The 70,344-nt window shown below is 43.5% G+C and overlaps 5 protein-coding genes across 7 annotated transcripts in view; 3 read left to right on the top strand and 2 right to left on the bottom strand.

The window, feature by feature from the left end:
- LOC104474041 (alcohol dehydrogenase 1) overlaps positions 1–6,226 on the bottom strand; it is a 10,356-nt gene extending 4,130 nt beyond the window's left edge. Inside the window, exons 1-6 of the mRNA XM_086747197.1 lie at positions 6,093–6,226; positions 2,965–3,066; positions 1,800–1,938; positions 1,176–1,263; positions 855–1,074; positions 1–165 (exon numbers count right to left, since the gene is read on the bottom strand). The exon at positions 1–165 is cut by the window's left edge and continues 99 nt beyond it. Coding sequence (XP_086603323.1) covers positions 1–165; positions 855–1,074; positions 1,176–1,263; positions 1,800–1,938; positions 2,965–3,066; positions 6,093–6,110 — 732 coding nt within the window. The 5' untranslated portion in view covers positions 6,111–6,226. The remainder of the gene's footprint in view (positions 166–854; positions 1,075–1,175; positions 1,264–1,799; positions 1,939–2,964; positions 3,067–6,092) is intronic.
- A 14,659-nt stretch (positions 6,227–20,885) lies between these two features.
- On the top strand, positions 20,886–25,685 carry C4H4orf17 (chromosome 4 C4orf17 homolog). Its single transcript, XM_086746756.1, has 6 exons — positions 20,886–21,003; positions 23,560–23,696; positions 24,198–24,279; positions 24,697–24,856; positions 25,138–25,181; positions 25,615–25,685. The coding sequence occupies exons 1-6, from the start codon at positions 20,886–20,888 to the stop codon at positions 25,683–25,685; spliced, it is 612 nt and encodes a 203-aa protein (XP_086602882.1).
- Positions 25,686–25,708: 23 nt separating this feature from the next.
- On the top strand, positions 25,709–36,658 carry LOC147600868 (uncharacterized protein C4orf17 homolog). Its single transcript, XM_086746754.1, has 8 exons — positions 25,709–25,736; positions 30,164–30,382; positions 31,025–31,222; positions 31,812–31,864; positions 33,378–33,524; positions 34,026–34,107; positions 34,525–34,684; positions 36,553–36,658. Exons 1-8 carry the CDS (start codon positions 25,709–25,711, stop codon positions 36,656–36,658), a joined length of 993 nt encoding a protein of 330 aa, XP_086602880.1.
- A 7,665-nt stretch (positions 36,659–44,323) lies between these two features.
- Positions 44,324–57,412, bottom strand: TRMT10A (tRNA methyltransferase 10A). Of its 3 annotated transcripts, none has more exons than XM_086746750.1 (8): positions 57,385–57,412; positions 55,758–56,059; positions 54,559–54,721; positions 53,347–53,418; positions 52,817–52,891; positions 51,722–51,871; positions 50,735–50,840; positions 44,324–46,108 (listed from the first exon to the last, which is right to left on the bottom strand). In XM_086746750.1, the coding sequence occupies exons 2-8, from the start codon at positions 55,976–55,978 to the stop codon at positions 45,942–45,944; spliced, it is 954 nt and encodes a 317-aa protein (XP_086602876.1). In that variant the 5' UTR covers positions 55,979–56,059; positions 57,385–57,412; the 3' UTR covers positions 44,324–45,941. The 3 variants fall into 3 exon arrangements, with proteins under 3 accessions (XP_086602876.1, XP_086602875.1, XP_086602877.1); XM_086746749.1 differs by lacking the exon at positions 57,385–57,412 and adding an exon at positions 57,117–57,184; XM_086746751.1 differs by lacking the exons at positions 50,735–50,840; positions 57,385–57,412 and adding an exon at positions 57,117–57,184.
- A 9,405-nt stretch (positions 57,413–66,817) lies between these two features.
- The window catches only part of MTTP (microsomal triglyceride transfer protein), a 23,673-nt gene continuing 20,146 nt past the window's right edge, over positions 66,818–70,344 (top strand). The window contains exons 1-3 of the mRNA XM_010124312.2: positions 66,818–66,928; positions 67,488–67,631; positions 69,626–69,733. Of these exons, the coding sequence (XP_010122614.2) occupies positions 66,926–66,928; positions 67,488–67,631; positions 69,626–69,733 (255 nt within the window). The 5' untranslated portion in view covers positions 66,818–66,925. The remainder of the gene's footprint in view (positions 66,929–67,487; positions 67,632–69,625; positions 69,734–70,344) is intronic.

Raw genomic sequence — 70,344 nt, 5'->3', positions numbered from 1 at the left:
AGGGTTGACGCAGTCGGTGGCTCCCAGCTCTTTGGCCTTGGCAAACTTGTCGCTATTGATGTCAACAGCAATGATGCGGGAAGCTCCAGCTGCCTTGCAGCCCATGACAACAGAGAGGCCAACTCCTCCAAGGCCAAAGACAGCGCAGGTGGAGCCCTGTTCCACCTATAATAACCACATAACATGGCACACTGTTACAGCCTAGGTAAAGTACAATGCATTTTCTTATTATCAATATGTTTTCACTTAAGCCACTTCTTGTAATTCAGAGATGACCTGCTCAGAAGGAATTTACAAACGTGTACCTACTAGTGCAATAGCCAGCTATAGTGTTATAATTCTACATGTTACTAAGGTAAATTGTCTTAAAATACATTTCTGAGACCAAGTTTTCATTTTAAGTCTCAGCTTCAGGTTTAGAGACACTTTTTAAAAATGATGCTTTGTATTTCAGTGTTAAGATCTGTAGCATCATTCCACTGGAGACAGTGCCAACTGTAAAAGTCGCATTCAGGTATTGCCACGTATTATGAGTGCTCCATTTATAGGCTTCCATGTATTCCTAGACTTAAGTTACAATAAAACAAATCAGCTGTATTGTAACATTTTTTAAAGGGTAATAAAGCTGTGAGAGAAAATTTAATAGATAGTAATAAGTATTTTTACTGGATTTTGAATTGAAGACTTCTGAGTACCTTAGAGACAGAGAAACTGAAGTAGGCAAAGAATCTTTTTTCCACCCTAAACTCAACAGAGTCTATACCTCCTGCCTGCCATGCTGATGACCTGCTCACAGGCCACACAATCCTGAACAGACCCCATGAGGTACCAGGAACACCCATCACAATACTTACCTTGGCAGTCTGCACAGCAGCCCCATAACCAGTTGAAAATCCACAGCCAATTAGACAAACTTTTTCCAGAGGAGCAGCAGAATCAATTTTGGCTACAGCAAATTCATGCACTACTGTGTATTCAGTGAAGGTACTTGTACCAATAAAATGGTGAATTGCTTTTCCTTTACAGGTGAATCTAGTGGTGCCATCAGGCATTAATCCAGAAGCTGAATCAATGCTGTTTGAAAGATGACCAGAAATAATGGCAAGTGAAATCTGTTGAATATGATCATCAAATAAAAATCTTATAAGGGTTGTAGGTAACCCAGGAAAACTCACTCGCTTTTACTGCACAGATTGCCCTTGGCGTTTAAGCAATTGCTGCACTTCCCACACTGTGGAACAAAGAGTGGAATGACTTTGTCTCCTAGAAATAAAAACAGTGATGTCAAGTATTAAAAAAGGCAAACAAGCATGCAGGTAAAAATATGAACCGAGTTTATTTCATCCCTAGAGAAATGTGCGCTAGGAGTGCAGTGCTAGTCTAGGCTCCGGGGAGACCTTATAGTGGCCTTCCAGTACCTAAAGGGGGCCTATAAGAAAGATGGGGAGAAACTCGTTATTAGGGCCTGTTGCAATAGAACAAGGGATAATGGTTTTAAACTGAAACTAAAAGAGGGTAGATTTAGACTAGATAGAAGGAACCAATTTTTTTGGTTTAGGTGGAAAGCAAGCTGCAGATGTTTTTGTCAAAACCAAAAGAAATTGAATAGAAAAACTCAAAACAGTACTGGTCAAAAGAAACAAGTAAGCAGCATGTAGTGTCATTTAAGGTATCCTTTAAAACACTCAAAGTTGGAACATCTTCCTCTGCAATACAAATGCTCATACCTGTAGTCACCTTTGGCTTAAACAAGAGCCTGGAAACTCAGCACTAGGTTTGTGTTCAGTGCTGTTTCATACCTGGTTTGATCGAAGTTACTCCCTCCCCAACACTCTCCACAACACCAGCTGCTTCATGCCCAAGAATTATTGGAAAAGGCATAACCAGTCCACCAGTTACCACATGGTCATCAGAGCGACAGATCCCTGTTGCTACAATCTGATTTAGAGGAAAGACAAAAATATTTTAGCATTTACCTACGTCATGTCATATACAGAAGTGAAATTATGACATATATTTGGAGATACACCTTATATCAGACTAGATAGAAGGAAGGCATTTTTTACAATGAGGGTGGTGAAACACTGGAACAGGTTGCCCTGTTCCAACCACCCTGAGAGGTGGTTGATGCTCCATCCCCAGAAACATTTGAGGCCAGGTTGGACAGGGCTCTGAGCAACCTGATCTGTCTGGAGATGTACCAGATGCTTCTTGCAGGGGGGTTGGACTAGATGACCTTTAAAGGTCCCTTCCAACCCAAACTGTTCTGTGATTCTAAGTCACTTGCTGCCCTCTAAAATCATATATGCACACTACAAATTTATGAGTAAACCACTTTTGATTGTGTGATTTGTTATTTTCATGGTTTGTGTTAGTCTTTAATCTACAAAGCAAGACTTCTGTGTGTTTGCTATGCACTACTGAGCTCTAAAGGGAGTCTCATTGATTGGCAGAACCAACGTTCTAGCAGTACAATTATATATGAAGAACAGAATAAAATAAATTATTCCTAATATTTGTATATAAACACATGAATACAGAAAGGTTGTATTATTATAGAAATAGTACCAAAATATGAAATTTAACAGATACTCAATACCCAATTAAAAGAAGCCGCCAGCCCAGCTGACCTATTTTCTAGCACAGATTCAAATAAAGGGAAGTTCTTGCTCGACACTGTAGAAAATTCAGAGATTTGCCTCATACTATGATTTTTCAGCCTGTTAGAAGCACAGATGTCTTAGTAAACTAAAAAACCCCATCCTGAGAAACTTTTTTTTTTTTTAAAAAGAATCTCATTATCAAATTTAGAACTTGAAGCATCTTCCATAGGAGCTCACTAAATAGTAACTATTCACCTAGTGAACATTTTCCAACTGGATTCTAAAAATCTATAGCAATAATTCTGACAACAAGATCAAATGCAATTTGTAACAGTTTTTTTTTTTAATTTTATTTTTGTACCTTTATGCGAACTTCATGTGCTTTTGGTGGGGCAACTTCCACTTCTTCGATAGAAAATGGTTTATTGGCTTCCCACAGTACCGCTGCTTTGCATTTAATAACCTGCAAACAAGGCAAAGAAAAAGGGAATGGCACTTGCATTTGCAGATCACCACACAGACAGATTCTTACATTTCTATATGTGAAACTCGTGCTCCTATTTGGGGAAGGAGAGGGAAAACTACAGGGAAAAAAAACCCAAGCAGAAAACGCAACAAAAAAGCCAAGACCAAGGCACAGTATGAGTGCATTCCCCCCCAAGACCATGTGTCACTTTGTTCACATTTCTGTCTTACCAAGTTTTCAGCAACATGAGTAATAGTCTCCTAGGATAACTGGATACCTTATCCATCCTCCTTGCTTCTTTGTTCTGGAGTTCTCCAGTAGCAAACATTGTTCAGGTGCACAAGTTATTCTGTTTCTGATTTCCTTGGAGGATTATTTTTGTCATGTTTGATTACTGGTGTATATTTGTATCTTGGAGATGGCACACTAAATGACGTCGTATATCAGGTTGTGATAAAGTCAGTATTGCCCAGAACTGCCTGTGTCAGGAACTCACAAAATTGCTAAAAATGGAATTCAGAGCCTTAATATAGGCTTATGAGTGTTTTCTTACAGCCCAGGTTCAGCCATGGGGTGATGGCTGAGAGGACACCTATGTAAAATGATGTAGCACTATGCAGAGGTAATCTTGAAGAAGCAACAGTCTGTTTAGTGCAAGATGATCCGTGCTAAGGTACCTTGCTTCTCAAATGTGATATTTAACTCAGGAGGGGTTACTCCCAATACCCAAGAGGGTTTTTTGCCTGTTAGACCAAAGTTTGTCCATTAGCTCCACAGGCTTTGTCCAGGTACTGATGGGCTTCTGGGCTCCTCTGATCATCTATCACTGAGAGGAAAATGCACTCAGAAGAGAGAGGAGCATTGTCCACTCCTCATCCCAGGCTCTCAGAGAGAAGGTGGCCCCAGTTTCCATCCTGCAAGCTCATTCCTAGTGTGTTTAAACATAGTGGGGCCTCTCTCTCCCCATATTCATTCCTGTGCTTCCTTTGTGGTCTCTGCCCATCCCTGAGCTTTAAACAACTCCAGGGCCTGGAATATGATTTTCCATGTCACCATGGGTGACACACTGTTAGTTAAAGTCCACAGTCACTCTGTTAAGTCCTACTGATTACAAACATCCAGGTGGCATTATGTTGAGAGGGAAATGGAGCCAACTGGAGTCCACAATGCAAGAAGTTTAGCACATCCATAACTATCCTGCGTGACTGGGACCCTGGAACTGGGGCAACTTAACATCTGTGTGCTGCAAAGTTCTCAGGGGACAAAAAAAATAAAGCTTTTTAGTACCAAAGCTTTTGAAGCAGAAGTAGATATGTAACATCTACGTATCAATAAACTGTCAACTGGTAACAAAGAAAATAATTCCTAGGAAATACGAAACATATGAAATAAAATAGTGCACTTTCAGTAGCCAGACCCAAAGTGGGAATGAGCACAACATTTTGAAAAAGACAGACTCAAGAGAGGTTTACACTAAATTTAACATTGCATGTGTCAGATGCAAGCGTGATTAGTAAAAAATTTGAAAGTGAGGGCAAAGATGACATTTTAAAGGGCCACATTTTCAAGGAAACTTACTTAAAGAAAAAAAAAGAGCTTATGTATTTATACCGTATCCCACATAGCAACTTGCACATGCAAAGCACACGTAGCGTTTCTAAGAACAAAGGTAGCTAAGAACTGAGGATTGCAGAGAACAAATAAATCTCTCCTACAGTTAGATATTGGTTAACTATGTATTGTTCTGATGGCTGAGTCCCAGTAAAGTTTTACAGACTGTAACAGGATTCCACAGATGCACCAGCAGAGCACTATGACCCATTTCATCTACTAAGGCAAGTGCTAGCTGGAGTCACAGGGGTTTTTTATGCTCATGTGTTCTACAGCCCTTACAAGTTGCTGCAGCAGGGGGAGGGTGGGTGTAGAGACACACAGTTTTACAGAGGTCAAGGATTATGCTGCTCGCTCACCTAAACTGTGCGGTAGCTCACATATTACTCCAAGATAAACACAGTGAAAACAAGGCAGTTTAGTTCCATCACAAGACTTCATTCACCATGCTCAGACCAAAGCTGGGTGGAAGACTGAACTTGGTGAATTTATCTACAAGGGAACTACAATTAATTTTGCTTGTGCACCATCTCAGAACTGAAGATGGCTTCCCCCACCCCCCTTTCTTTGTTTGATTTTAGAATACTGAAGACAGCTGGCATAGTAGCAAACGATCCTGGTACTTTCATAGCATACTTCAACAAGATGCGTGCCTTCAATCATTTTCCATCTATGGATTCCTCTCCACTGACCTCTTTTGTGTCTCTGGGTGTATGTTAGCATCTCTCAGGTAGTGCAAGAAGCAACATAAGCTGACTTCAGCACTGATATATTTCTGTTGTCACTTACTTTCTAGCAAAGATGTAAATACTCATTTCTGTCTCAGCTCAGTACTGCACCGCATGTGATACTTTTGGTCTTTATTAACTTAAGCTCCAGACTTGTTATATGCACATTCAAGTTTAATGACTGTCCTCACATCAGCACAATTACACCCTGAAATTTAACACAATAATATGCCTTCTTTTTAGGAAACAAACTGATATGAATTATAAAGAAGCTAAAAATAGTTTAAACCACAGTGGGATCTCAGAATGGAAACTGATACAGCCGATAAATACATGGATCTGAACACTCACTACATTGTAACATATTTTAAACTGTCCAAACAGAGATTTAAAATAGCTTACTAACCTAGAGGGGAGGTTGTTCTTACTCTGATTCTATTACCTTATCTTGCCTCTGTGTTTAAATAAATAAATAAATAAATTGTTGCCTTGAAGAGCATAACAACCATTTCCTAGGAGAGCAGTGGCCTGCAGGTAAAGGCAGCTCTCCCGTACCAGCTTCCTCCGAAACTCTGCTCTGTGCTACACCACCAGTATTCATGGTGTCCCTGCAAAGCAACTGCATTTAAAAATACATTGCTCAGCTGCAGCAAAGAAACTTTTCTAGTATAAATTTTTGCTTACTTTGCCTGCCGTGCTCATGTTGACTGGCGTGTCTGTTTCGAGTCTTGCCACTACTGATTTCTTATGCCAAGAATTCAGTCAGCTGCAAAGCAGTCAAGTTGCTGATACAAGTCCTGTCCAGTGCACGGGAAGGCAGTCTTCTGAAGTGCTCCTGCAAGTGCACTGCTCTGACCTTTTAGCCAAGCCTCCCAGCCCAGAGTCCCACCCCTTAACCACTCAAAGTGCTAGAACAAAAAGAAACCACCCATCGGCTGAAACCTCACTCTTTACAGTGCTCCTCTCTTCCCAGTTCCTTCTTCATGCTCTTCCTCACCCTTTTCATGTCCCAGCTATGGTTGCCCTCAGCATCAGGGAAAGAAAGCAAAAGCCCTGGCTGGAAGCTGCCCCCTCTTTCCACCTCCCTGGGAGGCTGCCCTCCAAACCCACTGCTCTCAGTGGCACTGCGGGTGCAAAGAGAAAAGCGGAGTGGCTCTTGAACTGACAGCAGCAGCAATGCCATGAGAACCTGAAGGCTTTGCCGAATTACTTTGGTGACACTCGTAAGAGCCCAGATGATATAGTAAAACATTCTATTGTGCAAGCTACTTAAGAAACATACGCTGTGTGGTTGCAGCTGTACCTTAGTTTTACAGTCCAGCTACTCGTTAATCTGTTGGAATGTCTTTCAGTGAACAGTGACCAAGGACAACCGATCATGCTGATGGGAAAACAAAAATCAGAAAGCAAGAAATGCTGCGAGAGGATGTGCATTTCCTACCACATGCAACACCCTGCTCAATTTGCTAGAGATTGCCTGACCCATCAGTTCCATCAGCACTCACAAGTGCAGGTCCCATCACTGCTCACGCACCCACATCTTTACCGTTCTCCTGGCACAACGTGCTGGGGCGAGGGATTGGGTGGAGGCCAGCACTGCATGCTTCTGTGGATTTCCAGCCTCATCTGTTTTCAGATTATGCCCAGCATTCTGAAATCAAGATTTTTCCTTCAGAAACAAGCAAAAAAAGAGAGAAAATACTGCATATAACCTGACTAGGAATTATGAAGTACGGCACTCTCTCAGGTTTACCTGTATGATTGTAATTATTTTAAGAAGGGGTACAGGAACAGGAGGTGGGGAGAAATGCGGTAGATGTGTGTAACCTCAAGCAGGTACTTCAGGAACAGAGGAGCATTTCAGTGGCCAGAGACACCTCCAGCCTGCCAGGGACGTGAGCGGTGTTTGGCCAGGGCTAGAAGAACAGAGGTTAAGAGCCGACTCCTAAACAATTTCAAAGACCCACAGAGCAAAAAGCAGAGTCTAGCCTGAGGCTTCCTGCGGAAAAAGCCTACCAGAGTCCACAGATGGTGACCAGTCTCCCATCGGGGGAATGGCAGACCTCAGAGTATTCATCCATACAGTCTGCTCTGCTCTTTTGAAACTAAGCTACTCTCCCCATCCCCCCAAAACTTTTCATAGAATTAGAGAGTCATTTAGGTTGGAAAAGACCTTTCAGATCATCAAGTCCAACCATTAATCTAGCACTGCCAAGTCCACCACTAAACCATGTCCCTAAGTGCCTCATGTGTCTTTTCAATACCTCCAGGGATGGTGACTCCACCATCTCCCTGGGCAGCTTGTTCCAATGCTTGATAACCTTTCAGTGAATATTTTTTTCCTAATAGCAAGTCTAAACCTCCCCTGGCACAACTTGAGGCCATTTCCTCTTATCCTCTTGCTTGTTACTTAGGAAAAGAGACTGACACACACCTCACTAGAACCTTCTTTCAGGTAGTTGTAGAGAGCGATAAGGTCTCCCCTCAGGCTCCTTTTCTCCAGGCAAAACAACTCTAATTCCCTCAGCTGCTCCTCATAAGTCTTGTGCTCTAGACCCCTCACTAGCTTCGCTGCCCTTCTCTGGACGCTCTCCAGCACCTCAATGTCTTTGTTGTAGTGAGGGGCCCAGAACTGAACACAGTATTCGAGCTGTGGCCTCACCAGTGCCGAGTACGGGGGATGATCACTTGCCTAGTCCTGCTGGCCACACTATTTCTGATACAAGCCAGGGTGCCGTTGGCCTCCTTGGCCACCTGGGCACACTGCTGGCTCATGTTCAGTTGTCTGTTGACCAACACCCCCAGGTCCTTTTCCACCAGGCAGCTCTTCAGCCACTCTTTCCCAAGCCTGTAGTGTTGCATGGGGTTGTTGTGACTCAGGTGCAGGACCTGGCACTTGGCCTTGTTGACTCTCACACAGTTGGCCTCAGCCCATCGATCCAGCCTGTCCACATCCCTCTGTAAAGCCTTCCTACCCTCGGGCAGATCAACACTCCCACTTAACTTGGTGTCATCTGCAAACTTACTGAGGGTGCACTTGATCCTCTTGTCTGGATCATTGATAAGGACATTAAACAGAACTGGTCCCAGTAAGAATGCTGTGGGAAATGGTCTAAAACACTTCACTAAAGTCCAGGCAGAAAACATCCACAGCCTTCCCCTTATCCACTAAGCAGGTCACCTTGTCATAGAAGGAGATCAGGTTAGTCAAGCAGGACCTGCCTTTCATAAACTCATGCTGACTGGGTCTGATTGCCTGGTTGTCTTGTACATGCCACATAATGGCACCCAAGATGATCTGCTCCGTAACTTTCCCTGGCACTGAGGCCAGACTGACAGGCCTATCATTCCCTGGATCCTCCTCCTGGCCCTTCTTGTAGATGGACATCACATTTGCTAAGCTCCAGTCAACCGGGACCTCCTTGGTCAGCCAGGACTGCTGATAAATGATGGAAAGTGCCTTGGTGAGCACTTCTGCCAGCTCCCTCCGTCTCCTTGGGTGGATTCCATCCGGCCCCACAGACTTGTGTGTGTCTAAGCAGTGTAGCAGGTCACCAGCCATCTCCCCTTGGATTATGGGGGCTTCATTCTGCTCCCTGTCCCTGTCTTCCAGCTTAAGTGGCTGGATACCCAGAGAACAACTAGTCTTACTACTACAGACTGAGGCAAAGACAGCATTAAGTACCTCAGCTTTTTTCCTCATCCTTTGTAACTATGTTTCCCCTTGCATCCAATAAAGGATGGAGATTCTCCTTGGCCCTCCTTTTGTTGCTAACGTACGTATAGAAACATTTTTAATTGTCTTTTATGGCAGTAGCCAGATTAAGTTCTAGTTGGGCTTTGGCCCTCCTAATTTTCTCCTTGTATCACCTCACTACATCCTTCTAATCCTACTGAGTTGCCTGCCCCTTCTGCCAAAGGTCATCAACTCTCTTTTTGTGCCTGAGTTCCAGCCAAAGCTTGCTGTTCAGATAGGCCAGTTTTCCTCCCTGACGGCTTGTCTTTCAGCACATGGGGACAGCCTGCTCCTGCACCTTTCTGATTTCCTCTTTGAATAACATCCAGCCTTCCTGGTCCCCTTTGCCCTTCAAGACTGCCTCCCAAGGGACTCTGTCACCCAGTCTCCTAAACAAGCCGAGGTCTGCCCTCCAGAAGTCCAAGGCGGCAGTTCTGCTGACCACCCTCCTTACTCCACTGAGAATCAAAAACTCTATCATTTCATGATTGCTGTGCCCAAGACTGCCTCCAACCATCACATCACCCAGTGTAATATAATGTATTACTGTGTAATAACATATCTTTTTCTTTATACAGCAGTGGTCATAATTAATCTCTCTTGCTGCTTCTTAGGAGTACAGAGCTACAGATGCCACAGAAATTTCACCTGCTAAGGTCACCTCCAAGTTCATAGGGAAACTGATTTCATACATGTACTGATTTCTGATAATGCTGCAGATAAGCTATGACTGCTCGCAGTATAGCAGATATTGCATGTTGTGCTTACAAACTTTCTGAACTGTATGGTCTTTGTGGCACATCTAAGGCAGAGCAACCTTAGATAAGCCAAGCTCACATGTGGACACTTGGACTCTAACCACATGGATTTTATCTAGATGGAAGTAACAAATGGTTTCTCCTGCATACTGCTTACAGTAATGAGCTGACAAAACATACTGTTTGGTTATACAAAATTGGCCAGCTTAACTGGTATTCTCCCTCAATAAGTTGCTTGAACATGGGCTTGTTACCACCTTGCTCTAAGCCCCTTTTCCCACCACCCAACCTGCAGAGACCTCATGCTGCAACCCTGACAGATCAGTTGGGAAAGACCACACATATTGGATCGTCAACATCAAAAAGCAAAAAAGACTCATTTGCCACCCAGCTAGAGGAAAATCTGCTCCCCGACTCCCTGCACACCCCATATACCCACAACATCTCTGACCGGGGAGTGGAGTGACGGCTAAAGACCTCAGAGGACAAGGCTGGGCACCTCTGGGAAGGTGTAGGCAATACCACTGTCACAGAGGATGTCTTGTCAAGTTGAAAATTTGAGAGGTGTGGTGCAATTAAAAGATTGGTAGTGTAACACAAAATGTCAGCACGAAAATAATGTATATAAAACCCCCTCTAAATTCTCCCAGTTAGGCCTTTAAGGTGGAAGACACATTCTGTGCACCGTACGTCAAAATACGTCCAAAATAGACTTGCCTTCCTGTAGTGTGCTCACAGTTCTACAAAGCCTCAGGAGGGAAGACCTAGTGACTTGCAATTCCTAGAAAAACTTGCTTCAGGATGAAGTATTTCTAGTCCAGTCTATTCCCTGTCAGTTAATCTTTCTCCTTTCCTTCTTTCTTCTAAAGTTCCCTTCCCTTTTCCTTACTGGTCTCTTCTCTGATCCATTTCTGTTTCCTTTCCCCTCAAAACTCTCCTGGTCTCTTTAGCTGTATGCACATCAAGTCCATAAAATGTTTTTTTCAGGCAATGGAGCTGAGGCCATCTGGAAAACACCTCCTTTGGCCAGAGCAGGTACCTCCAACTGGGAAGACTGGGCAGTGGATCCCGCCTGCAACCTGTGCAGGGGTAGATGGCACGGTCTTTAGGAAGAAGGTGGCAAGAAAAAAGACTGCAAATGGCGCCAGTGAAACATGAGCTGACTTGCATAACTATGCTGCAGAAGCTGCTTTATTTGCATTGCTCTGCCAGATTGCTCAAGATGCCAAACATGGGGCCCTGGCATGCAGGGAAACTACGGTCCCACCCCTTTACAACTTGCTCGCACAGGCTCTCAGGCTTAACGCTTTGGTCCAGTACTTGCCAGAAAATACTTACCTGATCCCTAGACCCCATTCTCTCCCTTTCTAGGGCTGTTCACTATGAGGAGAATTTTTCTTTGTGCTTATTTACTCATTGTATTCCTTCTTACGCAATTAAAATATGATACATAATTCCTTTATCAACTTTTTATCTCACTTTGTCCAGCTGAACATGTGGCACTAATATTCTTTCTCCAGGGATTTATTAATCTCAGCAGATCCCAGTGAAACGTAGTAGAGGCAGAAGGGAAAGAAAACACTGGAGCCATTAATGGCTGGTGAGCTTGCACACAAAAGAAGTTAGGAGCAGCGAACAAAGGCCCATTCATGCAACTCTGGGTTGTCTTTACTTGGGGACTGTAACTTGGGCAGACAACCGGAAATATTGACCATGCTCAGCAGATTGTAGCCATAGCTACAGTTTCTGACTACAGGCGCTTGTAATGGAAGGTGGTTCTTCTTTTCTTCCACTTCACAGGCAGTACAGCCTGCTTCCCACCCCTCACTCCTACCATTACTGAGCAGCCTTGCATCGCTTCCTTTCCCAAATCAATGCATGAAGTTGACTGCAGGTAAAGGGAGCTAGCAGTTTCTGAAACAGCATTCTTTCAACATGAAAAAAATTGACACTTCTGCACTGAACCTGACCCAGTTTAACAGGAGTATGTCACAGCTCAAGTGACTTAGCTCTTTACAGACAAAAGCTTTTAAGGGGAGTTACGCGTCACAGTTTTTAGCGGCAGCTATAGGTTCTGCCCTACAAATAATAAAATGCGTACTAGCTTTATCTAATACTGAAGCATTTTTAAAATAGGTTACCTTTTTCCTGCATCTACGCTGTTAATATTTATTTTTAAGCTTACTGAATACATATATGTTTATTTTCAGACAGTGATTTAGCTGTTAAATAAGCAGATACGGTTTTAGTCTTCTAGAGGGTCTTTAACTTGAAAATTGAGCATTTCTTCCTACTATGTGGTAGCAATGTCTAAGTTACTTTTTTACAAGTCACTTCTTACTCTTCAGAACTTGATGAGCACAAAAGATTTAGCTCTGTGCTCCGCAGGTTAGTGGTAGGTAGAAAAAAAAAAAGCAACATTTCTGAAGTCCCACCCTACACAGGACAGAAGCTATGACTGCTCAACTCCACTGTATTTTTCCATCATCACATTTAAGGATGTCCAAAGGATTAGGTACATGAAACACTGCTGGTGCTCATTAGTATGAAGTGCGGAGATAAAACACAGCAGCAGGTAAGAGTCAGAGCTAGCATGCAGGGCAGGTCAAATTAAACCCATTCAAAGAGCTTAGGGACCATATCTGAAGATTATATAAATGTGCATGACACAGCAATAGAGCTGAATTAAGCAAGCACGGGATTATGACATCCAGTTCTGTGAGAACATAAACACCAGAAAAAAACACCAGTACCTTCTCAGAACACAGAAAATAAGTCAATTGCTCACAGGACAATGCCTTATTCATTTCAGTAAGCTGAAGAACAGAACTCAAAGGTGGAAGCTGCAAATTAGCTAATTGACCTTTTCATTAGGTTCTGAAAGTTTGTGGGTTTAGAGCAAGTATTAAAAGAATTTGAAGGGGAAAATAATATCTAAGGAGAGTAGTGAATCAAGTATGAAGAATCCTTTTTAAAATAATGCCTTTTATCTTCCTTTTAGGTCTCTGAAAAATCACAGCCAAGTGACAAACAAAAAGAAAAAGCACATATTACACTACTTGAAGTAAAAATGGAGCAAAAGGAAATGAGCATGAGTCAAAAATTTTATTATGTGCTGGCTTTAGGAGTGTCAGTAGTAGATGCTGTTGTTCCAGCTAACAGAGCCACCTTCTTGTAAGAAAGACAGTTAAGCTATACATTTCATAGATGGGACAAAGTTTAGTCAACCTTAGATTTGGAAGTCATACTGAAGTCCGTCTCTACCTTTCACAGTAATTTATCACAAGAAGATGTGCTTACTCAAAGCTTATTTTAAAATCCCTCTGCGGAGTAAATGGATACTTCCCAGTAATACGAACCAACACCAGTAACAGTGCGGTGAACCTGTGATCTTCTGTGTGATTAACCAATGAGCTGCATGCTGCATCTATAACATATCCTGAGCGAGAAAATGTTCTGTTTAAATCAAAGAAATGCTGGAACTCTTCAAACTTCTCCAACCTTATCCTCAAGCTCTAAGGATTTCAGGAATGCTGCCTTCAGGATCTATTTTACAAATTAGGTAAATGGGTTGTTAATTCACACAAGTCACCTAAATCTGCCCAGCACACAGCAGTCTTCCCCTTGAAGTTCTGCAACAGCGCTTGCACGGACGTACCACCTTACTGATTCAAAACAGGTTAACCCCCAAATGTGTTGCAAAGTGTGTATCAGCTTTGTGACAGTGCCCATAAAACAATACGTGTTTACGTCGTCATTCATCTCTTGATTTTCAGCTAACTATGCATTTAAATAGTTGATACCTGATCTTTCTCAAAGCATCCAACAGGAAGTTGGATGAGCAGTTTCAGGAAAGGGGCTTATGTCAGTGGGTAACAATATTTCAAAGGAAAGCCCAATAGTCCTGGGCTGCACTTCAGGGTATTTTCTTTTCACTCCTTGGCTCTGGGGTGCAAAGAGCGGGCACAGCCAGTATCCCAGTTGCAGCTGACAGTTAAACTGCCCCAAGACTGCCCTGAGCTGAGGTGCTGACATGGGTTTTTGGAGTAACTGGTCAATGTGGGTCCCCTTGGTGAGCTACACCCACGTGCAGTATGCTGGCTTGCACTGCAAAAAAACAAAACTACCAACAGGGACCAACTTACTGACCGAAAGCCCCTAGGACGGGGCTATTCAGAGAGGCTCTTTTCCACTCAAGTCATTCAGATGCCCTCCTGCAGAGCCAAGTCTGGAATCACACACAATTGCTTCATAAGCAAACACACGGTCAGTGAGCATATATGACATGGGACAGGAGTCTATGTGGAAACCAAGTCAAAGATAAATTGAACTGAATTCAGAAAAAGAACAAAGCAGGGGGTTAGTACACTAATGTGCAGTGTTACAGTGTTTGGGCAATTGCCACAACACAGATGCAGATGACTGCTGCTGGGATACCAGACTTCAGAAATCTGGTAGATCTGTCACATCCCACCCATAACCAGAGCAGCGGTAAGGGAATGAGACAAGAGGCTTCCTTAAGGCGCCTTGCTGTGACCTACCCACTGCACGCTGCTAAAAGAAAGTTTGCCCATTTCAGCCAGAAGGTTTGACTTTCTGCCATATCCCCTTCGTATTTCCTGCTTCTGAGACTTTCTTTTCAGGTTAATCAAGCCATACCTTCTCTGTTGCCTTTCTAATGCTTTATTAGACAGGTGTAAAGATCTCTGGATGTATTCTGCTGTTTAGCAGCTGCTCAGGATAGTTGAGTAACAGTTCTGGCAGCACCCAAAACTTTACAAAGCTCAGCGATGAAAATCAGATCTTTCCTGAGCAGAGCAATGACGCCTGATTGTATTCTTCTACAGAATACTGATCGTATTATTCTACACCTTCTGCACAGCTTTTCTTTTTAATGCCCTGTTCTCCATCTCCACGGCAGCCAGGGGGAAAATTGACTTAAACTGAAACAAGGAAGATTCAAATTACACTTCAGGAAAAAAACTTTCTCTGGGCAGGGATAGCAAAAAAGGTAGATTGCTTGGAGGTGGTGTGGCACCATCATCTTGGAGGTCTGTAAGAGCTGGTTAGACAAGCATGCCAGAGCTGATCTTCCCTGGGGACAGCTGGGTGAAGCAGATTACTTCCCTGCCTTTTTTTTTTCCCACGGTTTTCTTAAATTTGTACAGCTGAAGCTGGGATTCAAAAAAGGATCTTTCTTGAAGAAATGCCTGAGAGCACTGCATGGAAATATTTACTTTGTTACCAGAAACTAATTCCTTGTCTTTCCTTATTATAAAACAGCACAGCAATTCACCTCTGCTTCCAGTGCAATGCTTCAGTGGGCCATGCCTGAAATACGCAAGTGCGTCCCTCTTAAAAATCGTGAGACTAATACAGCCAGGCCTGTAGATTGCAAACAAAGAATAAATATGCTTTCTTAAATAACACGCCACAAGCTACAACACCAGAGTGCCAGCCAGTGCTATAACTTGCATACAATATGTAAATGCAAAATGCAAAAAAAATGGAAAGTACATTTAGTGTTCTCCAATGCCAGTGGTGTGTGCTGCCTGTAGAGTTCTGTGGGCTTTCCTTTTCAGTCCCACCTCACCTTTTTCGTGCCCATCACAGTACAAGGGGAGGTGGAGGAAGCTTTATGCACTCCATCAGCATATATTTGGATTAAAAAGGCAATTATGGTTGTCAAGTATCAGTAAGATAAATAGGTGGAAAGAAAAAGCTCAGAGAAGCAAAGCAATTTACTGCCTGATTTTAGTCTGAAGTGAGAACCAAGTGGGGCACTTCACCACTGAATACATCTTCCTACTTGTTAAATAATCCTATCTGGCATTATGGAACATATAAATTCATTCCTTAAAGGAGTGGTAATATCATGGAATTCAGCCTGGAGGAAGCAGGTTCTCAAGCTGATAACTGCCTTGCAATGTCTTCAACTGGCAATTCATGAAAGGAGCCAAATCTTACAATGTTACAGCAGCCCTCCCCCTCACACTCTTCTCAAATTGGCTTTCATCCACCATTTCTGTTTGTTTTGTCATTATTTACTCACAGTTGCTATTTATTGTCCCATGCTGCTCAGCTTGTAAACCAATTTTAGCTATCAGCTACCAGGAATGCGATCGAAAACAGAGATCGTATTTCTTTTGCCTGAGGAACATCTGGCACTGAGAAAGTGATCTTTGTATCTCCACAATACACTCCTGAATGCTCCTTTCTGTATCTCTATAGGGCTGGAGTTAGGAATTGTAGGCGTGGGGACAACAAACTGGTTCCTGGTTTTACTCTACTGATCTTTAAGTAAGATCTTTATCTTTATGTAGGTCATAACCTTCTGAATTGCATAGGAAATTGCACAGAACTGCTACCAGGGCTAAAGCTGCTTACTCTATAACCTGTTTTTTTAAATCAAAAAGTTGGATGCCATTTTGGAACAGATGCTGTCTCTCTCCAGCTTTGACTAGAAGCCTTCAGAAGCACCTTCTCAATGGACACAAAGATATCCGCTCCTGAGAACCACTGCTTTAAGAAACATTAACAAGTTTTGAAACCAAAGGATATTGGAATGACCCACCAACCCAGACTTCTTTCAAGTATGTTTCACCAAGACTTCGATCGGTAACGTTATCCCAAAGCATTTCCAGGCAGCCTTTTGTTTCAAGATTTCAGTTGTTGTTTGATGCAAAGTTGAAACAAATCTGGAGTGCTCTGCTGTATCTGCCCCTTCCTTTCTCAACTTTTGAGTTCTAGCTGGGTGCAAGAGCTAATGTACCTTTAAAACTTATTTGTCCAGCTCAGTTTTACACTTCCACAGAACATCTTAGCTGTTTCCTTATACCGATGGGCATTGCATAAATTCTTGGATTTGCTTTTCTGCACGTGCAGATCCCGAAATCTATTTCTGAATTTTCTCTAGGTATCTACTTGGCTTATGTGCCAAATCTTTATTGCTTTCCATGAGACTTAGGCTTTTGAAAACAGGACTTCATGTTGAGTGCAGACTACTGGAGAGCGGTCCAAGGTAAAGATGGTGTAGGTAACTGATGTGAAGAGATAGCTAAGAGTAAGTTTCAAGAGTAAGATCCTCCATTATGTCTAAACTGGTGGACCCAGGCACAATTTCAACCTCTTTTTTTTCAATGTCACCCTCAATTAACATTTGGAAAATGTTTTTCATAAGGCAACAAAATACATGTCCAAAAGAGCTATTAGTTTTAAAATTGAAAATCATCTTAGTGTTTTCCTAGCACTATAATGGAACAAATATGGATCAACTCTGCACTAAGGAAACCGTGAAAAGGCAAAGTGCCAGAATTACTGGCAGATTCTGATACCTTCATAATATCTTCCACTGAAGTTGACAGGCTGAGCTGAACAGTATCCAAACCTCACAAAACACATAACTTTGGCAGCTAACACTATCGCCCTTCACCTGACTCCATCCATTCTCCTTTTCTCCCTTGAGATAAATCAGCATCTCTTTAATGTTTAACACATTATGAATTTTTCTCCTGCAGCATCAGCAGTAATAGCTCTCCAAAGGTGTCCTGGTCAGAGAATTACACTGATTTTTCCAGTCAATGAATCAGTTCCTCTGCTTTGTAAAAAACAAGTTTCCCTTTCATCAGTTTTCCAAAGAAAGTTAAGCTCCTTGTACTGCATCTCAGGAAAACACTGCTCCCGAACATCACTTTCATGTGCTGTATGTGGATAAAGACAATACTGCACTATGTGAGATCTTAATGGCAGCTGCCTTTTAACGCGTTCAGCTGGTTATTTGCTTAAGTTGCTTTTATAGCAACTACTTGTAAATCCCAAGCAATCGTAAAAAGCTGCAGTACACTGGAAAAACAAGGTTTGCAGCTTGAACTCTGTTCCGTAGGCACACAGGCGTAGTCCCCAAGAAACCACTGTGTCATAGTTTATGCAGTCCCTTTCTACATCCTTTAAATTTCTTGAATTCCTCCTCCCAGCATGCCCCACTGTCTCTTACATGTAGCAAAGATGCAGGTATTTTCTTGTAAAAGGAAGTTTCACGTGTAGGGTAACACCAGGTACACTCATTAATCACAACAACTCAGAGTTGGGCCGCAACCGCAGCGAGTGACAAAATCCGCTACATACATGATTTTTTTATATACTATTTCTATATGATTACGTAAGGTTTAAAAATTCACAGCAGTTTCCACCTGGCCTTTTCAGTTCTTAGAATTCATCGATCTTAGTGTCCATAGAATTTCACATCCACTTCTGTCTTGCTCCTGCTCTGCTTCAAAGAAGATATCCTCAGGTCATCACGTCTCATGAACTTTCACTTTGAAGGCCTGTGGTCAGTAAAACTCAAAATATACTTACTCAAGCAAAGATCAGTTGATTAATTTCCTATTCATTAACACAGCAAACACACTTGTAAAGGTTAATTTACCAACTCTTGTCTATCTCTTCATCTACTGATGAGCTTTGAGCAGTCTTGCGACAGCCTTGGGAAGGGCTGTACAGGGGACGTAGCTGAGAACCTGTATTCCAAACTCACTGAGCAGCAACAAAATGGCAATAGGCCTTAACATTCTGTTAACTCTGGTGAGTACAAAAAGAAAGCGAGTGTGCCCCATTTTTCTGCACAAGACCTTCAGACCATGACAAAAAACTTTAATTTCTTGTGGACTTCAGAGCCAAAGCTTTTATCCTCCTCTTCATTCCCAAGATGGCTTGCAAAACGAACAAAATCCACAAAAATTTAAATGAGTAGCAGTCCCTCACAGGTACAATGTCCTGAAACAGTTGGGCCTGGACACCACAAGCTCATGGACTGCCATGGCACCCCAGTGGGAACAAAAGCGCTGATTCTGGTCCTCCTTCACAGGAAGGGAAAAGTCATCTCTGATACCTGTGCTCTCTGGAATACAAGCACAGGTAAGGAAATAGGAGGCTGTGAAACCAAGACACATGAAATATCCTGTAACTTTGTGTCTGAGTCTGTAGAACAATGCTTGTCAACTCAGACGGTTTCCAAGGAGACCGGAAAAGTGTACTGCAGTTGCAACTTCAGTGCAGTAGGAATCTTCTTCTTGTGGGAAAAGCACCACTGGAGACCTCTCTGGCAATAAGCAGTGACCACATCACAGTGGAGATTTCTACGTCATCTTCCTGTTACTAGATTCAAACAGAAATTGCTTGACTGCATGTAAGATCCTTACTGGTCAATGCCTGAAAATGCATTGTTATGCTTACTCAATTAACCCTCTTAACCCTACTTGATTATGACAGTTTTCCCTGTTGAAATTTTGTAGCACGGCACTCCTACTCTAGGAAAAGTCATCCCTAAAATCTTGTCCAAAAGTGTGAATTTCCTTGAACACAAAACCCCAAAGTCAGGTGCTTGTGTAGTCCTGTGCACGGCCTTTTTTTTCCTGTGCCCACATGCAAATATTAATTATCTCCAGAAATTGGTTATTTCTGGTCATGAATATTCTTCCCACGTTAAAGAGGAAGAGTGCTAAAAACAGAAAGGATGAACTGGAGGTACGCAAGCTCTTCCTTCTCTTCTGTTGGCTAAGAAATACAAATGCAATCAGGGTGTTACACAAAAGAGCCATTTTCAGTATTTCAATTACTCAGTCAATCCACTACAACCAAAATCAGAAGACGTGTTTCTACTTCTGCTATTGGGAGGTACAGGTTTTTAAAATTAAAAAAAGAAAAAAAAAACTTGCCAAAAGCTATAAACCATTTCTGCCAACTGTAGCTTCCACCGTGCCTCCTCATACACTGAAATATGGTGATTCATAGGTGACAAAAACTGACCTTGTCTTTAGGGCACAGCATGACCGTAACGTAAAACCTTCAACTCTGGAATTTATACTTTTTGTTTTCAGATGGGCAAGTCTTCAAGTTTGTTGACCTTCTGTGCACATTGCAAAATCTGTCAGTTCAGTCAAGTTTTTCCCCCAGTCACATGTAGTTATGGAATAGAGCTTGCAAAGCATTAAGAGCTGCTTTAAAAGGTGTCCTGTCCTTTCCCAACCCCCTACATGGTCCGAATAATATGCTACCTGACCCCAGTAGATAACTGACCAATGCTTATTCCATTCTCAGCCCATCCAGGCTGTTCTTAGAGGTGACTTTCTTATGTTTGATTAAGTTGATTCTGGATCATCACAAAATAGATTAGCTAAATTCTCTGCGTGACATTTGCAAGGTGCTTTCAATAAACTGCCATTCTTAGGATGTTCCCAGTCTGAGACATTATGGTACTGAGTAGCCTAAGCAAGTGCCAGAGACAAAGCACACTGTGAACATTGGTGACTGCTATTACAGGAAAGGCAAAAAAAAAAAGAAGTTAATGGTAATAACAGCTATTTATTAACAGTCTATTACTCAACCTCTAAAACCAAAATCTAGAACAGATAAAAAGTCTTAAAAGACTTGGAACTACCTCTCTGCACAAACAACCCGTAGTAAAGATAGAAATAAAAAAAAGGCGTGAACATCTCCTTTGCTGTCATCACTTGTCCCTGCACTTCTTGTCACAGGTCAGAAAGCAATCCCCTAGCGCTGCTTCAGTATACTGTGTTACTACAAAAAGGTATCTCAGATAAGCTCCCCAATGAGTGCCTGAGTTCCAGAGCAGAAACTACAATGAAATAAAAGCAGCTGGAAAGTGCCTACAAGCAGAATTAGTTGCCCAAGGTAACTGCTTAGGAGTGGAGCAGTAGGTAGCTTGCTTCCACCCTCCTGTGCTTAGAGCTTCTCCAAATTGTATATGGAAGAGGTAAAAATAAGAAGAAAAACACTCATTGGAGTTTCTGCTACCTTTCAGTTGATGTGAGTTCATGTTCTTTACTTCACCTCCAATGCTTGACTTCAGGCGACCAGTGGAAGAGCCAACCTGCTCTGCAGAAAGACGCTCCGCCAGAGAATAAGAAAGGTTACACAACAAATACCCATTTCAACTCAATGGATGAGCCTCCGTTCAGCCCCAGCATGTGGAAGTACAACAAGCACTACTCTCAGCCTAGCTGCACAGCGGGAAAGTACTACTCCTCCAGGAACAATCCCCATCCTAAGGTGGTCTACCACCACAGTCCTTTTGGCGCCCAAGGTGGGGCTTGAAGGGGCCTCACTAGATCAGTCGGGAGATAGTCACACTTCAATCTGAGGATCCAAGGTTTGAGCCCCTGTCAGATCCAAAGGGTTGAGATAAGGACAGGTTTGAACACAGTGTGCTGAAAACAGATTTATTACAAGGATTCATTATGTCGGTTTGGTCATTGCTGGTCACAGTGGTGTTTTATTTGTTCTCGGAGTTTTTTCTACAGCTGAATTGGGTAGCACCCTACTTGCCTTATGTGCGGCTTATCAATTCTGGGATGAAAGGTATTGTTGCTGTGCTATGTGGCACTGGCTGGTTTAGTGAGATCACTGGTAACAGGACCGGTTTCGTAATCAGTGGCAGCAGGTTGTGCACAGAGCGAGGAGGCAGTCGCAGCTCCACCTGCGTATTTTGGGAGCCATCTCGTGGGTGTTGTTTGGAACTATACTTGTTGTTTTGGTCTGGGAAGCCAGGCCGCGAGGGGAACATCCATTTACAGCTCCCCCACCGTATAGTAATCTGCCAGAAAATGAGAGGAGACATGTCCTGTCCACTGATGGGTCCTGTCGTATTGTAGAGAAACATCGAAAGTGGAAAGCTGCTGTGTGGAGACCTACACAATGAGTCACAGAAGCCACTGCAGGCCAAGGTGAATTGAGTCAGTCTGCAGAGGTGAAAGCCATCCAGTTGGCTTTAGACATTGCTGAAAGAGAAAAATGGCCAGTACTCTATCTCTACACCGACTCATGGATGGTGGCAAACACTCTGCGGTGGTGGTTAAAGCAATGAAAACAAAGCAACTGGCAGCACAGAGGCAAGCCCATCTGGGCTGCCGCATTGTGGCAAGATGTTGCTGCTGGGTTAGAGAATCTGGTTGTAAGAGTACGTCACATAGATGCCCACGTACCCAAGAGTTGAACCACTGAAGAACATCAAAACGACCAGCGGGTGGATCAGGCTGCTAAGATTAAAGTTTTGCAAGTGGACTGAACCTGGGAACACAGGGGTGAACTATTTTTATCTCAGTGGGCCCACGACACCTCAGGCTATCAAGGAAAAGAGACAACATGCAAACGGGCTTTTGATTGAGGGGTGGATTTAACCATGGACGCTATTGCACAGGTTGTCCTTGAATGTGAAATACGCGCTGTGTTTAAATATAAATACGGAGAGAGATTGATTACATTGCACTCCCAGAAACCTGCCAAGGCAAGCGCCACGTGCTTACAATGGTGGAAGCAACCACTGGGTGCCAGTGCCCGAAACACCATCCTGGGCCTTGAGAAGCAAGTTCTCTGGCGACATGGCACTCTAGAAAGAACTGAATCAAACAACAGGACTCATTTCTGAAACAGCCTCATAGACTCCTGGGCCAAAGAACACGGCATTGAGTGGGTATATCACATCCTCGATCACGCACCAGCCTCTGGGAAGACCAAACAGTACAATGGCCTGCTGAAAACTACACTGAGAGCAATGGGTGGTGGGACCTTCAGAAATTGGGACAAACATTTAGCAAAAGCCATCTGGTTAGTCAACACTTGGGGATCCATCAATCGAGCTGGCCCTGCCCAGTCTGAGCTTTTATATAGTGTAGATGGTGATAAGGTTCCTGTGGTGCACGTAAGGAATACTCTGGGGGAGGCAGTCTGGGTTATTCCTCCTCTGGGCAAAGGCAAACCCACCCATGGGACTGCTTTTGCTCAAGGACCTGGATGTACTTGGTTGGTGACGTGGGAGGATGGGGAGGTCTGATGTGTACCTCAGGGAGATTTGATGCCAGGTGAAAATAGCCAATAATTTGAACTGTGTATAATAATTTCTGCAGTTCTTTTATGTCATAGCAAAGGTTTTGCAGCAAGAATCACCCTCATCAGTGAAGAACAAACTTTGGTGAAACTGAGCGACGCGCAGTGGTAATGGAACCAGAACTGACGCCCAACAATTTCCTCGAGATTGACATCTTCAATTCACAGACCACGGACATGATACACCAGCTGCACCAGAGGTACCAGCCATGAGCTCCAGATGCAGCATGCAACAACCCCACACTGCATTCATCTGTCCTGGGCTGAAAGACTGTTACAACAGAGGAAGCCCCCAAGTCATGGACTAAATTAAATCAACAGACTTTGGAGGGTTAGCGTGTAGATTGACAGAATTATAATGTGTACGTATATATATATAAGCACGATGAAGATGGTACGGAATAAGGGTTGCATACGGTCCTGGCTTTGGGAGGGCTGGAGTTAATTTTCCTCTCAGTAGCCGGTGTGTTTCGGAATTCGTATGTGAAGAATGTTAATAAAAACACTTGGATGATACAACGTGTTGTCACTGAGACTAAGGACAAGTGCTAAACCAATACAATGTGTCAACTTGCATTACGATCCTGACATGCAGGAGAACCAGAGCTACCTGAATCGGGAAATAAAGGTAAAATGCGAGTGCTACACTATACAGCTTCCTATGATGTTACACATTATTATTTCCCTTAAGGCTGGCAGGCGTGAACTAACCCCTAGCCCCAGATCAAGGAACAAAGGATTTGCGAATGATCGGCAGAAGGCCGGCCACCCAGAGTGGTCCTTACTCAGGTCCACTTGCCAACTCAGACCATAGATGCAGGAACTCAGTCTGTCTGCTTGTACTACGATCCTCACATCCAGGAGAACCTGAGCGGCCTGAATCGGGACATAAAAGTAAGATACGAGTGCTACACTATACAGCTTCCTATGACGGTACACATTTTGATTTCTCTTGAGGATGGTGTGAGACTTTATTGGTCAGACTTCCCTCTCCCTCCCCACAGCGTGGAGTCTACTGACTTTTCTATTTAGTATTTACTCTCGAGTTGCTTTCACCTAACTGGAAGTTGCTACTGATAATCACTGGGGGAGCAATGCAGCGGGTACAGGGGCTGAAACTTGTTCTCCAAAAACCAGCCTGCAAGTACTCCATGTCACACACAAGGGGCTTTATGTACACGGCACTCTCTCAACATCTCCTTTTGCAGACTGGTGTCCTGAAGCTCACATTGCTGCACACCGTGGCAAAACTGATGGGACATCTTAGCCTAGGCAATGTGCACAGCCGTGGCAAAATTGCACGCTTACGCAGCTAGAGCTAAACTAGAACACCAGCAAAAACTGTCACAAGTCAGCTCCTCTTCCTTTGTGGTAACTATCCTGTACATCTTCCAGGTGCTGGAAAAACTCGGCAAAATTCTGCAGACGGATTCACTTTCCGAGATCCAAAAATGGTATGCAACAGCAAGTAAAAAAGGTAACAAACAGACGCATCTGCACCCCTTTCTGAAAAGCACGCGCTCTTCTACATTTGCATAAAACCCTGAAATTCTCAGGGACCTGAACTGAGTGGGGGTGCTGAGGTGGAAGGAACAGGAGCCAGTCAAGTGTGCTTGGCCCAGCTGTGGCCGTGCTGAGCAGCAAGGTGACAGTAGACAGAAATTAGTCACTCAGGCCTCAGCATAGCCAGGTTTGGTGCAGGGTGGAAAAACATGCTCTGCCAGTGGAGCTCTGGGCTGCTGTGGGCTGGGGGAAGGCAGGAAGCAAACAAAACATGTCCCTCATGTCCTTAAGCCCCTTGAAAAGGAGCTAAGGCAACTCCTGAATTCACCCCTAAACATCCAGATCAGCAAGTGGGAACTTCAGTACAGTTTTTGCTCCTTTCACGTTTCAGAGAAAGCATCTGTGTCCAGTCTGATTTACTCCGAACCGACTGACAAGGGCATGCTGAACTGCTCTAAGGAAGGCAGAGCAGAGAAAATGAACATGCAGAGTTTCCCAAAGCTTCACCCTCCTCTTCAGGGAGGTCCACAAGAGGAAACAAATCAGTCCAGGTAAAATCTGCAGTGAGGTCGCTAGGATGAGGGATAAGCTAAACCTCAGAACCAGAAATTGTTGTTTTCTCCTCCCGTGAAAAATGCAACTTTGTGATTGAAGTTCATAATGTACAGCTTGAATAAAAAATGCATTCAACTACCAACAACCCCACTCTCTTTAATACAAATTTAGTTATTACAGGAACAGCACAAAGCTTAGAGGGCACTTGAAACCCTATTGAGAAAATCCTCCTGTATATTGCCGTTGTGAAGTTAGACGTTCTTTCTTTTTCACACAGGACTTTGTCTAAAGAATCAGTGACAAGGCAAAATATCAAACAGGGTGAGTAATGGAAATCATAAATGTTAAGACACCACGTGTCTAGGAGGCTACTCGCCAAACAGCACAGGGACTGTGAATGTTCAAAAGCTTTACCTTTTGTCTTGGCGGCAGGACCCAAATGTAGTGACAATAGAAGAAATTACATCTAAACCCTGAATTTAAGTTGTCTGAGAGCTAGATACCCAAGAGCCTCTATTCTTGCAGCGGCTAAATTGATTTTTCTTTATATGACAAGGATTTGTAGCTCCCCTGGTGTCTTAGGTGTAAACCCTACAAACTCAGCTGGAAACCAAACAGCACAGTTCAGTGACCACACAGACTGAGCTGCAGTAATCACTTACTGAGTGGGCCAGATACTTGACCAAATGCTGTTGGGCCATACTCGGATTGCCTTAATTCCACAGAAATCTCTGTCCTGACTGTTCCTTATCAGCCAGCTCTCAGCATCATGCTGTCTTAGCTGAGCCTGAAAAACTTAACGACGTCTCAGAGGCTTACTACTGAACAGAATCAAAATGAAAGCAACGATGGTAACACCGACTTTCAACGGCATGGGTAAATCTCCTCCATGAAGCTGACAGGTTACTGAGCAAACATGTTAAGAGCCAGAATTCAAGTCATTTATCTTAGGAAGTGTCTCAGATACACAGTGACCTCCCGATCCAGACGGAACTTGGCCATTCTGTAATACAAACCCTGCCCAGTCAAGTTCTATGCAGTAACACTGCAAACACACCTGTAAAGGTTAATTTACCAACTCTTGTCTATCTCTTCATCTGCTGATAAGCTTTGAGCAGTCTTGCGACAGCCTTGGGAAGGGCTGTACAGGGGACATAGCTGAGAACCTGTATTCCAGACTCACTGAGCAGCAACAAGATGGCAATAGGCTTTAACATTCTGTTAACTCTGGCTCTCTTGGGCTCTTCCCCTGTCCAGAGACACACAAGATTCACGAGGAAGTAGATCCCACAATTTCATGTTAACCTGGTTGGCTTTATTTGAAAAGAAGTGGGAAAAGTGCTTACAGAAACAAAATACACATCTTAACACATGCCCCAAGGGTCTTGACACTTTGTGCCCCATGTGTGATAGCTCACCATCAACCTCTGCTTCATGCTACCTCTAGGCCTTCATGACAGCAGCCTCTTCTCTACATGGGCCTTACAACACATCAGATGGTAGCAGGCCATTTTGGGCTGCTGGACCAGAAGCTAGCAGCTGCATGGACCCTTTCTCAGGGCTCCTGCTATGAGCTGCCTACTCTTCTTGAAAACATTCCACAGCATCTTAGTTAGCCTCTAAGTTATCCAAACCTTTGTTGCAATGACAAAGAGTCCCACCAGTCACACTCCTCTTTTTTCCTCTTCAAGTGTAAAAATATCTCCCCACACTTCTCCATTTTCTGCTTTTCTCCCACTTCTTCTGGTGAGTACAAAAAGAAAAGGAGTGTGCCCCATTTTTCTGCACAAGACGTTCAGATCATGACGAGAAACTTTCATTTCTTCTGGACCTCAGAGCCAAAGCTTTTATCCTCCTCTTCATTCCCAAGATGGCTTGCAAAACCAACAAAATCCACAAATATTTAAATGAGTAGCAGTCCCTCACAGGTACAATGTCCTGAAACAGTTGGGCCTGGACACCACAAACTCATGGACTGCCATGGCCCCCCAGTGGAACCAAGACACATGAAATATCCTGTAACTTTGTGTCTGAGTCTGTAGAACAGTGCTTGTCAACTCAGACGGTTTCCAAGGAGACCGGAAAAGTGTACTGCAGTTGCAACTTCAGTGCAGTAGGAATCTTCTTCTTGTGGGAAAAGCACCACTGGAGACTTCTCTGGCAATAAGCAGTGGCCACATCACAGTGGAGATTTCTACGTCGTCTTCCTGTTACTAGATTCAAACAGAAATTGCTTGACTGCATGTAAGATCCTTACTGGTCAATGCCTGAAAATGCATTGTTATGCTTACTCAATTAACCCTCTTAACCCTACTTGATTATGACAGTTTTCCCTGTTGAAATTTTGTAGCACGGCACTCCTACTCTAGGAAAAGTCATCCCTAAAATCTTGTCCAAAAGTGTGAATTTCCTTGAACACAAAACCCCAAAGCCAGGTGCTTGTGTAGTCCTGTGCATGGCCTTTTTTTTCTGTGCCCACAGGCAAATATTAATTATCTCCAGAAATTGGTTATTTCTGGTCATGAATATTCTTCCCATGTTAAAGAGGAAGAGTGCTAAAAACAGAAAGGATGAACTGGAAGTACGCAAGCTCTTCCCTCTCCTAATGACAGGCAAAGACATGGCTGTGCTGCTGCCATGGTGGCGCACAGCTCAACAGCGTCAACAGAATTGGCTCTAGAACGTTCCTGCATCACCACTCCTGACACAGCTGCTTGGCAGAGCAGACAAGCCAGGCCACTGCTCGCTCAGCTGAAGACCCCGACCTGAGCAAAGACATGAATCCCTGCTACAGGGGGAGTGTTACCTGCTCCAGTTAGCATAAAGGTGCTGTCGACCCAGCGTCCTGCCAAGAAGGAGGCCCGCTACAGCGCTGCTGCCCAGGTAGGTAGACCTTTCTCCATTTCATAGAATCATAGAATCATAGAATCATAGAATAGTTAGAGTTGGAAGGGACCTTCAACGGTCATCTAGTCCAACCCCCCTGCAAGAAGCAGGGACATCCCTGACTAGATCAGGTTGCTCAGAGCCCCATCCAGCCTGGCCTTGAACGATTCCAGGGATGGGGCCTCCACCACCTCTCTGGGCAACCTGTTCCAGTGCTCTACAACTCTCATTGTAAAAAATTTTTTTCTAATATCTAATCTAAACCTACCTCCTTCTAATTTAAACCCATTACCCCTTGTTCTATCACAACAGGCCCTACTGAACAGCTTCTCCCCATCTTTCCTGTAGGCCCCCTTGAGGTATTGGAAGACCGCTATCAGGTCTCCCCGGAGCCTCCTCTTCTCCAGGCTGAACAGCCCCAACTCTCTCAGCCTGTCCTCATAGGAGAGGTGCTCCAGCCCTCTGATCATCTTTGTGACCCTCCTCTGGACCCTTTCCAACTGGTCCATGTCTTTCTTGTGTTGGGGACTCCAGAACTGGACACAGTACTCCAGGTGGGGTCTCACCAGGGCAGAGTAGAGGGGCAGAATCACCTCCCTCGACCTGCTGGCCACGCTCCTCTTGATGCAGCCCAGGATGCGGTTGGCCTTCTGGGCCGCAAGGGCGCATTGCCCACTCATGTTGAACCTCTCGTCTACCAACACTCCCAGGTCTTTCTCCTCAGGGCTGCTCTCGATCCATTCTCCACCCAGCCTGTATTTGTGCCTGGGATTGCCATGACCCAGATGCAGGACCTTGCACTTGGCCTGGTTGAACTTCATGAGGTTGGTACGGGCCCACCTCTCCAGCCTGTCCAGGTCCCTCTGGATGGCATCCCTCCCTTCCAGCGAGTCGACGGCACCACACAGCTTGGTGTCATCGGCGAACTTGCTGAGGGTGCACTGTATCCCACTGTCCATGTCGCCGACAAAGATGTTGAACAGGGCCGGGCCCAACACGGACCCCTGAGGGACGCCACTGGTGACCGGTCTCCACTTGGACATTGAGCCGTTGACCACCACTCTCTGAGTGCGGCCATCCAGCCAACTCCTTATCCACCGAGTGGTCCATCCATCGAACCCATGCCTCTCTAGTTTAGAGAGAAGGATGTCGTGCGGGACAGTGTCAAATGCCTTGCACAAGTCCAGGTAGATGATATCCGTTGCCCGTCCCTTGTCCACCGATGCTGTTACCCCGTCATAAAAGGCCAACAAATTGGTCAGGCACGATCTGCCCTTGGTGAAGCCATGTTGGCTGTCACCAACCACCTCCTTGCTCTCCATGTGCCTTAGCATGGTTTCCAGGAGAATCTGCTCCATGACCTTGCCAGGCACAGAGGTGAGGCTGACCAGCCTGTAGTTGCCCGGGTCTTCCTTGTTCCCCTTTTTAAAAATGGGGGTTATGTTCCGTCTCTTCCAGTCATCGGGGACCTCACCAGACCGCCACGACTTCTCAAATATGATGGCCAGTGGCTTGGCAACTTCATCCGCCAGTTCCCTCAGGACACGCGGATGGATCTCATCAGGCCCCATGGACTTGTGCACCTTCAAGTTCCTTAAATGATCTCGAACCTGCTCTTCGAGCACTGTGGGCGGTTTCACCGCCACTTAACTATTTTTCAGATACAGACTGAGAACTGGTGAAGAAGCAATCAATGACCTCAGTTACATTTTGTCTTGAGAGCCCATTAACACGGTCCGATACAAGACCACTCTAAGTAACTGCTGTATGCAACCTTTGTATGGAAATGGGAAGCCTTGCAGTATTTTTGAATACTGCAATGATAATCAACATTTTGAGTGTGATTTTATCTGTAACAGAAAAATTACAGTCCTGGGTGGTAGCATCATTCCGTCAAATACCCAGTTGTTTGTGGTATCGCTGCATTTAACTTTACTAATCTAAACATTAACAATGTTGGGAGTTCCTATTTTGGTAAAGTACCATCCCTAAAATGCCCAAACCCTATTGTACCAGCAATGATTGGATAGAACGCTTCGAGGCTGCTAAATAACTAGTAAGATTCTAAAAGGATGTTTCAGAAGACAGTTTATATTAACTAAGAAAATCCACTAAACAGTTTAGGAAAGAAGAGAACCCTCCCACATTTAATTATTTTTTAAAAAATTTCAGTTAGATATAGTTAGTCCCTTATAGGTAGCAGCTGGAATGTGCCTACAAGCAGAATTAGTTGCCCAAGGTAACTGCTTAGGAGTGGAGCAGTAGGTAGCTTGCTTCCACCCTCCTGTGCTTAGAGCTTCTCCAAATTGTATATGGAAGAGGTAAAAATAAGAAGAAAAACACTCATTGAAGTTTCTGCTACCTTTCAGTCGATGTGAGTTCATGTTCTTTACTTCACCTCCAATGCTTGACTTCAGGCGACCAGTGGAAGAGCCAACCTGCTCTGCAGAAAGACGCTCCGCCAGAGAATAAGAAAGGTTACACAACAAATACCCATTTCAACTCAATGGATGAGCCTCCGTTCAGCCCCAGCATGTGGAAGTACAACAAGCACTACTCTCAGCCTAGCTGCACAGCGGGAAAGTACTACTCCTCCAGGAACAATCCCCATCCTAAGGTGGTCTACCACATGCCAGGTGAGAGTTGGTGAGGGACCACACAGTTAGCCTGGACAACTGCCCTGGCACAAAGAGAAACTCTCAGAAGAGTAATGTATAGCTGTAATTACTTTTGGCTTAATATTTGTCTTATGTCAGATACTAAACAGGATCCAGGTTCTGAAAATCCTCATCAACTACTTAACAGCACTGCTTCTGTGTCCTCTTTAGTCCAGTTTGACTTACATTTATGATAAAGACAGTGGTTGTTCATAAAATCCCTTTGACCCTGGCTAAGACAGGAGGATTCTAGTTCTTCAGCAAATTCTGTGACTCTCATTGAAAAACACAAGCTTTTTAAGAGAGGCTGAAGAATGACACTCATCTGACTGGCACTGCTAAATGAGCGTGCTTCATGCTACCTGGCCCCTCTCCAGATTTTATCTGGAACATCACCACTGTGCAGGCAGTGGAGTTGACCACGCTGTCCTCTACTCAAGTACACCAAGTTTATTCTCTGTTTACACACCACTCCATAAGCCCTGGATTCAAATCCCAATTTCAGGTTTGATACCTCTGTTTTCCACTCTTCCAGCACAGACTCTCCTTGGAGATCACCTGCTAAGTTAACTGTGCCTGTTTGTTTTAGTAAAGTCTGTATCTTTGGGGTTTTTTGCTCAGGATTAAACAACGGTCTGGTCTGTGTTGTAAGCAGCAGCTTTCCAGGAGGAGCCCCATTTGCTGGCAGCACAGCCATCCCCAGTGAAGAAGCTGATGTACTAACTGGGAACGCCACAAGGAACATGTCTGCCAGCCACAGCCTTCCAGACTTCAAGGATCCAGTGCAGAGGGAGCAAAGCACTTCACAGTCCCTGACACGTGAGTAGGGGCACCAAACTGCTGTGTTATACAGCAGCAGAAGAGGAACCTGAGCTGTTAAAGGTGCGGCTGGGTCTCAGCCAGGGCACTGCATCATCACAGCTCAGGTCCACGTAAAAGGAACACAGGGCAATGAACCTATATTTAAAAGGCCACTATTTCTTCCCTCCTGGATGTGTTAGTCACCACATTTTACAAGACAACATCTCAGTAACTACCCTTGCGTCTTTAGAGCTTTTAGAGATTATAATGCTCACTACACATCTAATAATTTCACGATTATCAGCAATTACTCCATCCCTAAGCAACATTCTGCAGTAGCGGTTACACAGCACCACAAGCATAAATGTATGAAATATGCTTTCCAGGGTTCTCTTCAGCTTTCTTAGGAATCCCAGCAAATAATTGCATTAATATACTATGTGAGGTAGTAAACAAAAAAGGAAGGAAAGACACTCCCTGAGAGATATCTAAACCATGGCTAGTGCATTTCTGCAATTAAAAATGCCCCCGCCCAGATATAACATGAGGTGTATCTTACGGGCTTTATTGTTCAACTTGAGAAAACACTCTGCCTGTTGATTTCCAGGACGTGCAGGTATTCCTGAAAGGACTCGCAGTAACTCTACTTCATTTGAAAAGGTGAGGGGAAAAAAGACATAGTTCTTTATTCTGGCTCGCTGGCTCACACTTCTCAACCCTGGAACCTGAACTGACAGTCTCAGGCTGCTAAGGAGGACAGCAGAGAACCAGAACGAGGGATGGGAAGAACAGGAGAGCTTGGAAGCGAGATAGGATCACATAGGGGGATAACTAAGCTACAACTGTATGGCTTCCAGCTCTGTGATGTCACTGTGCTTTGCTAGCAAGAGAAAGTGGTCAAATCCAACGAAGTCAGGAATAAAATTCCCTTTGTTTCAAGCTGCTGGGGAAAACCAGCCACACTATGCAACAAATGAGCACGGGGAAAAGCCTCCTCCCCTCACAACACAAGGATTCTTTAGACCACTTGCTGCCAACACTTTTACTTCTGCTGACGCTGTTTTGGAGAAGCAGCATGCTGGGGTTTAGATACAACTTTGCAGCTATGTTCATGGGTTTCTGTAAAAGATTCTCACTGCAACAACTCTTGGGTTTCCAGCTGCAGGCTATCGAATTACTTGTCTCCTCTATTAGGACGGTACAATAGCTGAGGGCTAACTTAGTATTCCATTACAAACGCTATCACAAGGAGGCCTGCGTAGCTTGGAGAAAAAGGGAACGCAAGTGTTGCTGTCTCGGTACTGGACAGCAGAGGGCACGAGGAAGACATCTGGCAGCAGAGATGCTAACAAGGATTCACCTTTCTCCTAACTTTTCTATTTTAACCAGGCGGGGAAGGGTCTGTCTAAATGTTTCTCTCTGGTTCCTGAGCTGGGTACAGTAAAGACCATGCTTTATTTTTACTGTTCACTTCTACATGCAGAACACAATTCATCAAACTCTCTTTACTGTGGCTTGGCTGCAAAAGAACTCCATCGTGGTCAGATACCACCATACAGCCACACTCGGTAAACTGCTGTTCATTAATAGCTGAGAGTTGCATTCTGCTTTTCCTCTGCACTTACAAACAGAGCCTTCTGCCAATCACATTTTGATTCCTGGGCTTTTAGTAGAATGGGGAAGCATGCGCAGAGAGAAATGAGGTGTAGGAGCTCAGCAGCACACAACAAACCCGCGATGGAAAAGCAAACAGACCACAGAGGTCCAGATTTAATCCCTTTCTCATCTGATTTCCATCCAGTGTCACTTCGATTCTCATACCAAAATCCAGCTCTTTCCAAGATACAGAACTATTCCAAAAAGAGATGTCAAAGAAAAATATGGTGGGCAATTCGACACAGTTCCTTCAGCAAAAGTGAAAAAGTCCAGTGGTACACATTATACCGCCATGGGTATTTGTTATCATTCTTGGTGACCGTATGTTAGGAGCTGTAACAGCAAACCTATATGGGCCATATTCAAGCAAATAACAGTTTTAGAGACTTTTTGGCTGCAGACCATTGCTGGGGACTAGTGTTACCCATATACTTCACACTGCCTTTAACTGCTGCTTAAATTGAGTCAAGCCACTCTTTTACATATTTCCTTTACATGCCTTCCTATTTTGGAAAAGCTTTTGCAAAAACGATTCCAAGCCTCTGAACAACCTGCAAACAGACACAGAATCCCGGGCGCACCTCTCATTCAGCCTCCATCTGTCTGCTTGCACTACGATCCTCACATCCAGGAGAACCTGAGCGGCCTGAATCGGGACATAAAAGTAAGATACGAGTGCTACACTATACAGCTTCCTATGACGGTACACGTTTTGATTTCTCTTGAGGATGGTGTGAGACTTTATTGGTCAGACTTCCCTCTCCCTCCCCACAGCGTGGAGTCTACTGACTTTTCTATTTAGTATTTACTCTCGAGTTGCTTTCACCTAACTGGAAGTTGCTACTGATAATCACTGGGGGAGCAATGCAGCGGGTACAGGGGCTGAAACTTGTTCTCCAAAAACCAGCCTGCAAGTACTCCATGTCACACACAAGGGGCTTTATGTACACGGCACTCTCTCAACATCTCCTTTTGCAGACTGGTGTCCTGAAGCTCACATTGCTGCACACCGTGGCAAAACTGATGGGACATCTTAGCCCAGGCAATGTGCACAGCCGTGGCAAAATTGCACACTTACGCAGCTAGAGCTAAACTAGAACACCAGCAAAAACTGTCACAAGTCAGCTCCTCTTCCTTTGTGGTAACTATCCTGTACATCTTCCAGGTGCTGGAAAAACTCGGCAAAATTCTGCAGACGGATTCACTTTCCGAGATCCAAAAATGGTATGCAACAGCAAGTAAAAAAGGTAACAAACAGACGCATCTGCACCCCTTTCTGAAAAGCACGCGCTCTTCTACATTTGCATAAAACCCTGAAATTCTCAGGGACCTGAACTGAGTGGGGGTGCTGAGGTGGAAGGAACAGGAGCCAGTCAAGTGTGCTTGGCCCAGCTGTGGCCGTGCTGAGCAGCAAGGTGACAGTAGACAGAAATTAGTCACTCAGGCCTCAGCATAGCCAGGTTTGGTGCAGGGTGGAAAAACATGCTCTGCCAGTGGAGCTCTGGGCTGCTGTGGGCTGGGGGAAGGCAGGAAGCAAACAAAACATGTCCCTCATGTCCTTAAGCCCCTTGAAAAGGAGCTAAGGCAACTCCTGAATTCACCCCTAAACATCCAGATCAGCAAGTGGGAACTTCAGTACAGTTTTTGCTCCTTTCACGTTTCAGAGAAAGCATCTGTGTCCAGTCTGATTTACTCCGAACCGACTGACAAGGGCATGCTGAACTGCTCTAAGGAAGGCAGAGCAGAGAAAATGAACATGCAGAGTTTCCCAAAGCTTCACCCTCCTCTTCAGAGAGGTCCACAAGAGGAAACGAATCAGTCCAGGTAAAATCTGCAGTGAGGTCGCTAGGATGAGGGATAAGCTAAACCTCAGAACCAGAAATTGTTGTTTTCTCCTCCTGTGAAAAATGCAACTTTGTGATTGAAGTTCATAATGTACAGCTTGAATAAAAAATGCATTCAACTACCAACAACCCCACTCTCTTTAATACAAATTTAGTTATTACAGGAACAGCACAAAGCTTAGAGGGCACTTGAAACCCTATTGAGAAAATCCTCCTGTATATTGCCATTGTGAAGTTAGACGTTCTTTCTTTTTCACACAGGACTTTGTCTAAAGAATCAGTGACAAGGCAAAATATCAAACAGGGTGAGTAATGGAAATCATAAATGTTAAGACACCACGTGTCTAGGAGGCTACTCGCCAAACAGCACAGGGACTGTGAATGTTCAAAAGCTTTACCTTTTGTCTTGGCGGCAGGACCCAAATGTAGTGACAATAGAAGAAATTACATCTAAACCCTGAATTTAAGTTGTCTGAGAGCTAGATATGCAAGAGCCTCTATTCTTGCAGCCACTCAATTGGTTTCTCTTGATATGATATTCCTGCAAATCTTCTTACTGATGCAACTCAGAAATACAGCAAGGTGTTATAAACACAGGCTGGGGGATGAAGGGACTGAGAGCAGCCCTGCAGAGAAGGACTTTGGGATACTGCTGGATGAAAAATGGGGCATGAGCCATCAATGCTCCCAAGCCCAGAAAGCCAGCTGTATTCTGGGCTGCACAAAAAGGAGCGTGGCCAGCAGGTCGAGGGAGGAGATTCTGCCCCTCTACTCCCCTCTGGTGGGACCCACCTGGAGAACACCTCTCCTATGAAGAAAGGCTGAGAGCGTTGGGGTTGTTCAGTCTGGAGAAGAGAAGGCTCCAGGGAGACTTTATAGTGGCCTTTCAATACTTCAAGGGCGCTTATAAGAAAGATGGGGACAGACGCTTTAGCAGGGCCTGCAGCAATAGGAGGAGGGGTTTTAAATTAAAAGGGTTTCAATTAAAAGAGGGTAGATTTAGACCAGATATAAGGAAGACTTTTTTTTACAGTGAGGATAGTGAAACACTGGAACAGGTTGCCCAGAGAGGTGGTGGTTGATGCCCCATCCTTGGAAACATTCAAGGCCGGGTCGGATGAGACTCAGACACCTGATCTAGTGCAAAGTGTCCCTGCTCTTGCAAGCGGGTTGGACTAGATGATCTTTGAAGGTCCCTTCCAACCCAAACTAGTCTATCATTTAAGGTGAGGGACGTGTATATAACTGCATCTGCCTCTTGCTGGAAAAAAAAAGTAGCAGCAAGAGGTACTGACTTCATCTGTTCACTAAAATCTGAAACTCCTTCTGCCAATGAACTTCAAGATTTTCCCTCATCTAACATGCCTCCCTCACTCTTTGCAGACTAAATCAAGCTTTCTCAGACTTTTCCAGCTCCCAAAGCCCACTTTTGCATCCGCTACCCAGGCAGGGCAAGCCAACAATATTGGCCCTCCCAAGAAACACCGCTCTTACTTATTTGTGTCCCTTCTGAAGCACACAGAGGCAACAAAAGTCATTCCCAGAGTGTGTTACCATTTTAACAAAGCCATTCATGCCAGCTCTGAGGCTACCAGCATCTACTATTGTTCATAGGTCTCCTGGAGGAGTAGGTGAAGATTAATCTTACAGAAGAACAAGAAGGAAAAAGAAGAAGCCTCCAAAGTAACAATGTCCGCTTTTCAAAGTGGTGTCCAGGGAGGCTTCTTTGCTAGAGAGGAGGTGTGCTTCTCTACTCTCAGCTGTGGATGGAACAAAGCCAAATCACTCTAACATAATCCTAAGCCTAGCCTGATACTATACAGCTTGTTTTCTCAAAATCTTTTACAGAAATGAAGAACGAACATCTTTTGCTCTTAACGCTGAGAAACAGACGTCGAGCACAAGCAGACCCACTGTTCCTGGCAAAGACCTGCAACTGAGGAAGTGCAATTGAAACAAGAGATCATCCTGCCTTCACACTCTATGAGAAGAACCAGCTTCGGCCGCAGACGAAATGACACACAATGATAATCTAGTATCATTGAAAGTTTATGAAAAACTACTGAAGTTTAAAAGGAGTGGAATGCAAAACTTGGTTAAGCAATGGTATATTTCAATCAGAACCAGGAAACCAGCTGAAAATACAGTTACGAAAGCTCAGCAGATGGAGTACTGCTGATAGCAGATTAGGGGAGTCTACAGATACCTAAGCAGTTACTGCTGAACAAAGCTGTCCAAAGAGGTGAAAACATCACATACATTTATTCTCCCCTGGCATAAAACACATGGGATGGTTTCCAACATTTTCCATCATTCCACATCCCTCATTCATGTTCAGGTACACAGCACAGCGCAGACTGACTTCTGCATAAATAATCCACAGTCCTTACAGCACTGACTTCTAAAAATTATCAGGATATTTTCTGAAACCTCAAAAGAAATTTACAAATCCTTAAGTTCTTGTGATTCCCTTCAAATGTTACCACATGTCTCCTAATAATTCCAAATAACTTTCAAAGCCACCTTTCTAAAAAAGGGAAAGCAGAGGCAAATGCTTAGTTAACATTACTTGTTTGATGAGAGCTTTATGCTATGCATTTGCAAAGCAGCTACCGCACAAGACATGCTGAAAGTACAACTGGTTTTATTTACGCAGTGCTCTTCATTTGAAGTTGTTGGAACACTGCTTTAAGAGGGAGTCGCAAGGAAAACCAATGTTAGTTTGACCATAAGACAAGCTACTTCTCTGAAGAACACTTCTGTGTTGAGAGGCAACATCACGGAAGTGAAGGTGCACACAAGAGAATCACATTGTCACTTCAAAGTCTTATTTCTCCTGCTAGAAAAAGGAGAAAAAAAGAGCGCTGTCAAGACAGGTGGCTCTCAGAACTGCCTAAATCAACTAGTTTTGCTTAGTCTATCAGAGAATGGAATCTCTTCAATGAAAACACGTGAAAACAGGTATGTGTGGAGTTTTCCAAGCAAAAACCAAATCTACATTCAAGGCAAGCAGCCTTTAGCTTATTTAAGTTAAATTAATTAAAAGCACAAAGAGTCACTCTAGTTCCAAGATGCTATTGCTCTGATGTCTTAGAAAAACCCACACGGGAAAAGCACAGGTCCTTCACAACTAACAACCTGGTCAGCAACTATAATCAAGATTTCTTTTTCTCCTTTGACAGAAATGGTCAATTACTCACCTTCCAGTTCACCCATCCTTTGTCATTTTCATTCATATTGCTCTTCAACTGTCCCCCATGGCTGGTCAAGTAAAACTTTGAAAAGAACAAACAAGAAGTACAAAATACTGAAATATTAATATGCCAGTCTGCTTCCTCCCTGTACAAGACTTCTTCTACCCTTAACTATTAGCTAAAACTCTTAATTATTTTTAGCTGAAAGTGGTACTAAGACCATATTCATAGAGTTAATACATACTTACAGTCACTGTTTGTTTTTTTTTTCTAATCTGTCACAGATAAAACTGAGTATCAACAGTATTTTAGTGGCACGTCAGTATCTGGCAGTCTTCATCTGCATGCACATACTTTTTCATACATATGGAGATTTTTACAACATGTGGGTTGAAAATTTATTACAATTGAAGTAATTTTCTTATTATAAAGAGGCACATTAAATGTTTTTTTTTCTACTGCAGCTCTCACCACTTTTGCCTTTCTCATATGCTTTGTCCATGACAATACAGTAAGTGCTCAGTTTGTTTAAACATACCTGCACAGAATGAAATGCTTTGCGGTTGTAACAACTGTTACAACCCAGCCACAGGTCTGTGATTCCCTCAGACTAAATTAAGGTGAAACAACACCAAACAATCCATTTAGTATTTTAGTTAACTTTCAGTGGAATGACTTAACTACGAAAACTTTGAAAGCATGAAGGGGTCGATAGCCGGGGCTCTTCCCAGAACATTTCTAAGAAGGAAAAGGAGAAGGTGGAAAAGAGAAAGAGAGGGAAAGAGCTCTCACCACGCTCGGGTCCAGTGACGCCGAGGACAGGCAGGCAGACACGCAGATTCAGGTAGTGGGGGCGCAGCGACCCCCAGCCATAATGATCTTCCAGAGCTTGGCGGCGGGGCAGGCGGGCAGGGGGTCACAGTCAGCTCCCTGAGGCCGGGTCTTTTATAGTCTTAGCCCCGCCTCCAGTTACACCCCTTGAAGACCTGTATGGTCTGGTTCCAGAGAGTTCTGACCCCTCTGCGCAGGAGCAAAGCAGGCACTAAATGTGAGGGGGGGGTCGTAAGCCCCTTCCCAGATGACCGCTGTGTGACCCCTGGCCACATATGGCAAGTCGTTATGTAACAGGGGCCTGAGGGGCTGCACCAGCTCCTATCACCCCTGCGCAGACCGCACCCTGCCCGCAGCCACAACCATGTTTGAGATATCAGCACACATTAACTTTTTCAGTCCCTAACACTACTGTGTGGCTCAAACATTGTGGTGGTGATTCTCACACAGAGATAGAGGACAGAGAAGAGAGAGAGGATAAAGAGAAATTACAGTGTCAAGGCCAACTATCAAAAACAAGAACCCATGGCCTAGCGTTACAATATTCAAACAATGTTACATCAGTAAGATGTAACATTTCACATACACCTTGTTCTTTTAACAATAACATATCCAATGCTAGTCTGTTTTGTTAACAGAGAGTATTCCAGGGAAAGAATTTCAACATTTTCCTCATCAACTGTATGATTGAGATGAGTGTCTCCACGTATCATATGTTTGACAGACCAGGCCCACTCATATCTAGTCCTATCTATGCTGTTATATTTTTTGGCCTGGGCAATCAGGAATTGGTATCTCAAAAGGTTCTGTTTCAGGGGCTGGAGGCCAATAAGGAATTTGGGCCCCGAGTACAACTGGCGATACAGTTCTTAACAACTGTATTTAACTTATTTTCTAACAGTTTGGACAGGTTAAGATTAATTATGGAAAATGCAATACCTTGTCCTGAAGACTTGGGAATCTCAGTGCAAACTCCTTGGTTAATATAGTTTCAGATGCATACAAATCCCTGAATTGGCTCCCAGGCAAGATTGGGAGACCCATTTCTTCTTCCCTCCCCAAAGGGTTTTCCAAAACATTGCGCTCTATTATAATGTACAAAACAAAGAGAATCAAGCAAACACCACAAGCAACCACCAAGGGTAACAATGTAAACATAAGGTCCACAAAGGTTTCTGCGACAGTCTGTAAATATGCAGAACAAAACAAACAGGCCTTGATTTCGTGTCAGTGGCTATCCAGGCACAGAATTTGAGCAGAGTTCTCAGAGTTAAAGGCACTTCTCCTATCATTGGTAAATCTACCAAGACAGGTTGTCCTGGATAGTGGCGTGGTTTCACTGGATCTTTAATGGAGTTTGGGGCAAAACACAGTGCCATTTACTCCCCAGCAATTGTTCACTTTTGCTATGGTGTCAGGGAGTTGCACTGGCCATCCGGAATCATGAGGTCTAAGGACACACTTCAATAATCCATTTGTTCTTTCCACTAGCCCATTAGCTTGAGGATAGTATGGGATGTGAAATACTCACTGTATTTCCTCATCTTTTGCCCATCCCTAAACCACCCCAGCAGTAAAGTGGCTACCATTATCTGATTGGATTGACTGGGCTTTTGGTAGTGAAGCCGAAAAAGCTAAAATAAAAGAAACTTAATAGTCCATGTAACTATTAAGCAGGTATTCTTTATTACAGCGCTGCGCACACGGGGGATCGCTCCTCCAAACGTGTGCAACGTGTTAAGGAACAGGTACAGTATTTATGTATCATAGATACACATATTCATAGAATTCCCGTGGACTTGGTTATATATTCATTAGGTTTCTGAGAAATCATTATAATGTTTCCTCCCACGACAGGTTATTCCCCGGTCTCTGTGTCCATCTCGTGTCTGTTCTCAGGAGTCACAGTCTCTCTGGTCGTCGTTCTCTCAGAAGTTACAGTCTCTCTGGTGGTCGTTCTCTCCTCCTTATCACTGTGTTCATCTGCGTGGGTTCAGACCTTTGTCCTGCTTTGTTCTTGCTGCCAGGGTGGTTTCTTGCTGACTTGTCTTTGCTGGTTCCCAATTTCCTTGGTTATTCCACCCTATCAGTTGGTTCTAAATTTCTTAAGTCCCTTTATCTTGGATTCAGCCACTGTGTCTGTACCCCCTCAGGATGTTCCCATCTAACTTACCTTAGTTCCTGCCTAGAGCATCCTGAAAGTATCTCGTTATGTTAAGTTTATGACTCTGCTGTTCTTTCTCTCAAGGTTAGTAATTTATATTTTTCATGTGAGAATTAAATTGTTAGGCAGGGTTCCTGCTAGGATATATATATTTGATAATTTTATTATTCTGATTAGTCTTTTATTCTTCTGAATCTCCTCTTCAGTAGGTAACTAAACCATAGCTTCAGCCCCTTTACAGTGTTCCAGATGTGGGCTGAGTGATCTCCCTTTTGATGTGCAGCCACCCATCCCACCAAAATGCCCCCTGTTTAGCAATATTTAGGATTTCTTCTCATTTTTCTCTTTGCCACACAGGCACTCAATTAACCTCCCACTGATTTCGTTCCCAGAAAAGCAGCCACTCTGTGCATCCCTTAAATACAGCGTATGAGTCTGTATAAACAAACACTGGTTCCCTGCTCTCAGTCCCACTCCCCATCACCCTCCAAACTTCTATCAACCCTCCCCCCCACACACACCTTCTGCTGCTGCTCGGTATTTCCACACCTCCCCCCTGCCTCTTTTAGAGGATGCCTCAGTGAACCACACACTCTTTAGGTGAGGTTCAAATGAGGGGAAAGGTTCATATAAGCAGGAGGAGGTTCTAGGTCTGAGTGATCAGACGGTGGATGGCAGTAGTGGTCTAGTTGTGCATACCACACCACTTCCTCACTGTTTCTCACTGTGCAGCCCCTACAGGGAGTGGGGTCTCAGCCAGTACAGGTTTCACAATCTCAAACGGTCCCCACAGAATGATGGACTGCTGCCACACAATTCTTTCAGCCTCCGCAAAGCTGGGCCAACAACAAAGAGGCCCCTCTCCCAAACTGAATATCATTTCTCCGCATCCTCGAAGCTATGCGAACAAAACCCAATATGACCCTCAGGGCCATGCTGCCACATATGTATGGACAACCAGTGGACTGCAAAACCCCATTCAATATGGAGTGGATCTGTTGGGTATCTGCAAAACCCCATTCAATATGGAGTGGATCTGTTGGGTATCTGCAAAACCCCATTCAATATGGAGTGGATCTGTCGGCCAGCCCTAAAGATTAGCAGTTTTAAGGCTTCCTAAGGGGCAGGGGTCCAGTTCCAGGCAGCTCTTTTGCACATCAGGTCATACTATGGTGGAGAAATCTGGGATGTGTTTTCTCCAAACTACCAGGGCATGTTGAAGTCCCCTTTTGCTTCCAGGCATTTCCACCTGTTCAAGGGTAGTCAAGGTTTCAGGGGGAACACACATAGTCCTGCCCCTCCACCAAATACCCAGGAACTTTACCTCTGAGGAAGGAGGTTATACCTTTTCTGGGGGAATCTGGAGTCCTAAACTCCCCAGGTGAGTAATAATTTCTGTTTGGGTTTGTCCCACTGCATTAGTTTCAGGGCCACCAATCAATATATCATCAATATACTGATACACTTTGACTCCCTCCCCAGGAGTAATTTGGGCAAGCTCTTGTGCCAATGCACAATGAGCAGTGGTTGGTGAATGAAAGTAAACTGCATGACTTCCCATGTGAAAGCAAAACGATCTCTGTCTGCTTCTTGCAGGGGAACCTGCACATTGATAGCTGCCAAGATTTGATGGGCTTGTTCCTGTATAGTTGCAATTAATTCGGCTATGTTAGCTACGGCAGCAGCCAAGGGGCCCGTATTGGCATTTAACTGTCAATAATCAACTGCTAATCTCCTAACTTTCCGTTAGGCTTACAGACTGCCCGTACCGGGGAGCTACAAGGTGAATGGGCTGGAATAATCATCCCCTGCCATCGCAACTCAGTTATAACAGGGGCCACCCCCAGCCCAGCTCTCCAAGGGAAGGGAGCAGGGCCCAACATCCACTGTCCCTGAAGGGGGCAACTCCGGCGCAGTCTGGAGCAATTGCATATGAACAGCCAGGAGACCAACTACCCACCTCACAAGCAGATCAAGCCCCACAACACCTGCTGGAATTTCAGGGAGCAAAATACGGCCACCCACAGTGAGGGACACCCTTCCTGCCTATTCAGTTTCCGTCTCTGTGGGTTCCCAGGAATATTTTTCCTGAATTTTAGCCCAATCAGTAGGGAATAAGGAATGCTATGAACAGTGACTTGTTGAGCTCCTCCATGACCATCATCAACAGCTTCTGTTTTAATTAGAGGTTGTATTTTAGCTTCCTCTGTACAGCAATGTACAATTACGATGCCATGTTCTTATGCTCTTCAGTCGACGAAGGTGAAGGCTGCACTTGTTCAAAAGTGCAGTCTGTGCTCCACCCAATTCAACTGTTTTCATAGAATCATAGAATCATAGAATAGTTAGAGTTGGAAGGGACCTTCAACGGTCATCTAGTCCAACCCCCCTGCAAGAAGCAGGGACATCCCTGACTAGATCAGGTTGCTCAGAGCCTCATCCAGCCTGGCCTTGAACGATTCCAGGGATGGGGCATCAACCACCTCTCTGGGCAACCTGTTCCAGTGCTCTACAACTCTCATTGTAAAAAATCATCAATAACTTTATCTTGAACTCACAGCAAGAATGGCCCTTCAGGGCTTCTTGAACCGCCACTTATTCCTGAGGACTTCTGCATAGCTCCAGCCCGCTACCTGAAAGCAAATCACCACTTTCCTCCAGTATGATCATGTCATTGGTGATTCCACCAATGAACAGTCAAGCATCTAAAGCATTTCGAAAAGGGTTAGAAATCACATCAGTGCAAGTCCAGATCCACCAAGAACAGCCTTTTCTTGATGGCTGCTGAACTGCAGGACATTGAAAGGCTGAGGACAGCAGCAGTAACAAGGGGGCTGCATCCATCGAAACTCCATCTTCTTACTTGCTCCATCTCAGCAGTGAACACATCCTGAGGACAGCGTCCTGTAGAGACAGCTCAGGACAAAAGGCATGAACCTCAGCCTAGTATGACCTGATTAAAACAGCACAGAGAAAAGGTAAACAGCAGCAATGCCAACTACTGGCTAAGGCTCCTGTGAGGACAGGAAGACCAGGGGATTGAGACAAGCAAAGCATACGAACAGGCAACAGCTAGTCACCAAGCTGCTGTGACTTGGTGGAGTTAGCACCAGGAGCCTTCCAGGACCAACATACTAGACCATCTTTTTCTTCTGTCTATTTCTCCACAGACAGGCAAGCTTCAGATTTGCAACAGCTTGATTTAAAATCATGTGCATGCACATGGATGTATGTGTTCAATTTCACTGTTGAAAATCAAAGACAGGCTGTGTTTTAAGCTGCAAAACAATTCTGTAAGATGCTTTCGGACCCTTTCAGAACATCTCAAAAGTCCCTAGTTGGTCTACGTGACCTGCTCTTGAACTCTCAAGCCCGAGTAAATGAGGCACATGCATGAAATGGTCCTAAGAAAACCTTAAAAGAAACTGAAGAGTCTTCCATCAGGTTTAATAGGTGCAACGTGCATTAACACACAGAAACTCAGCTGTAAAAGTGTAACACTCAGATGTGTAAAGCAGTGAAATTACAATGTCAGAGAACCAGTGCAATACACAGTGGGTAGACTTATGCTGCACTTTTGTGTTATAGAAACAAAATCAGCAATGCTTCTATGAAAAAGGTGATCTAGGTTCTGGAACAAAAGTAATCACCTTTTTGTAAAGCCTAACAAAACGCAACACATTACTTGAGCAACAAACCACTATCCATACTTTTAACCGAAGAAACTTTTCTATGGTTATTTAAAAAGTAGAGAGAAAAATGCACCGAGTGTATAAAGTCGTAAGCATATAAAGTTGGTTGCCAACCCTTTACAGGCCATAGGAACCTCTGGGGATCCCACTTCTAGTCTCCATTTGAAAGCAGGAGCAGAGGTAGGAATAAAAATGGATACAAGCCAAGCCATACTTGGATCAGCCCTCTGAATCCAGCTCAGCAGCGATGTACAGTTACGATGCCATGTTCTCATGCTCTTCAGCTGACAAAAGTGAAGGCCACACTTGTTCAGAAGCTGCAGCTACCTGGCTAGTCCTTGCAGAAGAAACGGATGGGGCAGGCTCACAATGGGTGAAGTGAAGCCACACTTCCAAGGTGCCCATTGCAGTACTTGCAAAAGCACTTAAGTCAGTTAAAAATAAGTTCAATCAGAACATCCAGCCAAGACAGAGACTATGACTTTTTTTTTTTTACAAGGAAAAATATTTGACAGACAATACAACACATACAGGATCATGTGATAAAACAGGTACACTGAAACTGAGTGAGCGACTTGTAAGAGAGTTCCTGTCTCCTGGTGTTGTTCTGAGGCTGTGTGATAAATTTTGCTAAGAGGATGAAGAAGTAATCAAAAGTGATTGTGTCACCTCCACTCAACGTGCACAACAAGGCACATGATTTGTACTTGTGCAGACATCCACCCTACTCAAGCTGAAGTATAAAGCTTTGGCTTAACCCCACACTTACAGTTCACCTACTGACGCCACTTGACTAAACACGGTATATAAATCAGTGTGGCTCAGCTGATACAGGCAGAGCTGTTTGTGATTGTCTGTTGAGATGCTCAGGAAAATCAGAACTTTTGTCTGTTAGTTTTGAGTGTTCACATACACTTTGCAACAGGCACTAGGGGTAAAGGTTTTGAGGTCACAGGAACGTTTGTCATTCAATGCTTTTAAGAAAACTTAGAGCAGAAACAGAAAAGAATGCAAACATTAAAATAGTAACTACTCATCCAACTTGGTATGGATAAAAAAATTTAAAAATAAAATTAAATAGCTTCCTTTGGAAACAAAATAAATTCTGCATTTGCCATTAATTTATTTCTTTTTTTAAAAAAGCTATAGATGTGGAAGTTTCAGGGTAAAAAAACCTGCATTTATCTTTACCCTTCATATCCAGAAACAGCTTCGGGCCAACTATGAAACTGCCGAGCACTGAGACAATTCAGTATCACAAGGGTAGCAGATAGTCTTTGCAGTGTAACTACTTCATGTCACAGTTTTATCCCATGAACTGCATGTCTCATCTTTCCCATCATCTCATCCTGAAGTCTAGTTGCTGTCTAAGTCATTGTCTTGATCTTCTTTTCCAGAGGGAGCATGTTCAGATGAATCATTGGCGTCTCCCAAAGGAACAGCCCCTTTCCGCTGTGGCAAAACACTGAAAAAGGCCTCCTTCCAGTCTCTCTTCTCCAGGTATGCAATGATGATCTCAAACACTGCAATGTCAAGAAAGACCATCAGTTCTTTGACAGGAAGATAAGAGAACTCCTGACAGGAAAATACCCCCAAATCCATCTTTACAGAGGTTTACATGCATTCGATTGTGGCATCTTCAGAGTAAAGTGGATCGAGTACAGACAGAAGCAGACAAACTAAAGCCAAGCTTTGGGTCGCCAGTATTAAGACAGGTACTACAGCAGTGCTTTTCTGCAGCAGCTCCGGCTTGAATTAATTTCTCTCAGGGACAGAGAGAAACGCCTCCCCAGTGATTCAAGTCTCACCAGGGCCTTCCGTACAGGCACTAATGCTTTCCAATGTCTGACAGAAACATGGCTGTGGGTGCACTTTAACGACTTTGTCCCTTCCCTAACATATAGGCAGCCCAAAGTCTTCATAAAACCTGCTATAATAGCCTTCTCTTTCATTTCCATCTGAGATTACTGCAAAAATCTTTATCAGTCTCCAATTCCGTGACCCTTTCTCACTGTTTCTATTATGCTAACCATGCTGTCACCCTCCTACTCCTCCCATTTCAGCTCCCAAAACCTTCCCTGATTGACAATAGCCTCAAATTGCATTATACATGAAAGTCATCAGCAAATTCCTACTTCAAAAAATCCTAGGCTATCCAAAACCAGCCTCAACATAGATTGTGGTTTGGCAGCAGCAGGGAAGGCAGGAGGAGGCCCTATGGCTGGTGAGTAAGTCACACTTGGATGACAAAGCTCAGACAGAGGGGTGGCTCTTCAAGCTTGGGGCTGCAGGAACAGTGCTAACACGACCACAGAATGCTGACTTCAAAGAACACAACTAGCACAAGCGTTCTTGATGCCAAGCGACAGCATGTGAGAAAGGATCAAAGGAGTTGTGGAGCGGCAGAAAACCTTACAGAGAGTTAGGCAGATGCTCAGAAAGGGAGGAGCAACATAGATCTCATACTGAGAGTTAAGTTACAGACAAGTGTCAGATTGTTGCGGTTTTAAGTGTTGTGGTTTTGTTTAGTGAGGCGGGGCCTAAGGTGGCAGCTTCTGTAGGAAACGGCTAGAAGTTGCTCCCCTTTGTTCAGTGGACTTGGCCAGGCCACCAAGCAGGGTGGACCTGCTGCTGGCCAAGGCTGAGCTCATTGGTAGCAGAATGTCCCGTGATAACACCTTTGTGATAACATATTTAAGAAGGGGAAAACAGAAAAAAAACCCCCAAAAACCAGAAGATGTGAAGAAGCTGGGGGGGGGGGGGGGGTAGAGGCCCAGAGGGGAAGGCGCAGGCCTCGTGGGCCTTTCAAGCCTCACCCTCTGGCCTCTCACCAGATGGCCAACTGGGCCTGACTAGGCCCAGCCTGGCTGCAAGAAGTGGAGAGGAGATGAGAAGGGAATGAGACATAAAAAGATCCTGAGAGGTGTCTGCCAGCTTGTTGTGAAGAATTTTTCTTGTGAGAGGAACGGCTGCAGATGCCAAGGTCAGTGAAGAAGGAGGGGGAGGAGTAATGCGGCTCCTGGCCAAGATTCCCCTGCAGCCTGTGGTGACGACCATGATGGAGCAGGTTGTCCCCCTGCAGCCCATGGAGGGCCCACTGGGGCAGCTGTTCTGGAGGGACGGCACCCCGTGGAAGAAATGACCCACGCCAGAGCAGTTTCACGAAGGACTGTGGTGCATGGAGGGGACCCCACAACACAGCAGGGGAGGAATGCGAGGAGTTCTTCCCCCCACCATGAAGCAGCGGCGTAAAACAACGTGTGATGAACTGACTGCAACCCCCATTCCCTCTTCTCCCCTGGGGGAAGGTGGTAGAGGTAATGTTAAGCTTAGGAAGAGGGAGGGGTGGGGTTATCTTGTTCTCTGTCTCATTATCCTGCTGTTTGTAGTAATAAATGAATAGTTTTCCCCAAGTTGAGTCTGTTTTGCCTGTGACGGTAACTTTAAAGATTTTCTCCCCATCCTTATCTCAAACCTCGAGCTGTTTTTCTTATATTATCTCTCCCTATTCTCTCGGAGGGTGGGGGGAGTGAGAGAGAGACTGCGTAGTCTGGTCCTGATCAGGGCTGAACTACAACACACATTTACTAGAGATTGCCTGGATCCAGGTTTACTGCACAGCCAGCTGCTCTCTGTGACACTGATAATGGTGGAGTTGGCCATTTTACTCTGCAGGTTATTCACCTGATATGTCCTGTGAAGGTATGAGCTCTCAAAGGACTGTATTAGTATCACTGTAAGTTACTGCAGAAACCATCTGTGGCAAAAACCCTGGGTTAAGAGACAAGAAGAGTATAAGGAGCACGTTTCTTCTCCCTTGCTTTGGAATTTCCTTTATCTGCATAGTAAAACCAGAACTGATGGAAAGAGTGGCTTCCACAGGAGAAAGAGGCTTCTACGATAGGCTGCAGTAGCAACAAAAATATTACGCAAGGACAGAAAAAGGCAGTGGGAACCCTTGGTAGACATCATTGTAAACATGGATCCATGGTCCTGTAACATACATGACAAAGTAATTAGCCTTGGGATATAAACAGGAACAGAAGGAAAACTCCCTCAGCTACACTTGCAGTTGTGTTTTGCAATACAGTGTTTTACATGGATCTCAAATCTTCCACATTCTACAGTTCCAGATCGAGTTAAAAAAGTAAGTCTCATCTTATACCACATCAGTTTTCTAGCACCAAATACTTCCCACATAGGTGTGTCCCTCATGCCAATTTAGCATGGCAACGCAGGCACTGAATTGTCTGTGGAAATATATGGAGACTTGATCTCAAGAGAGAAAGATTATAAGTAAATAAGCAAAAAAGAACAAGCAAATTCCCGTTAACGACACCATCAATTTCCCACCACCAGAGGGCCCATTTGATTAAAGCACTTCGAAGACTGACAAGGCAGTTCAGAAAGAGTTTCTTCTACAGGACTTTCCAAATTCATACCTATCAAAAGTAGTTCCACGGGGACCAGGAAGGTCCCACAGTGTATCATCTGGCAAGCCCTGTACTGTATGCTGCTAGCTTCAACTTCTGCACCAAGGGTGGGAACCCAGAGGCCAAAATAACCAAGTGAAAAGAGAAAGGGTAAGCAATTACAGTTATACAATGCAGTGAGGTGAATGTACTCACAGCAAAATATGAAAACGTCTGTGCAAATATCCTCACCTTATAGTATGAGATTTGAGAGGCAGCTTGATTCTGTCCACCTTACCCATGCCTCACTCCCTTGAAAGCTATCTGTTGGGATTTAGGTTGTAAGCTATTAGGGTTACAATATACACCAGAGCCTTAATTATGACTGTTAAAGGTACCTCTACTTTTGGTGGTGGTGGAGTTCTGTTTATTTTCCTGCCAAAAAACCTTAAGCAAAATACCACTAGAGTATCATCTTTACTTTAAAAAAGGGTCTGTGTGTTAAAAGCCTTTTGGCTGCAATTTGAAAATGTTTTAGAAGGGCAAGGGAAGGCAAGCTCATGCAAAATGAAATCTCACCAGCTAAATTGCAGTGAAATCAGGTGCCTAAGTCTGGCACAAGAAACATGCACAAGACTATAAAGCAGATAAATGAAAGCCTCCATGTAAGTGATCCAATTTATACCCAGTGCTCAAATGTGTAGAAGATAGCCTCCAAAAATGTTGACAATAGAGGTCACTATAACATTATTGAAGAAAAACTCCAGTAGACAATTACAGCTATCGTAACTTCTGATTAATAACACAAAGTCCTATTCTTGCCTATAGAAAGCAACAGCTACAGATCAAGATTTAGAAACATGTAAAATCTAACAAATACATGAGGTTTGATAAGTTTAAATTCCACTGATATTCTATACTTTCCCCCATGTTTAAATAATATTTATTATCATGCAAATACACACATCATCAGTCAATAGCATTTTAAGAAAGTAAAGTTATCATCAAGCAATGTGTTACATTAACAAAACCAACTTGAAATAAAGAAAGGTAAGATAAAATAAAAGTGAATAAACCTGAAACGAGGCAAAATAAAGACTTGAACACCGTGTCAAAAATTCCCATAAAGGTCTGAGCATGCTCATTTTGCATGTATTTTTATTTAATGACACACAAAGATACTATATTATCTTTGAAAGTTTATGAAAACTATTAAAGTTTAAAAGGAGTGGAATGCAAAACTTGGTTAAGCAATGGTATACTTCAATCAGAACCAGGAAACCAGCTGAAAATACAGTTACGAAAGCTCAGCAGATGGAGTACTGCTGATAGCAGATTAGGGGAATCTACAGGTACCTAAGCAGTTACTACTGAACAAAGCTGTCCAAAGAGGTGAAAACATCACATACATTTATTCTCCCTGGCATAAAACACATAGGATTGTTTCCAACATTTAATTCACTTATACATTAAGCCTGGAAACAAGACCAAGGACAGAAAGAATACCAAATTTACTTGTGGGACAAGCCAACAGAACAGGAGGTGCAGTTCTAGGTGGCTAAGACACCATCCTTTACATTTAACCATATCTAAAATATTTAAAGGTCAGGGCAACTGCTGTATCCCAAAGGCAACTAGATTCAAGAAATACCAACAGAAAAAAGAATTAGGGATCTGCACTACAGGGCACACTTTGAGGGCTATAATAGTGTCATTATTTGGTGATTTAAAACTTACCATGATTGACAGCTAGCACTTTCCGACTGTTCATCTTGACAAAGTTTCCAAGAGGGAGTTGTGCGTGACCTATTCCCTGCTCTACCGCTTTTTTGTAAGTAATTCCCTGTGGGAAAGACACCAGAACAACTGGACTGAGAATCACCCCTTCAGGTCAGCCTGTACAGCCAGTGCTGCCATGATCTTGCCTTAGAAGACATTTACAAAATGAAACTTACCCTGGTCAGACAGTACCTGCTTCAAGGGGTACCTCTGGAAAACTTACTACTTTGAATGTGTGTCACACAGTGCTGTATGATCAAAAGGATCATAAATAAAACTAATTCGTGCAGCTGCAGCTCTAGAACATGTCAGCCAGAGCCTGTTTTAAAGGCAAGTTTATGCTTAAGTACAAAGTTACTCAGATTGCAGTGACTCGGTAAGTTTTGAGAGGAAGAGTAAAGGATAAAGACATTTTGTTTGCTTTCTTAAACCTGCCAACTCCTGTGCCCAGGACAGGTAAAAAAAAAAAATTTAAAATTGGGTAACAACTTCATACCACGATGACTACATAAAGGATCTGCTTTATCTCCCTCCTGGCCTTTAACTGTGGACTAACTGCTGAAGCATCCTTGGGTAAGGCTTAAGATCCCTCCTGCTTTTTAACATCACATTGAAATATGAAACATGTCACCACAAATTACTTAGGAGTGTCTCTGAAGAAAAGCAGTAACAGTGCTTTAACTTCCCAGCTGCATTCTCTATGACATTCCAGGTCCACACAGCACAATTCAGCTCAGTACATCTGCACTCTGGAACACAAGCCACTGCTACCACTACAAGATTTTTTCTCATTTCTTCAAAATTTTTTGAGGCAAGTCCTTTTTGAAGAAGTTTTCTTGTTATTTATTTTCTATTAATGTACACATGAACACAATTAATGTTAAATAAAGTGCCAAAAACAAACAAACAAAAAAAGATCTGTAAAGAAATGGACCCACAGTTTACCTTGTGGTGATTGTGATCCACCAGTCCTCCAATAACATAGGCTTTCTTCTCATCAAGCTCACTAAGAACCTCTGGGGAATCTGAGGTAAGATATACTAGGTCTTCTTTCTTTATTAGCTCACTGTAGTGCTCTGTTCTAATTTGGATATCCTAAAAAAAAAAAAAAAAAAAAAGAACCAGAAAAAATAAATCCAACAGCATGCAGTCATTCCACATCCCTCATTCATGTTCAGGTACACAGCACAGCGCAGACTGACTTCTGCATAAATAATCCACAGTCCTTACAGCACTGACTTCTAAAAATTATCAGGATATTTTCTGAAACCTCAAAAGAAATTTACAAATCCTTAAGTTCTTGTGATTCCCTTCAAATGTTACCACATGTCTCCTAATAATTCCAAATAACTTTCAAAGCCACCTTTCTAAAAAAGGGAAAGCAGAGGCAAATGCTTAGTTAACATTACTTGTTTGATGAGAGCTTTATGCTATGCTTTTGCAAAGCAGCTACCGCACAAGACATGCTGAAAGTACAACTGGTTTTATTTACGCAGTGCTCTTCATTTGAAGTTGTTGGAACACTGCTTTAAGAGGGCGTCGCAAGGAAAACCAACGTTAGTTTGACCATAAGACAAGCTACTTCTCTGAAGAACACTTCTGTGTTGAGAGGCAACATCACGGAAGTGAAGGTGCACACAAGAGAATCACATTGTCACTTCAAAGTCTTATTTCTCCTGCTAGAAAAAGGAGAAAAAAAGAGCGCTGTCAAGACAGGTGGCTCTCAGAACTGCCTAAATCAACTAGTTTTGCTTAGTCTATCAGAGAATGGAATCTCTTCAATGAAAACACGTGAAAACAGGTATGTGTGGAGTTTTCCAAGCAAAAACCAAATCTACATTCAAGGCAAGCAGCCTTTGGCTTATTTAAGTTAAATTAATTAAAAGCACAAAGAGTCACTCTAGTTCCAAGATGCTATTGCTCTGATGTCTTAGAAAAACCCACACGGGAAAAGCACAGGTCCTTCACAACTAACAACCTGGTCAGCAACTATAATCAAGATTTCTTTTTCTCCTTTGACAGAAATGGTCAATTACTCACCTTCCAGTTCACCCATCCTTTGTCATTTTCATTCATATTGCTCTTCAACTGTCCCCCATGGCTGGTCAAGTAAAACTTTGAAAAGAACAAACAAGAAGTACAAAATACTGAAATATTAATATGCCAGTCTGCTTCCTCCCTGTACAAGACTTCTTCTACCCTTAACTATTAGCTAAAACTCTTAATTATTTTTAGCTGAAAGTGGTACTAAGACCATATTCATAGAGTTAATACTTACAGTCACTGTTTGTTTTTTTTTTTCTAATCTGTCACAGATAAAACTGAGTATCAACAGTATTTTAGTGGCACGTCAGTATCTGGCAGTCTTCATCTGCATGCACATACTTTTTCATACATATGGAGATTTTTACAACATGTGGGTTGAAAATTTATTACAATTGAAGTAATTTTCTTATTATAAAGAGGCACATTAAATGTTTTTTTTTTCTACTGCAGCTCTCACCACTTTTGCCTTTCTCATATGCTTTGTCCATGACAATACAGTAAGTGCTCAGTTTGTTTAAACATACCTGCACAGGATGAAATGCTTTGCGGTTTTCTGCATAACATCTCTGAATTTGCTTGTGAAGCTTCTTAACATCCTGTATACAACACAATTTGTTGTTACATAGTCCTTCAGACAGACCACCACAAAATGCTTTACCATGAGCCAGTCAGAAGCTAAAGAGAGAAAAAGGAAGCTTTTAACTGGCAAGAGTGACTACTGGGAGAGTGTGGACATCAGATTCTAAGAGGAAAAAAAACCAACCACTGTGAAGCGATTATGCTGACAAGGAAACACACATTTTCCACAAAAGTGTATTTAGAACACCTCTATACACGTGCTTGGTTCTCCAACTGGAGATTCCCCAAAATTTTATGGTGAGCAGCACTAGCCTCTGTCAGTGTTATACATGCTCTGCATCACACTCAAGAAGCTGGGGTCAGTAGATGAAATACGATGGGCTTTCCAAAAGCTTGAATTCAAGCAGTCTTGAAGAGCAGTGAAGTCCCTGGCAGCAGCAGAGGGGCTCAGGGATAACAGGGAGGGGAGAAGTCTGCCACAGAAACTGAAGGCTGCACTCTTACAGGAAGCTGCAGACTAACATACTTTCCTCATAGTGGTAAAGCTGTTTTCATCCCAAAACACGACACCAAGCATCTTCTTGGGCATCATGCTGACCTTTCTCACATTTACCTATCCTGCGATCATCTCACCTGTTCTTTCATCCATTCTAAAATTTTAGAGATGGGCTGAACAGTGTCCTCCTCTCCCAACTGTCTCTTGTGCAACCGTGAGAAAAAGCTCAGTATCCTCATAATGCTCATTTCCACAGATACTTAACAATACAGTTGGGAGCCTCAGGCCCACTTTGAAAGAGAAAGTAACCAGATGTGGCATTTGCAGCCCCTCTAACAAAACCATTTTGAGACAGATTGCATCTAACTTCATGGTGAACAAGAGGCACAAACTGTTTGTATATTCCTGTTTTGGGAATCAAACTGACTTACCACATCTCCATGAAGGCAAACAAAATCTTTGGCAAGCTTATATAAAGTTACATTCTAAACCCTAAAAAAATATAGCAACTGATGTTAAGTAGGTCTGGGAGGCACCACAATCCTGAACAAGCTAACTGTCCTCTGAAAGCTGCTCTCCAGTTTTTGTGCTCTAACATTGCATCAATGTTGTCACTGGAGAACCTTTCAACATTTGCATGTGATGAGTAACTTGCTTTTACCTTTAGCACCATCAAGTCATCAAAGCTGCAGTCCACAATGAGGCGAAGTGTACTAGGAACAACTTCCCTTCGCATACGCTTTCTGTCATTCCCTTCATTACTGGAGTCCAATTTTGACTGACGCTCTAGTTTTCTCTTCTGGCGTTTTTCTTTTCTTTTCTGTCTAAATAAACAAACAAACCTTCAAAAAGCACTGCCAAATCTGCTGAGGTACCTGTTACGCACACAAATGCATTCTTCTATGATCAAGGTGATTGTTCCACGACTGTGGAGTTCAAACTTATCCTGTTGCTTGCATTTGTGCTAGGCTGATACCAGCATGAAACACATACTCTGTCTCTGTGAAGTTCTGTATCTACAAAGACACATGTTCTGTTCTACAAAGACGGCCAGGATGGCCAACACAAATGCAATGAAGTCAACAGGGGTAGTCTCACAGATTTAAGGGCGCTCCAAGTCAGTCAATCAAAAAGATTGCCAAAATTGCAGTATCATGATCACAATGCGGAAGGCAATTTACCTTCTATTTCACTGAACAGTTTTTCAGAAGGCTTCTGAAGCAATTGTTTCTTCACCCTGTTCCCCTGACGGGAGCAGGCAGTCGGGAGATCAAACTTTAGAGACAGTAACTTTAACAGCCACTGTCTTGGGATGGAACACTTCCTGTTCAGCAGGACAAGGATAAACCACAACCAGCTCACTTGCAGACAGGGTTTCTCTCAACAACAGAATAATACAGAACCTCACCATCCTCCAAAACTATTTTAACAGACTGTAAGTCAACATGACTTACAGCACAGTATTTCGTGTCTCAAAAGAAACTTTTTTATTCACTGTCGTTACAAGACTCACCAGGTCTGACAGCACCAGGGAAAGAGAGAGCAGCCCATTCAGAAAAGAACAGGGCCACACATTAGTTCTTCCTTCTGACAAGCCAAAAACATGCAAGTTTGAATCCCTCCTGGTACCCTCTTCAAGTTCAGTAACACTTGTAGTATGAAGAGAGGATGCTTACATTCACAGCTTCTTCATACGCAGACGGAGTAGCCTGCGACTACTGCTTTTCACCTGGCATGGCAGAAAACTGGTTCAACTGCCTCGATTTGCTAAAGCAACCTACGTGCAAATTCTGCTGACACATTGTCACTATTAGCACTAACTACTACACATGATCCTAGGAAAGCCATTGCAAACCATACCTCCGTAGATCTTTCTGTTCTTCCCACTGTTTCTGCTTCAATAGTTTCTTCCTTTGCCTCTTGGACATGGGCTCAAGGCATTCTTCCTTGTCGGAGCCTGCCTCCTGTCTCTCTGCTGGGCTGTCACTTGACTTCACCTTTCCTGCCAGATCAGGAACTTCAGGAGACGTGATATTCTCCAGTGGCACCTCTGGACTTTCTCTTGGTGTTTCCGACGACATTAGCTTTTGGCTGGGTTTACTGACCTGTTTCTCAACACGTGATAACTATTTCATCAATACCAAGGTTTTCCCTCACCAGTTCTGTGATAAAAAAAAAAAACCAAACAATATTATGAGTGTTATTAACAAGAAGTTCAATTAGCACAAATATGAATTCTACATATACCATAGATTTGAATAAAGAAAAAACAAGAAGTGAGAGATGGCCTTTTTTGTTTGTTTAAGGCTAGCTTAGTGCCTCGGCAAACAGTAACATATAAAATACTACAGAGATTATAACCAGTATTCAGATCACATCTAAAACTCTGCCGGCTACATCTGCAGCTATTCAAGTTTCCGAATGAGAACTTTGTTAAAACGCAACTGCATAACAGTAGGGAATCATACTGGATTAAATGTAAACCAAAAAACATTAGCAGTACTACTACGTGTACACAAGTTATTCTCAAATACACAAACAGAAAAAATTAAAGAGGTGTCTTGCGATATAAACTGCAATGTTAGCAGCATATTAGACAAATACAATTTTAAAGAGGCTAAAGCCATTTTGGGGGAAAAAAAAAGTATGAACAAGCTGTACACCTTCAAAACGAATTTTCATTTCTTCTGAGAACCAAAGACACCAGCCAACCAAATTACACTGGCCACTGCCAGTGGGCAAAACACAGCAAGTAGTCTAAATTGTTACTCAGCAAAACATTTGGCATTCAAAACAAGTACAATTACCCCCTGTCCTTTTCAATGGCAAGTACTACTTTTTCATAAAGGTAGCTCCTCCGTGCTGACCATCCAAAGATAACTACTCCACCAGAGAACACCCAACAAGCAGAAAAAAAAAAAAAAAAATCTCCTGACTTCTCCAGTAACAGAAGAGCCAGAAAACATACAAAACACGAGAAAACCAGAAGTGGTTTAGCTAACACAGCCCGATTTCTCTGTCTGGGGGTGTTAAGACACAAGGCGCAGGGAACTGAGATGCTCGCGGGTGCTGCACGGCCCTGCTGTGCCCCACAGATAGGGAATTCTATAGAAACACCTGTGCGCGTACATGTAGACACGTATACGTCTACATCTCTATGTACACACACATTATATAGATAGAAACACGCGCGTTATTTTTGCTCCCGCGCCTCAGTACCTCAGAACCCAGCACGACCGGCCACTCCCGCCCACAAGGGCCGGGGGGAGGAGGGGCGAAGGGGGCCGTGGCCACCACCCCCCCTACCAGGTGGCAGCGACAGCCGGGGGTAGGGACGGGGGATAGGACGCTCCCCAGGCCCTTAGGAGGCGGCCATTTTCCCCTCCCTCTCGCTGAGGAGAGCCGAGCCCAAACCCCAGCTCGCCTCCTTCCCCACACACCAAGGGGGAACGGCCGCGGCAGGAGAGTGAGGGAATCTGCAACCTACCCGCCAGCCGCCCCACACGCAGGTCCACGGATGCGGATGGGGCGGGAGGAAGAGGAGGAGGAGGAGTCGCCTCCCCGCCCGCCGCGACTTCAAATCCCGGCGAGCAACGGGCGGCGCTCACGTGCGGCTGACGGACACCGCCCCGGCGCTGAGGGGGAGCGCGGGGGCGGGCAACTGTCGAGTGGCGCTGTTATAGCACGACAGCTCTGCGCTGCCCAAAGAGCGGCCGGTCGCCAGGACCGGACCCGTCCCCGCCGGTTGAGCAGGCCGGGGGGAGCTGCTCTCAACCCGGTCCCGCTGGATTTGCACTGATTGCTGTCTTCTGAGTCTGCTCTGGGTTAAAAAAAAAAAATAAAAAAAAAAAATATATATATAAAAAGCAATGACCGTAAGAAGTGCACTTGAAGATCAGTCGTGGTTTGGGTGGGCTTCTCATTGTTGCAGCGTTGCTTGTAACGGGCGCTGACAAGCCGAGCTTGGCTGCCAGTGTCCAGGCCCAATCTCTCCCCAACATGGCGGCATAAGGGTAGGCGTGGGTGCCGTGGCCAGAGTTTAGGGGCCTTTAGGGCTCGACCTTGCAGGCAGGTACGCACATGAGCTGATTGCTTTGAAATCGGCCAGAGTACGCGCTGGCAGGGTGGTGGCCCCACTGCAAATTGTGAGGAAAGCTGTGCTCCTCCTCCCGTATGGCTGCGGTGGCTCCACGGGATTAAGAGGAGCGAAAAGTAAGAAAACCTTATTTTTATCTGATGGTTTTGATGACACTCCTGAGTTCATGCAGGGGCCACTGAAGTATTTTTAAGCAATGACATTCCTCAGAGCAGATTTCTAGCTCCAAAGGTCCCCCGGCAATGCCATGTTCCCTCTGCCCCCTAAAAAGGGGTACATGCCTTCAGTCCTCATATTTTTGAAGGCCACTGCCACAGCTTTTTAAACTGTAGTGTCAATACCCAACAAAGGGCGATGTTCTTTTACCTTCAGATAACTTCAGGAAAGAATGCTGCCCTGGTACAGGAGTCAGTTCTGGAGACCAGGATTATAATATATGAGAAAAATATATTTTGGGCAGCCTAAGTATGTAGATATCTGTTTGCCCCTGGTTAATGAGGCATACAGAGTTAGCAAACATATGAGTGCATGCTACCATAATACCTTTTTCATCTGCATCGATGTTTATCTCAAGTTTCATTAGTTCCAGATATACACACTCTTTCAGTTTTATTGCTGGTTTCAGGTTTACTGCAGCTATGGTAAAGTCAAAAAAACTGTATGGTGTCACTGTAGTCAGACACTGACCTTAAACTGCTGTTTGTATTTAATATTTGCTGTAATATTTGATTTCATTTGTGATTCCTATTCCCTGTGTTACTTTAAAAATAGCTAGACTTGCATTTGCTTTTGCTAGCATCTATTTAAAGCCTCACTCGTGTTACTATTAATATCTAGCTTTACACGCCAGCATCACACAAGTCCATATGCACCACTGTCCCTATGAAGAATCTTTCATTTTCCTTTGATCATTAAAAGGCTGCAGATCAGTTACTAATAGAAGCCCATTTGCTTGCTTGCTTTTTTAAAAAAACAAAAATACATCTAACATGATAACTAACCTCTAACAAGACATTACATAATATTCAGATGTGCTTTTTCTTAGCATGAATGAACTGCTTACGCATTTGGATTTATAAACCTGTTTTTCTCATATTACACTTTCCAAAGTGGCAGTATTGGTAGTCCAGACCTCTATGTCCTCAAACACTGAAACAGGGTACTGCAATGTTTTCTGAAGTCTGCCAAGTGCCAAGTGGTGACAAAGCAAAATGAAGACCTGAGCAGTTACAAGTGTTGAGAAAGAGCTGTCTAACTGAATTTCATTATTTTGACAGAGCCATAACATTACTTTTCAAGATGCTCATTCAAATGATGAGTTCCCTTCAGCAACAGAACAAACTCAACACTCCATAGTTTAAAACTACATATCGAAGCATTTTGTACAAACAGCACAATCAAGAGGCAGAGTATGGAGAGAGGAAAAAGATATTCTGTGGAGGCTCAGGTGTGGACACAGACATCACTTTCTGTGGGCCAGGTCTGATTGCAGCACTCTTGAGGCGGGGCGCAGGATGCAAGTGACGCGCACAATTCACCTTTAGCCAGTGGCTTGGCTGTGCATCTCCCTCCCCCTGCCCCCTGCGGCAGAAACGGAGGGGTGTCTTATTCACCAAAACAGCAGGAGCTGTGTCATGCAGGCACCAGCTGAAGAGGAAAGATGGACTTGGGTACTTCAATGCATATAACTAGATGTTTGACTTGAAAACCAAGACCTTCATACTGTCGCTTGTGAAGAGAAGACAAAAACATTTCATTGACCTCAGAAGATGTGAGGAAATCTCATTAGTTTTATTAGGTCATATAAAGATATGAGACTTATAGTTTGGACTCTGGAAAATGTGCAGCAACAGTAATACTTTGACCCCAGCACATATGCCAGCATGGCGTGAAGCGTACATTGGGGGCTGATCCTGCAACCTCTGCGTGTAATGGACTTTGGTGGGCACAGCACTTCTTTCATTGGTGTAATTTGACTTCAAGGAAATAACTGCTGATTTACTCCTGGCATAAGTGAGGTGAGGCTCAGGCCTCCTGTTTTTAAGATGCATGACTATACCAAGGATGCATTGTAGGTATGTATATAGATGTATATTGTTTATGCACATGGAAATATATGTACACTATTTCTCTACATTATGGCTACATCCTTAGTTCTGTAGTTGGCACTACTACAGTGGCATCTAAAAAGATACATTGATTTAACTCAGCAGAGGATCTGGCCTCTGATACTCTAGTCTAAGAGAGACCTTTTTGTAAATAACCTTATTTCAAGGGAGAAATACTTTTCCTATGTCCCAAGAGCATAAGAAGTGGACAATTGCTCTTCTCCAGATTTCAGAACAGTATCAACTCTTCCCTGTGAGTGAGGTGTGAACGTTGCATTTGCAAAGCAGGATCCATACCTCTGGTGTCTCTCTAGCCAGAGTTGGTTTTGCACACAGATAGTGTCCTTATTTTCTCCCAGAAGGTGCAGAGAGATGAGTGTGAGCGAGGGGCGTCAACAGGGACCTGTTGTTTTCTACTGCTGGGCTTGACATCCAGGGTGCTCATCTTCTCTTTTACCACAAGGCAAAAAAGGAGGCAATTATACCCCCGAAGGCAAAGGCTGTCCTCACCTTATGATCACTTACTAACACAGAGAAGCTGGTGGCAGAAATGGCCTGTTGGGAGCAGCTAAATGCAGCCTGGGGCAGCACTGGTTCAGTTGGGGTGTTTGTAGCTTGCACTCTTGTTAAAGCAACCTCTGGAAGTGGAGCTGAAGAGCGTGGTGATGGCTCATGGGTGTGCCTCCTCTACAAGCAGGACCAGATCCTCCCTCCCCACAGAGCCAGGGAGGCTTCCTGTGGGGGGCCAGAGGGTGCCCCCTCGCAGGCTGTGACACCCAGGGGGTGCTGAGGAATGTGGGGGGGTGACCTACTGCCCCTCTGTCACGTGAGGGACAAGGAGGTCCTTTAGGGAGCCCTGTGGCCTAGAGGCTTAGTGTGAGATGGCCTGGGATTTACTCTCAGAGGAAATGGGGAAGCACGTGGGTTTGTCAGCTGGGGGCTTATCGGATGAGATGGTGAAGTGAGCATGAGAAAAGGGGAAAAGAGAAGTGAAAAGCAGGGCTTGGTTTGCCCTGCTCTCAAACCTAGCCAAGCAGGTACTCTTCACCGAGGTAGGACAGAATGGCTGGTTTATCTCATCTTTTCAGCCTCTAACCTCTGCCACTGCAACGATGTGATACATGGGCTGGGGCTGCTGAAAGAAAGAAAATTTATCTGATATGATAGAATAAAGTAAGAAATGACATTGCATCTGAGTCTCTGTAACAAAGTAGCATCACTTTTTGGGATGGCACTGATAAATCCCATGTACTTCTACTTCCAGGAAGACTGTTAAAAAGCATCTGCCTCTGGGGTTGCGCACAGAGTTCATACAAGACAGTGGAGACAGTGGTCAGGATCTGTCTCCTGGCAGCAGCAGACCCAAATGCCCTTTCGTTCAGACAGGAGGAGCGGTAGGAACTCTTGGTTCTGCGGTGGGCTCTCCCTCTCAGAAATGTGTCTGTGTGGGCTCAGTATTCAAAAATGAAAGCTGAGGCAATCAATAAAATGGGGTAGAAACCACTAGTTACCTTAGTTCTTAATAATTAACTGGAAGTCCTTTCATGAACTTAGTACCTGAGTGTGGAATTTGGAATCTGACCTTTACTACATCTAGATAAACAGTGTGGCCGACACTGCAGCTCTCTCTGCAAGCACTCCTCCACTCTGCAGCTCACTTCTGGGAGGCTCTCACACTTCATTTTGCAGTCAGGAGCTTGGGGGAGTCCAGCATGATTCTTCTTACTGTGCTGTTCCTTTGCATCATTTCCACCTACTCAGCCTCTGTGAAAGGTAGGTCTGTCCCAGGCTTGGTTTGGCTTTTGGCTCAGCAAAGGCATAACTAGTGTTTGTATGCAGATCTGTTTTGCATCAAAACCAATCATCTTTACTTGTCTGTCCTTGAGTAATGCAAAATGCATTTAGTTATTACAAAGGCTTAAGTGCTTGTAGCATTCATGTCAGCAGAGGGGATGGAGGAGACAATGTTTTCAGGTGCACAGGGCCAGTGGTGTGAGCCAGGAGACTGGGGATCTTGACCTTGCTTAGTCGGGACATGTTGTGGGGACACCAACTTGAAAGGGAGTATTCACTTGCTCAAAAGTTAAACATACAGAAGTGCTCTGGTGAAGCAGAGCCAGGAAGTGCTCGGGGCTCTCCAGGTTTCAGCTTCTGAGCAGTTGACTCCGCTCCCACTCAAGTCAGTAACAAGCATCCTATTAATTTCATGGGAGCTTGCTCTGCAGTAAGTCATGAAAACCTGGATGTCTGCAGAAGACCTGGGAGCAGGGCTTTACTCAGGTGTCCTGACAAAGGTCAAGGGTATGAAATCTGGAGACTGCCTGCTTTAGCAGTGCCAGTGCATGAAGTAAGGAAAGGTGTCTTTAGTAGTGGCCTTTGGTGTACAACCTGACATTAAATTTAGAGGAGCAGCAACCTTAAAACATGAGCCAACAGCCAATTTTTAGTTTAATGAGGATGTCCTCATCATGATGAGGAGCAGGGGGGACACGCCATCCTAGGTTAAACTCTTAAAAAGGCTATAGAGGTGTTCTCACGGGTGCCTCCTCCTGCTCCCTGCAAGGGATCCAGGACACTGTATCTGTGTAAGCACAGAGCAGCAACCTTCCTCCCTACCTCTGTACCCCCTTACCATGGGAGTTATAAAGCAGAGAAGTTTGCAGGCAGTTCCTCTACTTGTGAGTGTGATTCATGAGACTGTCAAGTAACATTTATGGCTAGATACTGATGTCACCATGTTTCTGATGTCTGCTCTTCCCAGCTTCTCCTTAATATCAATTAAGCAAAGCTCCTTCTTGATGTGAAGTAATATTCAATTGTCACTTTACATCCCCAGGGTACTAAGCAAGCATTTTCTCATTAATTAGTCCTCCCTTCAGCTCTGCCAGGTTCCATCTTTCTCTTGTGCATAGAGATTGAAAGCTAAATTACTAGCCTAAAGGCCAGTTAGTGCCTCAGTGACAGAGCTGGGATTAGGATGAGTGTTTTACCTTTCCACCAGGCCATGCTGCCTTTTGGAAATATTGAAGGAATATTCTTTTCTTTTAAGTCAGCTAGATCAGCACACATGAAACTTTCCTGCTGCAGTTTTACTTGAAAAATATTTTCAAAGAAGCGGATGGGTTTTGCACTTTAAAGCTATCCAATATCAGAAACAGTGGCAAATATAATTTATGAAGGTAGAGCCAGCAAGTAGTTAGAGATGCACATGCTGTGCATGCCATGTGTATTAATAAAAGGCACAGGACTTGACAGCTGTCTCTACTCATGCAGTGTAACCTTCTGTATTATACAGTATCATGATTTAATTATAGACTTGGCATGTTACCCTTAATGACAGACACTTAACATTACTAGTCAAACTATGTGTTATGCACTCCACCTTGAAAGCAGGCACTTCTGACCTCAAGAGGGCATGGCCAATTGCAATTTTTGTCCCTCTCTACTCCTTTCTCAGTCAGTGGGACATTTGCCATCTACTGAAATGGCAGTGGCTGTATGGGTGGCAAGGATCCCAGTGCTGTGCTGAATACAAAGGAAAAAGCTTCTAAAGGCAGAGGGGTTTTTTTAAGAGAAGTTTCTACCAGAAAGGTGTAGGAATATTCCTTTTTTAATAGTACTAGTGTTTTCTTCATGGAAGGTAGCATGAAAACTTAGTTATGTGGTTTTGAATGCTGGTTCTGGGCAGTGACACTGTGTCTCTGTCCCTCAGCCACCAATATTGCCCTTGCCTCTCAAACTGACCACGCTATACAATTGTCTCTTTTGGCTTCACCATTTCCACTGGCGTAAGTGCTTACTCCTTGGGACTGCCTTTAATACTGCCTCATCCCTGCTGATTCTCTTATGATCCACCGCTCGCTCACCCTTTGCCATCAGTGACACCTTTCTTGCAACAAAAGGCATCTTCTGCCCTGGCTCCTGCTGTGTTTTCCATGTATGAAAGGGTGAAAGGCTTCAGAACCTAATATTCTTCTAGCTCCCAGAAATACTTTGCAATTACTCATTTCTTCCGTAACACTTTCAAGAAGCTGCTGCGTCATTTGCTCATCTGTTTCCTTCAGGAGGGAACAGCTCTTTTGTATGTGGGGACAAGCAAATGCTAAAAGGCAGGAAGAGGGAAGGAACTCTTGCAAAAAGAAAAAAGGATCTGTGGCTTGAGCTGTAGGAAAAGGAAGAGGACAAGTGAAAGGTGCTTTTAACTGAAAAGAAAGAGGGAGCAAAACCACAAACATCACCTTAACTAATAAGGCACATGTCTCTCAGCACCCAGATAATTTTTCTTGGACGTGCTTTTCCCCCAACTTTCATCTTTAGATGGGACTGTGTCACCTTCTGTCTTTAGAAAGCACTTAGTGGGTGGCATTCATAAAATCTCAGCCAATACTAAATCATTAGCACTGCTGCTTCTGCTCCGAATGAAGGACGTTTTGACCCAGGAAACAACCAGCTCTGAGGTACTGCAAGGAACCAGAGGTGTCCCTGAAAGGCGCAGCCATCACTGGGCAGGCACTGAGCACCCTCTGTTCTGAAGGGCAATGTAGCTTCAAAGCTGATAGGAGTTGAGAGAAATTGGGGAAGTGGCTTGGAAATTCAGAGTAAACCTGAAGGAAGGGTTATACACCTCTTAGTGACTTTTTTTTGAAGCAGACACACAAGACACGCAAAACCAGAAGAGCCTTGTCATACCAATGTTAATGCTTCAGCCTTCCTGCAAAAAAAAATCAATAGTCACAGCTTTGAGCTCTCACATGCAAAGAGGCTGCTCCCCCTGGGATTACCAAATTTGCTGCATCACATCTCCAGCTGGCATAAAGCATAAGCCAGTTTAGTTCTATGTAGCCAGTTTACGCAACTTGCAGACCAGACTTGGTGGGGTCATTGTTTTCCTCAGGAAAAAGTTATTTGAAGCTTGCCTTAGTCTACTGCTATGACATCTTAGTGAACAGGAGAAGGAAGTGAGCAAAACCTTTAAAAAGGGGGTTTTGATCTCTTTGAGCACTGCAGAATATATCCATGTATATCCCACAGCCATGTTGGAACTACACTGTCCACCTACCTAACTGGGATTTAAAATCGGAGAGTGAAATCATAAAAGACTTTGGTTTTCCTTTTTACCAATGCAGTGATTTGAAATTTATTTAGCAGAGTCAAATAAAACACTGAGGGACATGACATAAATCACAATAGCCTGCTGATTCTCTGCAAGGGACTTTGAACACACTGATGACATTACAGCATGCTTAAGAATTTGTCTGAGGCATTTTGACAGATTTTTATTTGTCTTTTTTTTTCCCTGCACTTGTCATAAGACTGAGATCCATCCTCCTGAGGACAGCTCTTTGCTTTTCTTAGATTAACTCTATTGTGAAGTTTTTATTTCTGCTTTGCACCTCCTGAAGTCCGTGAAGAAATTCCCAATGGATTCAGCAGTGCAGCATTTGAGAGGCTACTGCTGTGCTGCTTACAAATAGTACATAAGGTCACTGTAGGTGTATTTACTTTGTGGATGTAATAGCACTTTGTGTACAGTCAGCTCCTCCTCCCTTCCCTTACCTCTGCAAACTGGCTTCATCAGTTTTTCTCCTGTGGAAGAGACCGTTGTAGCCATCTGCACCAGAGGAGGGAAGCCCTTGAAAGCAACGAAAAGGGATGTTACGTATACTGTTAATGACAAAATATTTAAAGGGTATGCAAGAAGAAATTGATTTTCCTTAGCCACATATTTTAGGGGCACAGTCTTAATTCCTGTGCCTCAGGCTCGGTAAAGAGTGTGACACTGGTGCCACACATTACCCACTTGGCTGTGCATGAGAGAAGAGAAAAAGAAGACAGGACAGGATATGGTAGTAAGTAGTTTTATAAAGGAAAAATAAAAGTAATTTGTATACTACCAACTTCATTTACACTAAAAAAGAGTGCAACTGAATCTCTAGGGAACAGCCTGTCCAAGTTGTTGTCAATGTAGATGGAAATGGCACCATAAATTGAATATGCAAGTTGCATTTATGCTAGAATTTGGCTTTTTATGTCCCTTAAACTACACTGATTAACAGCACAGGCACAGCTAGGGGGACAATTATTTCATTTAATGAATAAGGGCTTAATTATTTAATCTAAAAAATATTTTCCCAATGTCTTCATTACATTTGTGTCACCCCTGAACAAGGCTCTCAATGGAGAGATTCCCAATAAACATGCAAGAGGTGCAGAGAACATTTTCTGTTGGCTCCAACAAATTACATCAGTGCATTACAAATTGCTAAGCACACAAATTACATGATTAATTACAGTATTTTGAATTGAAATAATTTTTGATTAATTTCTAATGCTAACATATCCAAGTAAAGAATTTTACTCCTTTTTTTTTTTATTCATTTAAGTGTAGAGTTAGAACAAAAGATTTTGTGGACATTCTTCTCTTACATATATGGAATTAGTGCCAATGTAATCACAAAAAAAAAACCCCAGCTGCTCCACTGAGACACCTCTGTAAAAAAGGGTAGCAGGATCAGTCTCATATATCTTTTGTTGACAATTCAATTTTAAATTTTTCTACAAGTGTTTTTTAGAGAAAATGACAGATTATGTGAGTTAGTCAATTCTAAAACACTAAGTTTGTTTTTGCTTTCCAAACAGGGCACACTACGGGACCAAGCTTAAATAATGATAAGCTATATACATTTGCTTACTCAGCTGAAGTGTATGTTGATCAGGTGAAAGCATCACTGCAGAAAAGTGCAGGCTACCGGATTTCTTCTGGTGTGGATGTCAACCTCTTATGGAGAAATCCTGACAACGATGATGACCAGCTCGTCAAAGTTATGGTAATTAATGCCATCAGACAACTTAAAACATGCCCAATCTTTTCTGCATTTATGTAACTGTTAATATAATCTTGAAGAACTTGTTTTCAGAAGATGAGCTAAATCTTTTATTTTTCTCTAGTCTCGTCAACTAAAACAAGCTTATTCGATAAGCTGATCCCTATGCAATAAGACTTCACAAGAATATACCTAACATCATAAGCCAGAACTTCAGAATATCTCCTATATTGTTTCATACAGCTTCTATAGCTTCAAACAACCAGTGTGCAAGCACCTACTTGAGAGGCAATAGGTTGTCTGAAGTCCTTTGGAGCTGCAAATCATGACATTTGCTAAATACAAACTGAATTTGGTACTTAGTTTTTCTGCCACTTATTTCCCCAGTGGTGAGTGCTGGTTTCTTTTGAAAACATAGACATAATAATCGTGGAAGATTAATGATCAGAACAAGAAACGAAGAAATAAAAAATATTAATTAGGTGATTTAGTCTATCCAGCCTACCCCAGGTCAATGCTAAATTGCTCTCTACATGAATTTTCTCTGCTTTTACTTTGCTAGATGAGAGATGTTCGAGTTGAAAATGTGAATGAACGTCCAGCTGCTAAAAACATCTTCACAGGAAAAAGCACAGAGAAGATCATTGGGAAAGAATATCTGGAAGCTTTACAGAGGCCCATAGTTCTTGAGTTAGTCCGTGGAAAAGTAAGACCTTGTCTTTTCAAATTCAGTCCCTGAAGAAACCTGAGACAAATCTTTTCTTAAAGGCTTGGAGAATTTACTAATTCACTATCTTGTCAGCGATCTTAATATGCCATTGTGTCCTATCTTTCTATACAAAATACAACAGTTTAGAACAGATTGTAATTTACCTGTACAAGAGGCCAGCCCAAGACTCTTGTTCATTGAGAACACTGTACAGTATTGAAGTAAACAGCAGATTGGTCACAAATATATGAGTACACATGAAGCTATATACACAATTGCTGTGTAAGATTTGTGCTGTTGACTCCAGTGAGGCCAGGATTTTATCCAAGGTCTGAAGGGAGAAAAGGAGATACAGTTTCTTGTGAGAGAGGTTATACCAAGCCTGTAAGGAACAGTGTTAATCACTTTAAACCCTTAGCAAATACTTTAGCCTGACTGCTTTTCCCACCTCTCTGGCTTGCTTATTTATGTATGTCACCTGCAGTTTCAGTGGTCCTCAGTTAAGCTTGATGCCAAAACAGCATTTCATGTTGTTCCTTTATTGGGAACTGTCTCCAAAAATCAGAAGAGAAGAGAGAGTGAACAGATGTGTCTTGGTGCGTGCCTGGGTTTTGTAGTTTGCTCTGAGAGAGCAACTAAGAGCACTGTCCCACTGCAGGAGCACCCGTGTCCAGTTGTAGCTCTCAGAGTCCCAGTCTTACTCAGGAAGGGAATCAAGTAAGTCAAGTAAGTCCATCTCACTCTCTTTTTCCCTGAGGACCTGCTCACTTTTCCCCTTGTGCTCAGCCTACCGCTCTGGCCAGGGAGTGGCAAAGTTTGAGCCATGGCTGCTCCTGCCTCCTCGCCACCTCCTCTCATTGCTTGTGGCCAGGAGCATTAGGCCAAGAGCATCACTCTCCCTGCCACAGCCCAAGCAAGTGGGCAGGGTGGACGTGGGCAGAGGGGCAGTGAGAAAGGAGGAAAGTTGAAGGTCACACTCCCTTTTCTCTTCTGCAGAGCGGAGTGAGGGCTGTGACACCCTATCCCAGCAGGATCTTTACCTCCTGCTGTAAATAGGCACCAAGCACATACCCTGGCCACCAGCTCAGTCTACTGAATTGCAGCTGCTATCAGGCCTGCTCAGTAACTTTTAGACTCAGCCTTGTCATCAGTTTTACACAACATAAAAAGAAACAGGACAGCATTGGCTTCCAACTGTACACATCCCTAAATGAGGACAGAGGTATCAGAAGAACACAGTCAAAATACATCTGCTCCTAATACTTAAAGCAGTTCACGCGCTAAGATTGAAATGTAGTATTAAAAGCTTGTGCTGTTTTTCTTCAGGTAATAGGGTTTGTACAATCCTTCTGTGGTTTCCCTGTGGTGTGATACTTTAATCCCTGGCACAGTCATTTCACTTTCCAGGGTTGCCCCGAGATAACATGCTGATTGTACTTACAGTTCCTGAAAAAAGTGCACTTTTAAAGCACCTTGAATGCAAAGTGGAGGTGCAAAGTCTTGTTACCAAAGGAAATGCTTAAGCACAACAGTTGACCCCATGAAGTGCAAAGGTTGTGATGTGTTTGACACGTCATATAAGTAATTCTGACTGATTTACCTATGACTCATTCTGGGTTTTTGTAACTGTGATTAAAGTGCAACAGATACTATGCCCCTGTGGGGAGGGATTATTTTAGGATTATGCAGAAAAATGAGACACTTGTGGAATTATGTAAAGTGCCCCATTTCCCTTCTGAATTCTCTCTAATTAACAGGAGGAAAGATGTTCATTGCACTGAAACTGTATTTAGGTACAGTTGGAGCCCAAAACATGTTTGTACTGTTGTCAGCAGGCCCTGCAGCCTCTGGAGTTTACTTAAATAAGGGCAACAGGTCCAAATTCAGCTTCCCAATGAGAAAAAAGTAAAGGGGGTTTTTCTAGAGAAGATCCTCACTATTTCTTTCTCATTTAACCAGATTTGTTGTATAATTGTTTTTTATTCCTACAGGTTAAAAACTTCTACTCATATCAAAATGAACCTGGTTTTACTCAAAATATTAAGAGAGGTCTGGCTAGCCTTTTCCAGCTACAACTGCACTCTGGTGCTTCCCGAGAGGTATGATGCTATATATCTGGCAAAATAATCATCGTTAGAGAAAGAGGCAGAACCTGGTCTGCTCTGAAAGGCAGACCTGTGGTTCCCGCTGATTTCAAAAGGAATGAACTTTGACAGAAATCAGCCCTTTTTTTTTTTATTTGTATATTTATGGTCACATAAAGGCAGTCTTCTAATATTTGGTGATACAAGTGAAGTGGCTGCACTTAACATAAAGAACTGGCAAAATCAATTTGATTTAAAATGCTTTTACCAATTTAGCAGAATTTGGTAATAAACCAACTTAAACCAGGTCACTATAAAAGAGATTATAGTGGTATTTAAATTTGGTTGACTCCTAAGCTCAATTCAATGGATTAGGCCATTTAAAATCAAACAGAATATCCTCACAAAGTTAGCAATGGTTTAACTGCATTCATTTAATTTTCATTACATTGTTAAATTTCTACATCTGTCCACATGAGCAAAGCTGGAATTTAACTCAAATTTGTAAGTATAGTGCCAACTGTTAGGTGTTTAATAATTTTTTTTTTGTTTAAACAAACATTGTTACTTTCCTTCATAGCTGTCTAATGAAAAGTATCCCTGCCTATCCAAAGCAGGTAGTTAGA

Source organism: Chlamydotis macqueenii, chromosome 4 (genome assembly GCF_036417535.1).
Source record: "Chlamydotis macqueenii isolate bChlMac1 chromosome 4, bChlMac1.mat, whole genome shotgun sequence".
NCBI lineage: Eukaryota > Metazoa > Chordata > Aves > Otidiformes > Otididae > Chlamydotis > Chlamydotis macqueenii.
This window is presented reverse-complemented; position numbering and strand designations above follow the sequence as displayed.

Excerpts from the sequence above, each read along its gene's own strand:
- TRMT10A (XM_086746750.1), bottom strand. The coding sequence starts at position 55,978 with ATGTCGTCGGAAACACCAAGAGAAAGTCCAGAGGTGCCACTGGAGAAT. Across the intron at positions 54,722-55,757 it reads GAACAGAAAGATCTACGGAG|ACAGAAAAGAAAAGAAAAAC; the intron begins GTATGGTTTGCA and ends TTGTTTATTTAG. Across the intron at positions 52,892-53,346 it reads AAGCATTTCATCCTGTGCAG|TTTTACTTGACCAGCCATGG; the intron begins GTATGTTTAAAC and ends TTCTTTTCAAAG.
- LOC147600868 (XM_086746754.1), top strand. The coding sequence starts at position 25,709 with ATGGTAACACCGACTTTCAACGGCATGG. Across the intron at positions 31,223-31,811 it reads CACTTCACAGTCCCTGACAC|GACGTGCAGGTATTCCTGAA; the intron begins GTGAGTAGGGGC and ends GTTGATTTCCAG. Across the intron at positions 33,525-34,025 it reads GCCTGAATCGGGACATAAAA|GTGCTGGAAAAACTCGGCAA; the intron begins GTAAGATACGAG and ends TACATCTTCCAG.
- C4H4orf17 (XM_086746756.1), top strand. The coding sequence starts at position 20,886 with ATGTGGAAGTACAACAAGCACTACTCTCAGCCTAGCTGCACAGCGGGA. Across the intron at positions 23,697-24,197 it reads GCCTGAATCGGGACATAAAA|GTGCTGGAAAAACTCGGCAA; the intron begins GTAAGATACGAG and ends TACATCTTCCAG. Across the intron at positions 25,182-25,614 it reads AAGGCAAAATATCAAACAGG|CCAGCTCTCAGCATCATGCT; the intron begins GTGAGTAATGGA and ends GTTCCTTATCAG.